The sequence below is a fragment of the Apium graveolens genome, chromosome 6, assembly GCF_009905375.1.
Source record: "Apium graveolens cultivar Ventura chromosome 6, ASM990537v1, whole genome shotgun sequence".
Classification (NCBI taxonomy): Eukaryota; Viridiplantae; Streptophyta; class Magnoliopsida; order Apiales; family Apiaceae; genus Apium; species Apium graveolens.
Genome location: NC_133652.1, coordinates 171,433,785 through 171,505,873, shown reverse-complemented (window position 1 = coordinate 171,505,873; position 72,089 = coordinate 171,433,785). Strand labels below are relative to the sequence as shown.

General features: G+C 36.9%; 2 non-coding genes across 2 annotated transcripts; one reads left to right on the top strand and one right to left on the bottom strand.

Moving 5' to 3' along the window:
• Positions 1–31,922: 31,922 nt before the first annotated feature.
• On the top strand, positions 31,923–32,029 carry LOC141669984 (small nucleolar RNA R71). Its single transcript, XR_012554237.1, has one exon. It is a non-coding gene; the product is annotated as a small nucleolar RNA R71 (small nucleolar RNA).
• Positions 32,030–46,984: 14,955 nt separating this feature from the next.
• On the bottom strand, positions 46,985–47,091 carry LOC141669651 (small nucleolar RNA R71). Its single transcript, XR_012553919.1, has one exon. It is a non-coding gene; the product is annotated as a small nucleolar RNA R71 (small nucleolar RNA).
• Positions 47,092–72,089: the final 24,998 nt, after the last annotated feature.

Genomic DNA, 72,089 nt, shown 5'->3' with positions numbered 1-72,089 from the left:
ATATTTTGCTGATTAGGCAAAGATACCAATAAGTAACCTTTTCTACTAGTAGATGGACGAATTCTCCACTAGTCATCACCCTGACCGCATTAGGACCTATGCTGGACTGCCACTCAGCCACTTACGCATTGATGGACTCCCACTGAGCCACTTACACTTTCATGGACGCCCACTGAGCCCATGTTGCTTATGCCGACTCAAATAGATGGACTTACTTCCCGAACGTTGGGCAAGTAATCAAAATATTTTCTCAAAACAACAACCTTGTTATGAATATAAAATACACCACAGAGCAGGATCCCTCGGGTTTTGAGCGAGTATTTAAATCTTCTTTAAAAGGAAGATCTTAAATATAAAAATGAGTTTTGGGATCCGCTCTAACTTTCAAAATCATTTTGAAGACTCGAAAAACATTTTTAAGAATGTTTGGAGTAATGCTGATTTAATAAAATAATTCAGTCCCGATATGTTGGAGAATATCTGAATATTATTATTTAAATAATATTCCCATAAAGGATAATCTTTATAAAAATAATTGAAGTAGAAGTTTTAAGACTCATACTTGAAATGAATAATAAATAACCAATGATATACTTATATGAAAGTACGATCTTTATTTGAATAATCAAAAATAAGTTTGATTATCGGAACATTTTTCTTTAATAAAATAAAGAATAATATTTAATAAAAGGAGCGGAGTCATAAGCCCTCGAATAAATATTCAAAATAATATTTATTAAATAAAGTAAGCGGAGTCATAAGTCCTCGAATGAATATTCAAAATAATATTCATTAAATAAAATAAAGTTATCGAATAAACCTTATTCGATTAATAGTTTTGAAAACTATATCAATATATATATATATATATATAAATATATATATATATATATTATACTCTGGAACATCGACTCCCGATTTAGAAAATGTTTACATTTGGGTCCCCTATACTAATTATGTGGCTCACAATCAACCAACCAACCCTTCCCACTTTGTCATGCTCATGTCATCTGCTTATGTCATCTTGTTACACTTGTCTTCCTCTTGTTGGTGTGATGACATCATCGTCTATTAACCTCTTTGATTAACCCCTAATTACTTGGCTAATGACCGCTGATCTGTTATACAGTTCGCTTAACTTTCATTCTCGTTTATCGTTTGAGGGATCATACCCGGGATCTTATTACTTGGGTTCCCCTAAACCTTTCTCAATATTTTATATTCCTTTTATGATCCTCTCTTATAATCCTTGAATTAAATCCTTTTAATCATGTTACCTTATACTCAATTCTTTCGGTATCTGGTGGATTTTCGGGAAAAATCAAAGTTTTCGGATTTGGATTCTGACGATCTTTACATACACTTATTTACTTTATGGAATACTAATACGATCTTAGAATTTCCATAATAGTACTCCTATATAGCGTGGTCTGATAATTTTCCTTAATCAGCATCATCAGCAAAAGTTACTATTCATCCGTGTTTCAAAAATTTCAAAAATTGGGGTTATTACACTACTTCTCCTTAGTCCCTGCAACGAATTGCAAATATGAGAACTACAGGCGGTATCTAATACCCAAGTAGAAATTTGACTTAGTGACATATTAACTTCGATCATGAACATACCTGAATCAGAAGCGGTAGTCTCACTACCCTTCTTCTTCTTCTTCAATTCTGCAAGGTAAACCTTGCAGTTCCTTTTCCAGTGCCCCACCTTGTTACAATGAAAGCAAACAACTTTGCTCTTGGGGTCTTCAGCTTTTGGTGGAACCGGCTTTTTCTCACCTACTTTCTTCTACTTGGAAGGGTTCTTCTTCCTTTTCTTAGGATTGGAACCTTCACCAATTAGAAGAACAGAACTCATCTTAGGGGGAAAATTCGATTTCGCAGTCTTCAACATGTTGTGGAGTTCAGGCAGGCTGATATCCAGCTTATTCATGTGAAAGTTCACAACAAACTGCGAGAACGAACTCGGAAGTGATTGCAAGACCAAGTCTTGGCTCAGCTCCCCATCCATGGCAAAACCAAGTTGTCCAAGACGTTCAATCAAATTGATCATCTTAAGTACATGGTCATTCACAGATGATCCCTCATATATCCTACAACCGAACAGCTCCTTCGATATCTCATATCGAGCTATCCTCCCTGCCACATCATACAACTCTTGTAGATGCATAAGGATAGTGTGAGCATCCATATGCCCATGCTGCTTCTGTAGCTCAATCTTCATGGAAGCTTGCATGATGCATTGAGCAACATTTACATCATCTATCCACTTACGATACACAACATGTTCATCATTATGTGCATCGCTAGCAGGTTCGGTAGGCTTAGGTGAGTCAATCACATATTCCAGCTTCTCAACCCTGAGAACAATTCTCAAGTTTCGAAGCCAGTCAGCAAAATTAGGACCAGTCAACTTGTGAACATCTAGTATGCTCCGGAGTGATAGTGCAGAAGACATAACGTATATAGTAAATATGTAAATGATGAACACATAACACACTTAGAAAATATTCAATTTCATTTCAAAATACTATATGAATCGGGTCTTTATTCATAAGTGGATCCCACTAGTTTATCTAATTTATACAACCCCTAAGTGAAAATTAAGCATTCATAATGCTAGTGGAAATAGGGATCCTACATTCCATTACACAACCTCGGTTGTAGCATGAAATGTCATGTGATGTTCAATAGGCAGACAACTCTTGTCAATTACATCTTATGTTATTCCCTAATAAAACTTTAGCCTCTTGAATAATTGAGTCACGGCTGTAGCACGACAAACTCAATATTCTAAGTCAAGTCTAACCCAACATTTCGTTCAATTGAATCAGTCTCCAACGGCCCACGGCTGCAGCACGCAATGACCTTTAGATTCTAATTTAATGTACATATCTTTATGTAATAGACAAGTATTTCTTATTTCGAAATCAAAGCCCTCGGCTGTAGCACGAAACGACAATGATTCAAAAATAAGAACTACTTTCTACCATGTTGGAAGGCTTTGACCGACACAAGCCCGTTGTGTCATTAGCCAATTACTACTTAATATTATTTAATTTTAGAGGGATTATATTACGTTACAATCATAATCATATTATAAAGAGATTCTTCCTTTTAAATTAAATATTTCAAATCAATAATCGATAATCAGATGATTCCCAGATCGGGGGGAGCATTGTCAAGAGGCGTCACTTAATACCCTTTCTTACAGATAGAAATCTGCTTTTGACAGAATCATCCTTTCTCTCAATATTGAAAATTCATATTTAATTACGTGTTTCATAAACACAAGAATCTCATGATTGTATTCATAATATTATTGTTAAGGAAAGAAACGATTTCTATTCTAGATTTTCTATAGCACGCCTTATATTGATTTAAGTTCACCTAAATCTATCATCACATGGTAAATATAGGCATATATCTAATATATAAAATTAAATAAACAAGTAAATGTAAAGTGCAATAAAGTAAATGTGTTTGGTTATGGCCTCATCCTATGTGATCTTTATCAAGCTCATGATAAAGATCAAGGTCAATCTAATATGGTGATGGAAATAAATACAACTACTTATTACATAAGTCTTCTTCTTTGTTTAGACTTCTTGTATGCCTCGTCTTCTTCTTTGTATCACCTTCATTGGATAGCCTTCTTGAGTCTTCAATTACATTACATAGATTGAAAGTAAAACTAATCTAATGAACTTACAAGAATAACTCGAGTTACATTCAAGATTTATGATTACAAAGATTGACGACATGGAAGTCGTATTTAAAACCAAAACCATTACACTAAGGTCGAAAGGCCATAACCATCCACTATGCTCATACAACACATAAAAGCATGTTAAAACACATAATCTGATCTTAACATATCATATTATCCATGATCTAATCATAAAAAAAATATGAAAAAATTAGAAAAATCAGAATCAAATCAGAAAAACAAGAATCACTGTTTACGGGCAGTAAACGACGTCAAACGCTCGTTTACCAATGGAATAGGATATTCGTTTGCGTAAATCGGACCCAGACCCAGATTTCAACAAATCTACAACAACTAATTCAAAATCCGTATCTAATATGATTCTCATAATTAGAACAAACATAAATCATGTATATATCACTATATATACATATTACATAATCATCTTATGATTATACAACTCATATGAATATCATATATTCAAAACCATACATATATAAGCATATTATATCAACATCAAATCATGGCGAATCACGTACATGCTCATATATCGAAAACAGTTAAACACATAAATGAATTAAAAACTTTTTGCAAGTAGCTCTCATGTCATTGAAGGGTTTTTAGCACATAAACGCAACGAAAACGTAAATTTAAATCTTAAAAAAAACCGAAACCCTCCGCAGGATCCATGTGAAAAATAATATTTAATTCGTAGTTCAGTATATTTAACTTAAGAAGCTTTACGTTAATGGAAAGATGGAGATCTTTAATAGCGATCCAAGAACGATGAACGGAAATCCCTAGCAGCTGCTCCTCAAGTGTGAAGCACTCCACCGGTATCCACCAAGAGTATAATGTGATGGAGGAGGAAGAGGTTGAGAGAATTAGTTGCGTCCCTCTTGTTCTACTTTAGAATTAGGGTTAATTATTTGGGTTGAGGCAAATAGGGTTTGTAATAGTATGTTTATAGGCAAAATTTTCAGCTAAAAATTTTCTATAAAATATTACTATTATTAACCCTTTAATTGATTATTCTTATTAACCAATTAACTAATAATTAAAACACCTTTTAATCATTAATCCCTTTTCTAAACACTTTAAAAAAATAATTCTCTCACTTGATTTAATTTCCAAAATTAAATTCTTAATTAATAATATTAAGAATTAATTAAATCTCATTTAATCAATTATTAAATATGCTAATTAATTATTTATTTCATAAATAAATAATTACCAGCCATTATTAATTAATTCCTCCACCATTAAATCATTCTCTTTTATGGTGTGACCCTGTAGGTTCAATATTAAGCCGGTAGTAGAAATAAATAATAATAAATATTTTATTATTATTTATATAAATTCTCTAATTCAATAAATATGATTAATTAATAAATTAATCATATTTATTCTACATCGTGAGGGATACTTCTCAGCATATCGCGACTATCCGGATAATACGAATTCACTGCTTAGAATACCAAGAACCTATTCAGTGAGTAGTTACCGTACAATCAATTCCTTCTACCCTGCAATGTCACGATTAAATACAAGGCATGGAACTTGTGTCATGCCTATCTTATTTAATCATTTGCTTTCTCATTCACTATGCTTAGTACTATTTAATGTAAATTAGAAACTCCTTTCTAATTTCATTCACTCAGGCCAGAGATTCCTGAACTAGCATAAGTGGATCAGCATTGAACATTCTCTTCCTTCACTGGAAGGGGTTGATCCTTTATTGATCATACACTATCTTCGTGTACAAATTTCTATACCCAGTAGAGCCCTTATAATTGTCCCTGGAGACTAAGAACTAAACCAAAGCATAATTTAGTGTACACAAGATGACTATGATGACCTCAAGTCTAAGGATACTTGTACAACTATCACTATGTGAACAACTGTTGATACGTGAGTGAACTCCATCAGTTGTTCAGCTGTGTGAGTCATGTTCAGTGAACTTATTTTAATAAGCACCTACATACTAGCTATAGTGTCACCACACAAATGTCTGTGAGAACAGACATCCTTCATAATGAAGCAAGCATAGTATGTACCGATCTTTGTGGATTACTAATTACCAGTTAGTAATCTTACGACCAGGAAATATTTAAGTTTAGATTATCATCTTTTAGGTCTCATTATTATGATCTTATCATAATCCATAAAAAGCTTTACTCTAAACTATAATATATCTTATTTAAACACTTAAATAGATAAAGCCCGCAATAAAACCAAAACAAGTCTTTTATTAATATCAATGAAATCAAAACAGATTACATAAAAGTTATTCCTAAATCATCATACATGATTGGACTTAGGACACATCTCTTTCACAGCAGTCATATCAGCAAGCTGCAAATAAACAGTTTAATCCACCTGGATTCCAGCAACCTCAGCAATTTGCTCAAAGGCAACCATATTCTCAACAAGGAGGTGATGCTCCACCTTCTAGTACTGATTTCGAGGAGTTAAAGCTGTTGTGCAAAAGTCAGGATCTTTCTATCAAGACCTTGGAAAATCAAATTGGACAAATAGCCAATACCTTGTTCAATCGTCAACCTGGCATACTTCGTAGCGATACTGAAGTGCCAGGCAGGAATGAAGCTAAAGAGCAAGTCAAAGCTGTCACCTTGAAGTTGTAGATAAAGAAGGAATGCAAAAGGACAAAGAGGGGGAGCCAAGGAAGACTACTGTTGAACACACTCTGCCTGAGGGTAATACAGGGGAGAAACAGCTCTATCCTCCACCATCTTTTCCTAAGCGATTGCAAAAACAAAAGCTGGACAAGCAATTTGGTAAGTTTCTGGAGGTGTTCAAGAAACTTCACATCAACGTACCTTTCGCTGAGGCTCTTGAGTAAATACCTAGTTATGCGAAATTCATGAAAGGTATTCTTTCGAGGAAGGTGAAACTGGATGATCTTGATACCGTTGCTCTGACGAAAGAGTGTAGTGACGTGCTGTAACAAAAGTTACCTCCAAAGCTTAAGGATCTAGGTAGCTTCACCATTCCTTGCACCATTGGCAAGTTGTCATTTGACAAGTGCATTTGCGATTTGGGATAAAGCATCAATCTGATGTCGTTATCTATCTTCAAAAAGCTGAATTTTCCTGATCCGAAGCCCACCTACATGTCTCTACAATTGGATGATCATTCGATTACATACCCACGAGGTATCGTAGAGGACGTGTGGCGCCCCCCAAACCCGGGTCAGAAGTTTGGGGTCCACACACACCTTATTTATAACCTGCTTATATCAATAATCAAGATAATAATAATATGTAGTGACCCTACTTATCAACTATCACGGATCACAGCAGGTTAAAGTATGCACACAAGCCAAACACATCTACTTATATTACATATCGTTCAAATCCAATCATTCAAACTCAAACTGAGTATTAAACATTATTACAAACCTTTAAAAACTTAATTTTATTCCAAAAGAAGCCTACTAGCTCAGCTTCCTCAACCTTAATCCCTAGCTCTCGCGCTGGGCTGGGGATCCTTGCTACCAACTGGTTCCTTTTTAACTGGAAAGAATATAAACAACATCGCACAAATGAGCTAACTAGCTCAGCAAGTCACAATGACAAAACTAAGAATAATGATCATCAAGTGAATATGGTTATGATATCAAGTGAACAATGGGTTATGATTTAGAATTGGATACTATATTTTTATTTTAAAAAAAAACAAAGTTAGGCTGCTGATCAGTCACGCACTAACCCCGAGAAAAGCACACATCATTGCTCTAACTACTGGATCCAAGGCACACATTGGCCTAACTTGACCATTATATGGTCTGACCACGAATCTGGTCCACAACTTTATTAAAACAATCCAATTCTAACATAATAACAGAATAAACAATAATAAAAAATAACCAGAATCATTAACAACAGTGAGTGTTTAACAATAAAAGGGTTTTAATCCTTGTAAGGATCAATAAGGTAAATTTCAAAGCTTGGATGCTGTGTAATGAAAGAATTGGATAACAAAGGAATCAACATTTCAGGGTTTCAAAGATTTGGTCCTTTCAAAGAATAAGATACAATGAGTTGAGTATATAAATAATTCAGTTCAGTGGTTGGGATTTTGTTTGTATGTATTTGTGGAGTAGTATCGTAGATTTGTGGTTCGTGTTTGGGTATACAATAGTCAATGGCTTAGAAAGAATAAGGTTTACGGCTCAAGAATAATAACTGGAATGATGGTTTAGGTTTCAGTGCTTCAAAGCACTTGCAATATAAACATGACTATCAAGTACTACAATATCTCGAGAAAGTTCAGAACACTTGCCTGGTATTAGCTTACTACACTGCACTCGCTTCCAATCACAATCGTCTTACTCCTCAACTACCTATTTCCCCTTCCTACGTCTTGCCTCTTCTGCTCACATATCATATGCATTTATCAATAACAAACTCATACAATTCTATTTAACACATACTTCTATCTACCCTTCGTTTCACCCAAATCTGATTAACGGATTGAAAGTTACGCAATAATCAAGTAAACACCGAATATATAGACCGATAGTCAATCCACAAGTCACGTATAACACATAATACATCACGTAATCAATGACATATCATTTATAAAGAAGTCTCGGGTCATAAATAGGCTTTCTGGTATTTAAAATAATTTTTAAAACATTTTTTGGAATTAAAACGGGTCATTGGATCAATTTTGAGTAAATAAACAGGGTTCGGTTAGCCAATTCTGGCTTCGAAACAATTTTATAATAATTATCGAGCCTTGGAAATAATTTAGAATAATATTTTAAAGCTCGAAACTAATTTTCGGAATTTTTAAATCATTTTTAAATAATTAAATCTAATTAAATAATTAATTAAAATAAATTAATAATTAATTAAATCAATTAATCAATTAATTTTTGAATTAATTGACCAATTAATCAATTAAAATTAACTGAAAATAATTAACTAATTAATTCAGATTTATTTTCGAATTAAAAAATAATTTTCGGAATTAAAATAATAATTTTTAGAATTTTCAGAAATTAAAAATGAATTTTTATAATAAAAATAAATAGGAAATATGGTTTTTAAACATTTTTAAAACAGGAATCCAATTTTCGCAAAGTCTGGAAACTTCAGGGACCTAACTTCATCATTTCCAAAAGTACAGGGGCCTTTTTGCAATTTTGCAAACTCCCACCGTCGATTCGCCGGAGTGTGGCCGGAGAACACGATTCCGGCCACCTCAGGCCAACAAAATGTCCAGAATTAATCTATAGGTTACCAGCAACTTATACATGCAATCAAAATTCAATAATCATCCCTGTCCTGGCCGGAAAATGGCCAAGAACATCGCCGGTTTCCGGCGAACATCGTAAAACTTAAAAACACAACTCCCTTCAATTCACTAATCCTCTGTTAACGAGCTATATACCAATCGATTGCAAATTTCATAAGCAACACAACCCACTATAAATCAACAGCTAATAACCCCTGAATCAAAACCCCCCAAATTTCAATTGAAAACATTCATACGGGTTATAAACCCTAATTTTGAAATTCGAAAATTAAACTCAAATTTGAACATGTTATTGAACTCCAAATCAGACGTATAATATACCAAAATCATCAGGATAACAAGCTCTACAACATGCAATCATCAAATCATACAAACAATCATCCGAACAAAAATTCATATTTTTAATCAAAATAATTCGAAATGTAATAAAAATATATAAAATTAACCTTTGATTCTGCAGTAAAACAGGTTATGGAATCTGATAGAGCTCTTCAAGACCTTCAAATCTGATACTCGAGCTTTTCCAACAAAGATCAATAACACCTTCAAAAGTTGGTTCGATTCCTGGAACAGTTTATGAATATATGATTTTTCTCTGTAAAATTATATATTTATCTGTCTGCAAATGATTTTGATACGAAATAAAATACGGTAAAAGACTATTTATATTTACGGAAGATTAGTATCCCGTTGGATCATTCCGGATATAAAACGGTACGTTTATTTGTAAAAACTGATCCAAACGGTATCGATTTTCGGGATAATTATCCAAATCAGTACAATTTGTACGGCGGTCTTGGTCTCAGTGCCTGGTTACACGTATTACGAAGTGATAATTGTGATAGTTTAATAAAAAGCTCCCGTTTATCGAAAATACAAGTTTTATTGATTTACTGAAATAAATATTGTATCGAAAATGTTGCGCCGGGACCCGCACAGGACAAACCGTACGCTGGATCGAAAATGTCGAAACATGGAAAATGCTTGGAATATTACAATCAGGTTAGGAAGGAGTTCTCGGAAGAGTTTCGGGTTCCAAAAATGTAACAACGGGTGACGTCGGTTGGTTCCTGTTTTTATAAAATAGATTTTAAATACCCGGAAAAAGATTTTATAAATTTCATATGATTCTTATAAATTCATAAATCAACATAAAGATAATTAGGAAGATATGACAATTATCTATATTTTATTTTAAACATATAAAATTAAAATACTCAATTAATATTATTTTTGAATATCCAAATACAAATAACACTTAGCAATTAATTCACAGAATAGATACTGAACACACATAATAATTATTTAATTAGCAAAAATAATTACATGATATATCCCGGATATTACAGGACGTGCTAGTAAAGGTGGACAAGCTCATCTTTCCTGTAGATTTTGCCATTCTGGATTTCGAGGAAGATAAGAGGATTCCCATAATCTTGGGAAGACCTTTCTTGGCTACAGGCCGTACCTTGATAGATGTGCAAAAAGGTGAACTCCCTATGAGGGTGCAAGATCAAGATGTGACATTCAATATTTTCAATGCGATGAAATTCCCTACGGAAGATGAGGAGTACTTCAAGGTGTATTTGGTCGATTCTGCAGTTACTTCAGAACTTGATCATGTGCTAAGGTCTGATGCCTTAGAAAAAGCCTTATTGGGGGATTTTGACAGTGAAGATGATGAAGGCAATGAGCAGTTATAATATCTGAATGCTTCTCCTTGGAAACGGAAGTTAGACATGCCATTTGAATCACTTGGTAATACTGATCTCAAGAATGCTGAGGGAAAGCTCAAACCATCTATTGAGGAAGCACCTACGTTGGAGCTTAAACCACTGCCTGAATACTTGAGGTATGCTTTTTTAGGTGATGCATCTACTTTGTCTGTTATTATTGCATCTGACCTTTCAGGTAGTGATGAGGACAAGCTCTTGAGGATTATGAGAGAATTCAATTCGGCCATTGGATGGACTATAACAGATATAAAAGGGATCAGCCCTTCGTACTGTATGTATAAAATTATGCTAGAGGAAGGTAGCAAGCCGTCTGTTGAGCAAGAGCAAAAGCTTAATCCTATCATGAAAGAAGTGGTGAAGAAAGAAATTCTAAAATGGCTGGATGCAGGAATTATATATCCTATTTCTGACAGTTCTTGGGTGAGCCCTGTGCAATGTACACCTAAGAAAAGAGGTATTACTGTGGTAGCAAATGAGAAGAACAAGCTCATCCTCACTCGAACAATCATAGGTTGGAGGGTATGTATGGACTACAGGAAGTTGAATAAAGCCACAAGGAAGGATCACTTCCCTCTTCCATTCATTGATCATATGTTTGATAGGTTGGCTGGTCATGAGTATTATTGTCTTCTTGATGGCTATTCGGGCTACAATCAGATTTGTATTGCACCAGAAGATCAAAAGAAGACTACTCTCACTTGTCCATTTGGCACGTTTGCTTTTTGCAGAGTTTCTTTTAGCTTATGTAGTGCACCTGCCACTTTTCAGAGATGCATAATGGCTATATTCTCTGATATAATTGGAAATAATGTCGAAGTGTTCATGGACGACTTCTCCGTCTTTGGACATTCGTATGATGAATGCTTGAATAATCTCCGTTTGGTGCTCAAAAGGTGTGTTGAAACCAATCTGGTGCTCAATTGGGAAAAATGTCACTTCATGGTGCAACAAGGCATCATTCTTGGGCATAAGGTCTCTAGTAAAGGTCTTGAGGTGGATAAAGCCAAGGTGGGTGTCACTGAAAATCTTCCACCACCTATTTCTGTGAAAGGAATCCGTAGCTTTCTTGGGCATGTGGGTTATTATCGGCGTTTCATCAAGGACTTCTCTAAGATATCTAAGCCGTTGTGCAACTTGCTCGAGAAAGATGTGCCTTTCAAATTTGATGATGAATGCTTGGCAGCATTCGAGACTCTCAAGAAGAGTTTAATCACCGTACCAATTATTACGGCACCTGATTGGAGAGAACCTTTCGAGATGATGTGAGATGCAAGTGATTATGCAGTGGGAGCAGTTCTTGGGCAGCGAAAGACTAATATCTTTCATGTGGTCTACTATGCTAGGAAGACGCTAAATGGAGCCCAACGGAACTACACCACTACTGAGAAGGAGCTCTTGGCTATAGTTTTTGGTTTCAAAAAATTTCGATCTTATCTACTTGGGACAAAGGTGTCAGTGTTCACTGAGCACACTGCCATCCGCTATATGGTCTCAAAGAAGGATTCGAAGCCTAGACTTATTCGCTGGGTTTTCTTACTACAGGAATTCGAGTTAGAGATCAAGGATCGAAAAGGTACTGAAAATCAAGTAGCTGACCATCTCTCTAGATTGGAGAATCCCGATTCTACTTCATATGATAAGACATTGATCAACGAATCTTTTCTGGATGAGCAGTTGTTCATAATTCAAGAGGAAGAGCCATGGTTCGCAGACATTGTGAACTATCTTGTTAGCAATATAATGCCTCCTAATATGAGTGCGGCTCAAAAGAAGAAGTTTTTGCATAAGGTGAAGTGGTACATGTGGGATGAACCATATTTGTTTAATCAAGGAGCTGACCAGATCATCAGGAGATGTATCCCATTCTGTGAGATGGAGGGGATATTATGAGATTTTCATTCCACAGTTTATGGTGGACATTATGGTGATGAAAAGACAACAGCTCGTATTCTTCAAGCAAGTTTTTTCTGGCCTACATTGTTTAAGGATGCACATCAGTTTGTTTTAAGGTGTGATCATTGCCAAAGAGTTGGGAATCTTTCCAGAAAGGATGAGATGCCTTTAAATGTGCTACTTGAAGTTGAGGTCTTCGATGTTTGGGGAACCGATTTCATGGGACCATTTATCTCGTCCTGCAATAATCAGTACATCTTGCTAGCAGTCGATTATATCTCGAAATGGGTAGAAGTCAAAGCTCTACCGACTAATGATGCAAAGGTAGTGTTGAGTTTTCTTCATAAGCAGATATTCACAAGGTTTGGAATGCCACGAGTTATCATAAGTGACGAAGGGTCGCATTTTTGCAATTGTAAGTTCACTTCTATGATGCAACGCTACAATGTGAATCATCGCATTGCTACTGCCTATCATCCACAAATAAATGGTCAAGCTGAAGTGTCTAATAGAGAGATCAAGCGCATTCTAGAGAAAGTCATTTGTCCGTCAAGGAAAGATTGGTCTTTGAAGCTCGATGAAGCTATTTGGGCTTATAAAATAGCATACAAGACTCCACTTGGGATGTCCCCATTTCAACTTGTCTATGGTAAAGGATGTCATTTACCTGCGGAGCTTGAGCATAAGGCTTATTGGGCATTGAAGAAGTTAAATCTTGATCTAGATGCAGCTGGGAAGAAGCGGATGCTTCAGTTAAATAAACTTGATGAATTTCGACTTCAAGCATATGAAAACAACAAAATGTACAAGGAAAAGGTAAAAAGGTGGCATGACAGGAAGCTATCGCCTAAGTCATTCGTGCCTGGGCAACAAGTTCTTCTATTCAACTCTAGTCTCCGACTTTTTCCTGGAAAGTTGAAATCAAGGTGGTCTGGACCATTTATTGTCAAAACTATGTATCCACATGGAGCGGTGGAGATTTTTAAGAACGATTTGGGCGAATCATTCAAAGTAAATGGCCAGAGATTGAAGCACTATTATAGGGATACGGCAAACCGTGAAGTGGTTAGTACCGTTTTATTGTCAACTTGATCGCATAACTCCACGTCAAGCTAATGACGTAAAAAAAGCGCTTCTTGGGAGGCAACCCAAGATATGAGACCATAGGACACCTTAGAATATAGTACTTTATCCAAAAACCCAAAAAATCAGAAAAAAAGTTGCAGAATTTTTTTTCCCATAAGCCTAGCATGCGCCCGCATGCTAGGAGCGCGCGATCGCGTGCCAGCAGGCGCCCGCGTGCTGGTGCCACGCGACCGCTGTGTCCCTGACTGTTGAAAAATCATATTTCAGCCTAAAAAAACAAAACAAAAAAAAATTCACAAAATATTATAACCCATTAACCCACAATTTCCCCCCATACCTTGCCACAATCCCCAGTCCTAATCAAATTCTAACCCTAAGTTTGCCCTATAAATACATAAAACCTCTCCATACACATCCCACACACTTTCACTCTACAAAATCTGTCCTACACACCAAACACAAACTCTCCAACTCTTATTCTCAGTTTTCATGGCCCCAAAGAGATCACGAACTATGAGTAGCAGCAGCACCAACCCGACTGCTACTGATTCTTCGAGGAATACTGCTGCGAGGCCCCGACTGTTGGATAGGGCTACTGAAGAAGAGTACACCAAGCTTCCGACTAAGCCTATTATAAGGGAGAGGGGGTTCTTTCCATCAGGGAGGGATGGTGAGTTGCTACCGATGATTGCTGAGAAGGGATAAATTATATTATGCGAGTCACCTGAGGCAGTTCCGATGAGTATCGCTCGCGAGTTCTATGCGAACGCCAAGGCCGACAAGAATGGATTTTCTGTTATTCGTGGGCTTACTGTTGATTATCAACCCGAGGTGATTCGCCGGGTGATTGGACAGCGACAAAGGAAACCACAAGAGGAGCATTGGAATGCAAAGGCCCCTGAGGACTTTGATTTGGACTTGATTATTGCTACTCTCTGTCATCCGGGCACAGTGTGGAAGTTCAAAAGGGGATCCAATGATTATCGTAGTTTCCCTGCTGTCGCGATGAACAGGTATGCTCGTGCTTGGAATGCATTTATATGTGCTAATATTCTTCCTTCTTTGCATGCACATGAGGTTACAGTGGAGAGGGCGAGGTTGTTATGGGAAATTCTGAATGATGAATATTATGTGGTGAGTACATCTACCAAGGGATTTTGAAGTTTTTGAGGGGGAAATCGCAATACCCTATCCCGTATGCCTCTATTGTCACGAAGCTTTACATGGCAGTTGTAGTCCAGTGGCCTTCTTATGAGTAGTTGCAGATGCCGGCCGCTCATATTGATTCATCGACTTTGAATGCGATGCAGGAGTGGACGGGTGGAGAGCCCGAGTCACATGGTTTGGGGTATCACCTTCCAGGAGGAGTTCCAGCAGCTGGTGCTACCATGGCTAGGCCTAGTCAGGCTCAGGGAGAGGCAGGCTGTTCGAGAGTTCGGGGAGGAAATGGTTCAGGATTGACTGATGTCCAGTATAGGAGGCTTTCAAGGAGGATGGATGCGATGTATGAGTCGCAAAGTCGGTTTGCGGAGGAGCTCACCCAGGCAGTTGGGACTGCATTTAGAGGCCTTGGAGCTAACATCCAGGGGCCCGTTTTTGGTGAGGATTCTGCTTATCCACCTCCTGACACTCCACCCTCTGAGGGTGATGATGATGATTCGTCTGAGTAGGTATACCTTGTGTTCCTTTCTATTATCTTCACTGGGGACAGTGAAGATTTTAAGTTTGGGGGTAGTAGTTAAGGAACATATTTGTGTGTGTATGTAGTTGCATTTTCATGTTAGTTTAGTTCATATAGTTGCATATTTTTTCCATATAGTTTTTTTAAGGATTTATAGATTTATTTATCATGTCATATAGCTCATGCATATACCATCATCCCTTTGTGTTGCTTTACCGATTAATATGTGAAATTGATGCGAGTGTAGTGATAGCGTTAAAGTGATGTTGAATCTTGTTAGGTTGATATGCATGCTAGAAACACTTGTAATTTCACTAAGCCTTAGAGTATGCTTAAGGACTAGATTGTTGTCATGGTTGATGGTTTTTGAGGTTAATTTATTGCTTATACTTAGAGTGCATGCTAGGCTCTTAATGATAAAAGACATGAAAAGATAAAAATTAGAGAAAAAAAATTAAAATTCATTGTTAGTTTTGGATAGGCGTCAAATGGCTAGTAGCCGGCTCGTATTGTATACGAGTAGTCTAGGGTTGAGCAAGATGGAGCGAAACACACTTGCTCAGGAATTGAAAAAAAAGAAAAAAAAGAAAAAAAAAGAAAAAGAAAAAAAAATATGGTTTAATGCACAATTGATCATGAGTGGGCTCTTTGGTATTCGAGTTATTAAGTTCTTAGGGGACGTTGTGCCTAGTGACCTAAGGCTTTTATAGTCTGGGATCCGCTAACCTAACGCTCGCTAAATGTGTTAGGGCAAAAACACGCGCTAATATTCATGCAAGTATACGCTTTCACAAGTAGTATAAGATATTAATCAGATTTGTTCCCACAGAGACTGGTTTAGGTTAAGTTCAATTTATGCACCTGTGCAATAATGTATGGTTATCGCTCAATGCTAAGACAAAAAACAAATTGGGTTTTGATTAAACTAAGAGATTATACTAAATAACATTAACTAAGAGAATTGAGGTTGAATTACTATATATGACAAACATGGAATTCTAACTTCATTACTACTTCATTCAATAGCCTTTTCGTTCTTAACCTTAGCATGTGATGGTGATGACACTAATCAGATAACACGAAACTGATAAACGCCAACTTTCGTTGCACGAGTACCATTCTACCAGACATCCACAAAAGAGATAGAAGCTAATCAATTATATTGAGACCCTATATATCTATAGAATTTGACAACATAACAGTTTAAGCATAAGTTATCCATAATGATTACATAGGGCAAGTAAAACGGTTACAGTTACCCACTTATCATTCATACAATACATGAACCTATGCTAGCATGGCAAGTTCTAAACCTCTATATTCACTGTCGCTTCAACATAGATTAACACACTATCTTATATATTAGCTGCGCACATAAGACGAATAAGCACAACCAATACTAGGATATCAAGCAATCACTAGACACCAAGATATCGGAACAATTTAACTATTGAAATCCATAAGTAAATCCGCTAGAATCCCATGACAACGATTAGCCCATAATTGAACTCATCGTCACCATGGGTTCCAGTGAAAGCACGGTATAAAACAAGGTCTTAATAAACTGAATATTGATTAAAGTACGAATAAACGAGATCTAGGTTCAACAAGAACGAAAATGAGCATCCAAAGTTACAACTAATTCAAAGAATCACAAGTTGAAAACAAGATCTTCTTTTTCGAAGTTGTTCTTTGTTTCTAGGTCTTCTCCTTGGTATCCCAATCTTCCCGGATGATAAAAACCCTTTTTTAAGTATATATACGCCCCTAGTGGACCTGGACCCTTAAAATCGTCAAATTCCACTCAAAAAAGGCTTTTTCAGCGAAATCAGCTCTCCTGAGCGGGCGCTCAGCTCCTAGGCGGCTGCTGAGCGGGCGCTCAGCTACTGTCTGGAAACATTTCTGATGAATCTTGTTTTGACCATAACTTGAGTTCTACTCGTCAGAATTAGGCGATTCAACTGCCCACGCGAAGCTAACGAGATTCTCTACAGCTTGACCATGGCCTTGGATTCCAATTCTGATCACTTTTTATCATATTTCCTTTAAAAGCTCTTTTCTTCATATAACTAATACCTGAAATGCAATAACACAAAAACACATCAAAATATCAACAACTTGAGTCCAAAACACCAATTTAAGCTTGTAATAAAGCTTTCCAAGTGGATATAAAATCCACTTATCACACCCCCAAACTTGAATCGATGCTTGTCCTCAAGCATAAACAGACTCAAAACTACAAAACAAACCTAATGCATGAATGCAACTACATGAATACAACTAAATGATAATGCAATCGATCCCCTCAGAATAACCATAACCAAATGAATAAGCCAATGCCTCTAAGAATGCAAAAACTTGAAACAGAGTTCGAATAAATCCCACAAACTAACTCACAAACCAGAAACGTGCGTGTGTGGATGCTTAACGGATATACTCTCGATACTAGATCAATAACCATAACTTATCTATCATCGAAACAATCAAAAGTTTATAAACAGAATAGACAATAAACGCATTATGACTAACAACGCCTCCTTTCTACTAGAGTTATACAAGGATTCACACTATTATTGAATACATAGCAAATATGCTTATTTGACCGTGCAATGAATGAGGTCCCAAAAGACTTATACAATAATACCCATGTAGCGAGCGTTAGGTTAGCGGATCCCAGACTACAAAAGCCTTAGGTCACTAGGCACAAAGTACCCTAGAACTTAATAACTCGAGTATTAAAGAGCTCACTCTTGATCAATTATGCATAAACACATACTTTTTTCCTTTTTTTTTCTTTTTTTTCTTTTGTTTTTCTTTTTTCTTCAATAATTTCTGAATGAGTGCGTTTCGCTCCATCTCATTCAACCCTAGACTACTTGTAAAAAAATGTGTCGGCTACTAGCCATTTGATGCCTAGCCTTACAACAACTAGCAATGAAATCCAAGTTTTTCTCCAGATAAAAAAAATAAGTGTTTTTACGTCATTACGAGAATATCACAAATTCTAAATATAACCAAGTGATTAAATCTCAATAACAAACAAGTATGATCATGATCTAGATCGAAAGCAACCTTATAAGACTTTTGTGAAAATATTTATTTCTGGCATGCAAATCAATTCATTAGGACTTAAACATCCCTCTATTCATCATCACCACACTGAAATCAACATCAACTTATCAAATATCATAGTTCATCTTACGGGATCATGCTAAATATGCATGCAAATGCAACTATATGAAATCACATAAAAACAAACAAATATGTCCTAAATGAATAATCATTCAAAAATATGAATGAACTACAACTAAACATTCAATATGAATCTATATGAATCTATATGGACACACACACTACTAATCCTTACATTATCACCCCCAAAATTAAAATTTTCAATGTCCTCATTGAAGGTAATAATAAGGGTTTCAGGTATACCTAGTCATCGGAAAGATCACCCTCTTCGGGTGGAGGATCAGGTTGCCAATCAACCTCGCCACTAGTGTCTCGGACAACAGTACCCAAAGCTTATTAATCAATTACCAATACTAGGATAAGACGAATAAGGACAACCAATACTAGGATATCAATCAATCACCACACACCAAGATATCAGAAAAATTTAACTATTGAAATCCATAAGTAAATCCGCTAGAATCCCATGACAACGATTAGCCCATAATTGAACTCATCGTCACCATAGGTTCCAATGAAAGCATGGTATAAAACAAGGTCTTAATAAACTGAATATTGATCAAAGTACGAATAAACGAGATCTAGGTTCAACAAGAACGAAAACGAGCATCCAAAGTTACAACTAATTCAAAGAATCACAAGTTAAAAACAAGATCTTCTTTTTCGGAGTTGTTCTGTGCTTCTAGGTCTTCTCCTTGGTATCCCAATCTTTCCGGATGATGAAAACCATTTTTTTAAGTATATATACGCCCCTAGTGGACCTCGACCCTTAAAAACGTCAAATTCCACTAAAAAGGCTTTTTCAGCGAAATCAGCGACCAGCCGCGCCCTGAGCGGCCACTCAGCTCTCCTGAGCGGGCGCTCTGCTCCTGGGCGGCTGTTGAGCGGGCGCTCAGCTACTGTCTGGAAAAATTTATGATGAATCTTGTTTTGACCATAACTCGTCAGAATTAGGCGATTCAACTGCCCACGTGAAAGTAACGAGATTCTCTACAACTTGATAATGGCCTTGGCTTCCAATTCTGATAACTTTTTATCATATTTCCTTTAAAAGCTCTTTTCTTCATATAACTAATACCTGAAATGCAATAACACAAAAGCACATCAAAATACCAACAACTTGAGTCCAAAACACCAATTTAAGCTTGTAATAAAGTGTTCCAAGTGGATATAAAATCCACTTATCACACCCCCAAACTTAAATCGATGCTTGTCATCAAGCATAAACAGACTTAAAACTACAAAACAAACCTAATGCATGAATGCAACTACGTGAATGCAACTAAATGATAATGCAATCGATCCCCTCAGAATAACCATAACAAAATGAATAAGCTAATGCCTCTAAGAATGCAAAAACTTGAAACAGAGTTCGAATAAATCCCACAAATCAACTCACAAACCAGAAACATGCGTATGTAGATGCTTAACAGATATACTTTCGATACTAGATCAATAACCATAACTTATCTATCATCGAAACAATCAAAAGTTTATAAACAGAATATACAATAAACGCATTATGACTCACAACACCTCCTTTCTACTAGAGTTATACAAGGATTCACACTATTATTGAATACATAGCAAAGATGCTTATTTGACCATGCAATGAGTGAGGTCCCAAAAGACTTATACAATAATATCCATGTAGCGAGCATTAGGTTAGCGGATCCCAGACTACAAAAGCCTTAGGTCACTAGGCACAAAGTCACCTAGAAATTAATAGCTCGAGTATTAAAGAGCTCACTCTTGATCAATTATGCATAAACACATACTTTTTTCCTTTCTTTTTTTTTTCTTTTTTTCTTTTTTTTCTTTTTTTTTCAATAATTTCTGAATGAGTGTGTTTCGCTCCATCTCATTCAATCCTAGACTACTCATAAAAATATAAGCCGGCTACTAGCCATTTGACGCCTAGCCTTACAACAAATAGCAATGAAATCCAAGTTTTTCTCCAGATAAAAAAATCAGTGTTTTTACGTCATTACGAGAATATCACAAATTCTAAATATAACCAAGTGATTAAATCTCAACAACAAACAAGTATGATCATTATCTAGATCGAAAGCAACCCTATAAGAATTTTGTGAAAATATTTGTTTCTGGCATGCAAATCAATTCATTCGGACTTAAACATCCCTCTATTCATCATCACCACACTGAAATCAACATCAACTTATCAAATATCATAGTTCATCTTAAGGGATCATGCTAAATATGCATGCAAATGCAACTATATGAAATTATATAAAAATAAACAAATATGTCCTAAATGAATAATCATGCAAAAATATGAATGAACTACAACTAAACATGCAATATGAATCTATATGAATCTATATGGACACACACACTACTAATCCTTACATTATCACCCCCAAAATTAAAATTTTCAATGTCCTTATTGAAGGTAATAATAAGGATTTCAGGCATACCTAGTCATCGGAAAGATCACCCTCTTCGGGTGGAGGATCAGGTTGCCAATCAACCTCGCCACTAGTGTCTCGGACAACAGTACCCAAAGCCTATTAATCAATCACCAATACAAGGATAAGACGAATAAGCACAACCAATACTAGGATATCAATCAATGACCACACACCAAGATATCAGAACAATTTAACTATTGAAATCCATAAGTAAATCCGCTAGAATCCCATGACAACGATTAGCCCATAATTGAACTCATCGTCACCATGGGTTCCAATGAAAGCATGGTATAAAACAAGATCTTAATAAACTGAATATTGATCAAAGTACGAATAAACGAGATCTAGGTTCAACAAGAATGAAAACGAGCATCCAAAGTTACAACTAATTCAAAGAATCACAAGTTAAAAACAAGATCTTCTTTTTCGGAGTTGTTCTGTGCTTCTAGGTCTTCTCCTTGGTATCCCAATCTTTCCGGACAATGAAAACCATTTTTTTAAGTATATATACGCCCCTAGTGGACCTCGACCCTTAAAAACGTCAAATTCCACTAGAAAAGGCCTTTTCAGCGAAATCAGCGACCAGCCGCGCCCTGAGCGGCCGCTCAGCTCTCCTAAGCGGGCGCTCAGCTCCTGGGCGGCTGCTGAGGGGCGCTCAGCTACGGTCTGGAAAAATTTATGATGAATCTTGTTTTGACCATAACTCGTCAGAATTAGGCGATTCAACTGCCCACGTGAAGGTAACGAGGTTCTCTACAACTTGACAATGGCCTTGGCTTCCAATTCTGATAACTTTTTATCATATTTCCTTTAAAAGCTCTTTTCTTCATATAACTAATACCTGAAATGCAATAACACAAAAACACATCGGAATACCAACAACTTGAGTCCAAAACACCAATTTAAGCTTGTAATAAAGCGTTCCAAGTGGATATAAAATCCACTTATCACACCCCCAAACTTAAATCGATGTTTGTCCTCATGCATAAACAGACTCAAAACTACAAAACAAACCTAATGCATGAATGCAACTACGTGAATGCAACTAAATGATAATGTAATTGATCCCCTCAGAATAACCATAACAAAATGAATAAGCCAATGCCTCTAAGAATGCAAAAACTTGAAACAGAGTTCAAATAAATCCCACAAATTAACTCACAAACCAGAAACGTGCGTGTGTAGAAGCTTAACAGATATACTCTCGATACTAGATCAATAACCATAACTTATCTATCATCGAAACAATCAAAAGTTTATAAACAGAATAGACAATAAACGCATTATGACTCACAACACCTCCTTTCTACTAGAGTTATACAAGGATTCACGCTATTATTGAATAGATAGCAAAGATGCTTATTTGACCATGCAATGAATGAGGTCCCAAAAGACTTATATAATAATACCCATGTAGCGAGCGTTAGGTTAGCAGATCCCAGACTACAAAAGCCTTAGGTCACTAGGCACAAAGCCACCTAGAAATTAATAACTCGAGTATTAAAGAGCTCACTCTTGATCAGTTATGCATAAACACATACTTTTTTCCTTTTTTTTTTCTTTTTTTTCTTTTTTTTCAATAATTTCTGAATGAGTGTGTTTCGCTCCATCTCATTCAACCCTAGACTACTCATAAAAATATGAGCCGGCTACTAGCCATTTGACGCCTAGCCTTACAACAAATAGCAATGAAATCCAAGTTTTTCTCCAGATAAAAAAAATCAGTGTTTTTACGTCATTACGAGAATATCACAAATTCTAAATATAACCAAGTGATTAAATCTCAACAACAAACAAGTATGATCATTATCTAGATCGAAAGCAACCCTATAAGACTTTTGTTAAAATATTGGTTTCTGGCATGTAAATCAATTCATTAGGACTTAAACATCCCTCTATTCGTCATCACCACACTGAAATCAACATCAACTTATCAAATATCATAGTTCATCTTAAGGGATCATGCTAAATATGCATGCAAATGCAACTATATGAAATCACATAAAAACAAACAAATATGTCCTAAATGAATAATCATGCAAAAATATGAATGAACTACAACTAAACATGCAATATGAATCTATATGAATCTATATGGACACACACACTACTAATCCTTACATTATCACCCCCAAAATTAAAATTTTCAATGTCCTCATTGAAGGTAATAATAAGGATTTCAGGCATACCTAGTCATCGGAAAGATCACCCTCTTCGGGTGGAGGATCAGGTTGCCAATCAACCTCGCCACTAGTGTCTCAGACAACAGTACCCAAAGCCTATTAATCAATCACCAATACTAGGATAAGACGAATAAGCACAACCAATACTAGGATATCAATCAATCACCACACACTAAGATATCAGAACAATTTAACTATTAAAATCCATAAGTAAATCCGCTAGAATCCCATGATAACGATTAGCCCATAATTGAACTCATCGTCACCATGGGTTCCAATGAAAGCATGGTATAAAACAAGGTCTTAATAAACTGAATATTGATCAAAGTACGAATAAACGAGATCTAGGTTCAACAAAAACGAAAACGAGCATCCAAAGTTACAACTAATTCAAAGAATCACAAGTTAAAAACAAGATCTTCTTTTTTGGAGTTGTTCTGTGCTTCTAGGTCTTCTCCTTGGTATCCCAATCTTTCCGGATGATGAAAACCATTTTTTTAAGTATATATACGCCCCTAGTCGACCTCGACCCTTAGAAACGTCAAATTCCACTAAAAAAGGCTTTTTCAGCGAAATCAGCGACCAGCCGCGCCTTGAGCGGCCGCTCAGCTCTCCTGAGCGGGTGCTCAGCTCCTCGGCGGCTGCTGAGCGGGCGCTTAGCTACTGTCTGGAAAAATTTATGATGAATCTTGTTTTGACCATAACTCGTCAGAATTAGGCGATTCAACTGCCCACGTGAAGGTAACGAGATTCTCTACAACTTGACAATGGCCTTGGCTTCCAATTCTGATAACTTTTTATCATATTTCCTTTAAAAGCTCTTTTCTTCATATAACTAATACCTGAAATGCAATAACACAAAAACACATCAAAATACAAACAACTTGAGTCCAAAACACCAATTTAAACTTGTAATAAAGTGTTCCAAGTGGATATAAAATCCACTTATCACACCCCCAAACTTGAATCGATGCTTGTCCTCAAGCATAAACAGACTCAAAACTACAAAACAAACCTAATGCATGAATACAACTACGTGAATGCAACTAAATGATAATGCAATCGATCCCCTCAGAATAACCATAACAAAATGAATAAGCCAATGCCTCTAAGAATACAAAAACTTGAAACAGAGTTCGAATAAATCCCACAAATCAACTCACAAACCAGAAACGTGCGTGTGTAGATGCTTAACAGATATACTCTCGATACTAGATCAATAACCATAACTTATCTATCATCGAAACAATCAAAAGTTTATAAACGGAATAGACAATAAACGCATTATGACTCACAACACCTCCTTTCTACTAGAGTTATACAAGGATTCACACTATTATTGAATACATAGCAAAGATGCTTATTTGACCATGCAATGAATGAGGTCCCAAAAGTCTTATACAATAATACCCATGTAGCGAGCGTTAGGTTAGCGGATCCCAGACTACAAAAGCCTTAGGTCACTAGGCACAAAGCCACCTAGAAATTAATAACTCGAGTATTAAAGAGCTCACTCTTGATCAATTATGCATAAACACATACTTTTTTCCTTTCTTCTTTTTTTCTTTTTATTTTCTTTTTTTTCAATAATTTCCGAATGAGTGTGTTTCGCTCCATCTCATTCAACCCTAGACTACTCATAAAAATATGAGTCGGCTACTAGCCATTTAACGCCTAGCCTTACAACAAATAGCAATGAAATCCAAGTTTTTCTTCAGATAAAAAAAATCAGTGTTTTTACGTCATTACGAGAATATCACAAATTCTAAATATAACCAAGTGATTAAATCTCAACAACAAACAAGTATGATCATTATCTAGATCGAAAGCAACCCTATAAGACTTTTGTGAAAATATTGGTTTTTGGCATGCAAATCAATTCATTAGGACTTAAACATCCCTCTATTCATCATCACCACACTGAAATCAACATCAACTTATCAAATATCATAGTTCATCTTAAGGGATCATGCTAAATATGCATGCAAATGCAACTATATGAAATCACATAAAAACAAACAAATATGTCCTAAATGAATAATCATGCAAAAATATGAATGAACTACAACTAAACATGCAATATGAATCTATATGAATCTATATGGACACACACACTACTAATCCTTACATTATCACCCCAAAATTAAAATTTTCAATATCCTCATTGAAGGTAATAATAAGGATTTCAGGCATACCTAGTCATCGGAAAGATCACCCTCTTCGGGTGGAGGATCAGGTTGCCAATCAACCTCGCCACTAGTGTCTCGGACAACAGTACCCAAAGCCTATTAATCAATCACCAATACTAGGATAAGACGAATAAGCACAACCAATACTAGGATATCAATCAATCACCACACACCAATATATCAGAACAATTTTACTATTGAAATCCATGAATAAATCCGCTAGAATCCCATGACAACGATTAGCCCATAATTGAACTCATCGTCACCATGGGTTCCAATGAAAGCATGGTATAAAACAAGGTCTTAATAAACTGAATATTGATCAAAGTACGAATAAACGAGATCTAGGTTCAACAAGAACGAAAACGAGCATCCAAAGTTAGAACTAATTCAAAGAATCACAAGTTAAAAACAAGATCTTCTTTTTCGGAGTTGTTCTGTGCTTCTAGGTCTTCTCCTTGGTATCCCAATCTTTCCGGATGATGAAAACCATTTTTTTAAGTATATATACGCCCCTAGTCGACCTCGACCCTTAAAAACGTCAAATTCCACTAAAAAAAGGCTTTTTCAGCGAAATCAGCGACCAGCCGCGCCTTGAGCGGCCGCTCAGCTCTCCTGAGCGGGTGCTCAGCTCCTGGGCGGCTGCTGAGCGGGCGCTCAGCTACTGTCTGGAAAAATTTATGATGAATCTTGTTTTGACCATAACTCGTCAGAATTAGGCGATTCAACTGCCCAAGTGAAGGTAACGAGATTCTCTACAACTTGACAATGGCCTTGGCTTCTAATTCTGATAACTTTTTATCATATTTCCTTTAAAAGCTCTTTTCTTCATATAACTAATACCGGAAATGCAATAACACAAAAACACATCAAAATACCAACAACTTGAGTCCAAGACACCAATTTAAACTTGTAATAAAATGTTCCAAGTGGATATAAAATCCACTTATCACACCCCTAAACTTGAATCGATGCTTGTCCTCAAGCATAAACAGACTCAAAACTACAAAACAAACCTAATGCATGAATGCAACTACGTGAATGCAACTAAATGATAATGCAATCGATCCCCTCAGAATAACCATAACAAAATGAATAAGCCAATGCCTCTAAGAATGCAAAAACTTGAAACAGAGTTCGAATAAATCCCATAAATCAACTCACAAACCAGAAACGTGCGTGTGTAGATGCTTAACAGATATACTCTCGATACTAGATCAATAACCATAACTTATCTATCATCGAAACAATCAAAAGTTTATAAACAGAATAGACAATAAACGCATTATGACTCACAACACCTCCTTTCTACTAGAGTTATACACGGATTCACACTATTATTGAATACATAGTAAAGATGCTTATTTGACCATGCAATGAATGAGGTCCCAAAAGACTTATACCATAATACCCATGTAGCGAGCGTTAGGTTAGCGGATCCCAGACTATAAAAGCCTTAGGTCACTAGGCACAAAGCCACCTAGAAATTAATAACTCGAGTATTAAAGAGCTCACTCTTGATCAATTATGCATAAACACATACTTTTTTCCTTTCTTTTTTTTTCTTTTTTTTTTCTTTTTTTTCAATAATTTCTGAATGAGTGTGTTTCGCTCCATCTCATTCAACCCTAGACTACTCATAAAAATATGAGTCGGCTACTAGCCATTTGACGCCTAGCCTTACAACAAATAGCAATGAAATCCAAGTTTTTCTCCAGATAAAAAAAATCAGTGTTTTTACATCATTACGAGAATATCACAAATTGTAAATATAACCAAGTGATTAAATCTCAACAACAAACAAGTATGATCATTATCTAGATCGAAAGCAACCCTACAAGACTTTTGTTAAAATATTGGTTTTTGGCATACAAATCAATTTATTAGGACTTAAATATCCCTCTATTCGTCATCACCACACTAAAATCAACATTAACTTATCAAATATCATAGTTCATCTTAAGGGATCATGCTAAATATTCATGCAAATACAACTATATGAAATCACATAAAAAACAAACAAATATGTCCTAAATGAATAATCATGCAAAAATATGAATGAACTACAACTAAACATGCAATATGAATCTATATGGACACACACACTACTAATCCTTACATTATCACCCCCAAAATTAAAATTTTCAATGTCCTCATTGAAGGTAATAATAAGGATTTCAGGCATACCTAGTCATCGGAAAGATCACCTCTTCGGGTGGAGGATTAGGTTGCCAATCAACCTCGCCACTAGTGTCTCGGACAACAGTACCCCAAGCCAATTAATCAATCACCAATACTAGGATAAGACGAATAAGCACAACCAATACTAGGATATCAATCAATCACCACACACCAATATATCAGAATAATTTAACTATTGAAATCCATAAGTAAATCCGCTAAAATCCCATGACAACGATTAGACCATAATTGAACTCATCGTCACCATGGGTTCCAATGAAAGCATGGTATAAAACAAGGTCTTAATAAACTGAATATTGATCAAAGTACGAATAAACGAGATCTAGGTTCAACAAGAACGAAAACGAGCATCCAAAGTTACAACTAATTCAAAGAATCACAAGTTAAAAACAAGATCTTATTTTTCGGAGTTGTTCTATGCTTCTAGTTCTTCTCCTTGGTATCCCAATCTTTTCGGATGATGAAAACCATTTTTTTAAGTATATATACGCCCCTAGTGGACCTCGACCCTTAAAAACGTCAAATTCCACTAAAAAAGGCTTTTTCAGCGAAATCAGCGACCAGCCGCGCCCTGAGCGGCCACTCAGCTCTCCTGAGCGGGCGCTCTGCTCCTGGGCGGCTGCTGAGCGGGAGCTCAGCTACTGTCTGAAAAATTTATGATGAATCTTGTTTTGACCATAACTCGTCAGAATTAGGCGATTCAACTGCCCACGTGAAGGTAACGAGATTCTCTACAACTTGACAATGGCCTTGGCTTCCAATTCTGATAACTTTTTATCATATTTCCTTTAAAAGCTCTTTTCTTCATATAACTAATACCTGAAATGCAATAACATAAAAACACATCAAAATACCAACAACTTGTCCAAAACACCAATTTAAGCTTGTAATAAAGCGTTCCAAGTGGATATAAAATCCACTTATCACACCCCCAAACTTGAATCGATGCTTGTCCTCAAGCATAAACAGACTCAAAACTACAAAACAAACCTAATGCATGAATGCAACTACGTGAATGCAACTAAATGATTATACAATCGATCCCCTGAGAATAACCATAACAAAATGAATAAGCCAATGCCTCTAAGAATGCAAAAACTTGAAACAGAGTTCGAATAAATTCTACAAATCAACTCACAAACCAGAAACGTGCATGTGTAGATGCTTAATAGATATACTCTCGATACTAGATCAATAACCATAACTTATCTATCATCGAAACAATCAAAAGTTTATAAACATAATAGACAATAAACGCATTATGACTCACAACACCTCCTTTCTACTAGAGTTATACAAGGATTCACACTATTATTGAATACATAGCAAATATGCTTATTTGACCATGCAATGAATGAGGTCCCAAAAAACTTATACAATAATACCCATGTAGCGAGCGTTAGGTTAGCGGATCCCAGACTACAAAAGCCTTAGGTCACTAGGCACAAAGCCACCTAGAAATTAATAACTCGAGTATTAAAGAGCTGACTCTTGATCAATTATGCATAAACACATACTTTTTTCCTTTCTTTTTTTTCTTTTTCTTCTTTTTTTTTCTTTTTTCTTCAATAATTTCTGAATGAGTGTGTTTCGCTCCATCTCATTCAACCCTAGACTACTCATAAAAATATGAGCCGACTACTAGCCATTTGACGCCTAGCCTTACAACAAATAGCAATGAAATCCAAGTTTTTCTCCAGATAAAAAAATCAGTATTTTTACGTCATTACGAGAATATCACAAATTCTAAATATAACCAAGTGATTAAATCTCAAAAACAAACAAGTATGATCATTATCTAGATCGAAAGCAACCCTATAAGACTTTTCTGAAAATATTTGTTTCTGGCATGCAAATCAATTCATTAGGACTTAAACATCCCTTTATTCGTCATCACCACACTGAAATCAACATCAACTTATCAAATATCATAGTTCATCTTAAGGGATCATGCTAAATATGCATGCAAATGCAACTATATGAAATCACATAAAAACAAACAAATATGTCCTAAATGAATAATCATGCAAAAATATGAATTAATTACAACTAAACATGCAATATAAATCTATATGAATCTATATGGACACACACACTACTAATCCTTACATTATCACCCCCAAACTTAAAATTTTCAAGGTCCTCATTGAAGGTAATAATAAGGATTTCAGGAATACCTAGTCATCGGAAAGATCACCCTCTTCGGGTGGAGGATCAGATTGCCAATCAACCTCGCCACTAGTGTCTCGGACAACAGTACCCAAAGCTTATATCAAATCTACAGCAAAACAATGTTGAATGTCATGCATGGCCTCCATATGCCTAATTACTCACCTGTACTGCTCATCACCAACACCAGTCCTATCAACTACCTGCTGCACATGAGAAGAACCCTCTATCCGTTCGGCTGCCCTCTACATCATGAAAGATATATCCCAACCCCTTGTGAGGGGGTGCACCTAAGAATGAATAACTCAAGTGATTTGGTAGTGGGTGAAGCTCAAGTGTGGAAACATCTTCAATAGACGGCTCGAGACGCTCTTGAGAAATTTTCAACTCTCCTAACCCAAGAGAATCGAATGGCATATCTAACTTCCTCTTCCACGGAGGTGCATTCAAAACCTGCAGTTGCTCTACTCCTCCTTCATCTTCAAAAACTGAGTCGACCCGCTCTATTTTAAAACACTATTCTTTTTCTGTAAGTAACTTTATTGCCTTGAACACATTAAAAGTGACCTTCTGATCATAAACCTTCATCGAAAGCTCTTCTTTTTGCACATCGATCATAGTTCGGCCTGTAGCCAAATATGGTCTTCCCAAGATGATGGGAATCTTCTTATCTTCCTCGAAATCAAGAATTACAAAGTCAGCAGGGAAGAAGAGTTTATCCACCTTGACCAAGACATCCTCCGCTATACCTCGTGGATAAGCGATGGAACGGTCAGCTAGTTGCAATGACATGTATGTTGGTTTCGGATCAGGCAGACCAAGCTTCTTGAAGATAGATAAGGGTATCAGATTGATGCTAGCTCCTAAATCACATAAACACTTGTCGAACGACAAGTTTCCGATAGTGCAAAGAATAGTGAAGCTTCCAGGATCTTTAAGCTTTAGAGGCAACTTCTGTTGTAGTACAGCACTGCACTCCTCCGTTTGAGCAACGGTCTCTAAGTCATCGAGCTTCACTTTCCGAGAGAGAATACCTTTCATAAACCTCACATAGCTAGGCATATGTTCAAGAGCTTCAGTGAAAGGTATGTTGATATGAAGTTTCTCGAACACCTCCAAAAACTTCTCAAACTGCTTATCCAACTTTTTCTTCTGTAGCCTCTTAGGAAAATGAGGTGGAGAATAGATCTGTTTCTCCCCTGTATTACCCTCAGGAGGAGTGTGTTCCACACTAGTCTTCCTTGGTTCCACCTCTACTTCCTTCTGCACATCTTCTTCAGCCGAAACTTCAGATTCTGGAACTGGAGACTTTTCAGGCTCTTCGTCTTGCTGAATTTGGGGGCTTGCAACCTTTCCAGACCTTAAGGTAATGACGTTCACCTATTCTTCAACTTCCCTCTTGCCTGGATTGGCTTCTGTATTACTAGGAAGCATTCCTGGTGGCCGATTCAATAAGGCATTAGCAATTTGTCCTATTTGGTTCTCCAGAGTCTTGATAGAAATAGCCTGGCTTTGGCATATAAGAGCCTGGTTTTTGCACATAAGCCTCAACTCCTCCAATTCAGATTTTTCATTCGAAGATAGACCTGCATCATGATTTTGTTGTTGAATTTGGAGTTGTTGTATTGGTGCAAATTGTTGCCGAAAACCAGGAGGGTTGAATTGTTTTGCTCCAAACTGCTAAAATGGTTGTTGCATCATATTCTGATTGTTGCTCCAGCTGAAGTTAGGATGATTCCAGTTGTCAGGATGATAAGTGTCTGGAACTGGTTGCTGCGATCTCTGAAAGTTGCTCACAAACTGAGCTGAGTCAACAGATATAGCACATTGCTCCATCACATGCGGACCTACACATAGCTCACAAACACTAATTATCTGCTTAACACCATAGTTAGCCAGAGAATCGATCTTCATAGACAACGCCCTTAGTTGAGCAGTGATAACTGTAGCTGTATCCACTTCAAGAACTCCTGCTACCTTGGCCTGTGGACATCTCTGGGTTGGATACTGATATTCAGTAGCAGCCATCAGTTCAATTAGATTATAAGCTTCCTCATAGCTCTTTGCCCATAATACTCCACCTGCTGCTGCATCGAGTATGGGTCTGGACTGTGCTACCAACCCATTGTAAAAACAATTGATGATCATCCAATCAGGCATTCCATGATGAGGACACTTCCTAAGCATCTCCTTGTAGCGCTCCCAAGCTTCATATAAAGATTCTCCTGATTGCTGCGTAAATTGAGTAAGAGCATTCCTGATTGCAGCTGTCTTTGTCATAGGGAAGAATTTAGTAAGAAACTTCTGAAAGATCTTCCCAAGTAGTAATCGAACCAGCTGGTAGAGAGTGTAACCAGCTCTTAGTCTTATCCCTCAAAGATAATGGGAATAGTCTCAGCTTCACAGCATCTTCAGAAACACCGCTGAACCTGAAGGTGTCACGGATCTCTATGAAATCCCTAATGTGTGTATTGGGATCTTCCGTTGGAACTGGACTGAAGTCTGTACCCATTGAATTATGCCAGGCTTGATCTCAAAGGTATTAGCTGTGATAGCTGGCCGGACAATGCTAGATTGAATGTCATTGATCTTGGGTTGAGAAAAATCCATCAAGGCTCTCGTTCATGCTGCTGCATCTCCCATTGTAATGAGTACCCGAAACACAAATAAATAAACTGTAAAAGTAAAAGAATCTGAGTCAGTGAACTTTAACGACCACTGATGATAAGCACATAAACTAAAAATTAACACCGAGTCCCCGGCAGCAGCGCCGAAAACTTGTTAGAGCGAAAACACGCGCTAATATTTACGCAAGTATACGCATTCACAAGTAGTATAAGATATAAATTAGATCCGTTCCCACAGAGACTGGTTTAGGTTAAGTTCAATTTATGCACCTATGCAACAATGTATGGTTATCGCTCAATGCTAAGACAAATAACAAATTGGGTTTTGATTAAACCAAGAGATTATACTAAATAACATTAACTAAGATAATTGAGGTTGAATTACTATATATGACAAACATGGGATTCTAACTTCATTACTACTTCATTCAATAGCCTTTTCATTCTTAACCTTAGCATGTGATGGTGATGACACTAATCAGATAACACGAAACTGATAAACGCCAACTTTCGTTGCACGAGTACCATTCTACCTGACATCCACAAAAGAAATAGAAGCTGAATAGGCACCAATTATATTCAGACCCTATATGTTTATAGAATTTGACAACATAACGGTTTAAACATAAGTTATCCATAATGATTACATAGGGCAAGTAAAATGGTTAGAGTTACCCACTAATCATGCATACAATACATGAACCTATGCTAGCATGGCAAGTTCTAAACCTCTATATTCACTATCGCTTCAATAGAGATTAACACGCTATCTTATATGTTAACTACGCACATAAGACGAATAAGCACAACCAATACTAAGATATCAATCAATAACCACACACCAAGATATCAGAACAATTTAACTATTGAAATCCATAAGTAAATCCGCTAGAATCCCATGACAACGATTAGCCCATAATTGAACTCATCGTCACCATGGGTTCCAATGAAAGCATGGTATAAAACAAGGTCTTAATAAACTGAATATTGATCAAAGTATGAATAAACGAGATCTAGGTTTAACAAGAACGAAAACGAGCATCCAAAGTTACAACTAATTCAAAGAATCACAAGTTGAAAACAAGATCTTCTTTTTTGGAGTTGTTATGTGCTTCTAGGTCTTCTCCTTGGTATCCCAATCTTCCCGGATGATGAAAACCTTTTTTTTAAGTATATATACGCCCATAGTGGACCTCGACCCTTAAAATCGTCAAATTCCACTCAAAAAAGGCTTTTTCAGCGAAATCAGCGACCAGCCGCGCCCTGAGCGGCCGCTCAGCTCTCCTGAGCGGGCGCTCAGCTCCTGGGCGGCTGCTGAGCGGGCGCTCAGCTAGTGTCTGGTAAAATTTCTGATGAATCTTGTTTTGACCATAACTTGAGTTCTACTCGTCAGAATTAGGCGATTCAACTGCCCACGTGAAGCTAACGAGATTCTCTACAACTTAACAATGGCCTTGGCTTCCAATTCTGATCACTTTTTATCATATTTCCTTTAAAACTCTTTTCTTTATATAACTAATACCTGAAATGCAATAATATAAAAACACATCAAAATACCAACAACTTGAGTCCAAAATACCAATTTAAGCTTGTAATAAAGTGTTCCAAGTGGATATAAAATCCACTTATCGAAATGGATACCATTGCATAAGTCTTTTGTGGACCTCACTCATGGCACGATCAAATAAACATTTGTTTTATGTGTTGAATAAAAGCATGATTCCGTAATAAACTCCAATAATCTTGAAGTGTTATAAGTCATTTTGTGTCTAGAATATATTCTTCGTATAAGCTTGTGATTGCCTTGTGGATAATTAAGTTATGGTGATTGATCTAGTTTCGAAGAATATCTGTTAAGCATTTGCACACACCACGTTTCTATTTGTATGTTAGCTTGCGTGATTTGATTGATCTTTAGTCGCCTAATTGCATTTGTTGATATGTCATGTGTTGGATGGTTTAGTCATCACGAGGGGATAGCTGCATTCATTTAAGTTGCATTCATGCATGTTTTATTCTAAGTTGAAGTCTGTGATACTTGAGGATAAGCATCGATTCAAGTTTGGGGTGTGATAAGTGGCATTTTATACCACTTAGAGCATCTCATAACGGCTTGAATTGGTGTATTGAACTCAAGTATTTTGTGTATTTGACGCATTTTCTAGTGATTTTGCATTTCAGGGTATAACTTGCTTAGATAGGTGGTTTTCATCAAATAAAGCTTAAGGAAGTGCTCGAAATCAGTCTAGGGGTGATGAGCGAAGAAATCAGCAAAAACAGGAGTAAAATAAAGTATTTTCCATAAGGGTAGCACGCGACCGCGTGCAACAGCAAGCGGCCGCATGGAGGCAGCAGACGGCCGTGTGCGTGCAGAATTTCAGAATCTGGATTTTATTAATTGAAGTATGATTGGGCTTATGTTGGCACTGGTTCTCTTGGGCTATTATATAAACCTTATGGGAAGATGTTTTCTTCATCAAGAGCAAGGGCAAGAAGATTGAGAAGAACGTTTTAGTACGCAACAACGAAGAAGAGAAAGTATACGTTTATGTTGTGATTCTTTTAATTCGTTATAAAAATGGATGATAGTTTTCTTTATGCTTTGAACCTTAATACTCTTTTGACGTACTTCATTATTTATTAAGTATTTTTCATCTTTATATCATTTTGTTATTATCATGATTTCATATGAACCCATGGTGACGATGAGTTCTATTATGGGCTAATCGTGATCATGGGATCCTAGCAGATTTACTATAGAATTATTTAGTTAATTGTTTAGTACCTTGGTATATGGTGATTGTATGATATCTAGTATAGGTTGTGCTTATTCGTCTTATATGCGTCGCGAACATGTAAGATAGCCTGTTAATCTCTTGTTAACCGACAGTGAATCTTAAAATTTAGAACTTGCCATGCTAGCATAGGTTCATGTATTGTATGCATGATTAGTGGGTAGCTCTAACCATTTTACTTGCCCTGTGTAATCAACATGAATAACTTGCGCTTAAATCATTATGTTGTCAAATTCTATAGACATATAGGGTCTCAACATAATTTATGCCTATTCAACTTCTATCTTAATTGTGGATGCTTGGTAGAATGATATTCGTATAATGAAAGTTGGCATTTTTCAGTTTCGTGTTCGATTAATATCATCACCATTACAGGCTAAATTTAATAACAATAACTATTGAATGAAGTAGTAATGAAGTTAGGATTTCATGTTTGTTTAATATTGTTAATTCAAGTGTTTAATTCTCGTAGTAATTATTAGTTAACCAACCTTAATTGTTATTGTCTTGGCATTGAAGAATAATCATACATTGGTGAGTAAGTGTTAATTAAATATAATTAATCAGAGTCTCTGTGGGAACGAACTAGAAATCATTCTATATTACTTGTGAACGCGTATACTTGTGTGAATTTTTTAGTGCATGCTTTGTGCCTAACACAGGTGGAACTTGCATAAAAGACTTTCTCATCTTAATTCAACAACATCAATGAACTTGTGAAGAAAAATCTTGTAAGAGGATTTCCCAATATAGTGTTTACTCCTGATGGCTTATGTGACTCATGCCAGAAAGCCATATTAAGGAAATCAGCTTTCAAGAGTAAGACTGAATCATCAATTCTTGAACCATATCACTTACTTTATATTGATCTTTTTGGTCCAATAAATGTGATGTCTATTGCGAAGAAGATTTATGCACTTGTGATTGTTGATGAACACACAAGATACAAATGAGTGTATTTTCTGCACACGAAGGATGAGACTCTATCCATTCTTATTAATCATGTAAGGGACCTGGAAAAGGGATCAGCATATAAAGTAAAGATCATTAGAAGTGACAATGGAACTGTATTCAAGAACAATACTCTGGAAGAATTCTGCAAGTACAAGTGGATCAAACAGGAATTTTTTGCCCCTGGAACTCCACAGCACAATGGAGTTGTTGAAAGAAAGAACTAAACTCTTATAGAAACTTCAAGGATCATGCTTGAGGAAGAAACATTGCCAACCTATTTCTGGGTTGAGGCTGTGTTAACTACATACTTCACACAAAATGCAACATTGATAAACAAGCATGGAAAAACACCATTTGAGATGGTGAAGGGAAAGAAACCAAACCTGAATTACTTTCATATTTTTGGCTGCAAGTACTTTATTCTCAAAACTAATCCTGAACAGCTTACAAAATTCGATCTAAAAGCTGATGAAGGCATTTTTGTAAGATATCCACTATCTACAAAAGCTTTTAGAGTTTACAATTTGAGAACAAGAGTAGTCATGGAATCGATTCATGTATCTTTTGATGACAAGAAGATTACAGGTCTAGAAGATGTAGATGATCATGAAGAATTGAGATTTAAAAATGAAGTACTATATGCTGAATTTAAATATGATGATCTGACAAGCTCTGATACTGGAAATCTTAATATCACCTTAAACTCTGATGAGCCACATGTCAGTGGCAATACTAAAAATACTAAAGCACATGATGAGGGGGAGCAACATGATTAACATCAAGAGTTAAGTTCAAGTGGTTTAAATCAAGAACCATTAGTAGATACTCCATCAGACTCTGATTCCTAAAATACTGATGAAGCAAATATGGATAATAATAGAAGCACTAATTCAGGGGGAGTTTTAGGAAATAATGATGGTACACACCAAAGTGAGACTAGAGACTTCATGGATCAAGGGGATGCTCTACTTCAAGGAGTCAAATTCCTTCTGCAAAAAAATGGACTAAGTCATACACACCTGACTAAATCACTGAAAATCCCATTGGTGGTGTCAAGACCAGAAAAGCCACTCAAAATGATTATCTTTACAATTCTTTTCTATCTCATACTGAACCTAAGAAAGTGGAAGAATCTCTTCAAGATGCTGATTAAATTACACCAATATAAGAGAATCTTAATAAATTTGAAAGGAACAAAGTCTGGATATTGGTACCAAGACCAAAAAATAGATCAGTAGTTAGTACAAAGTATATATTCAGAAACAAGACTAACAACGATGGCATCAATACAAGGAATAAAGCAAGGCTGGTTACAAAGGTTTGTTCACAACAAGAAGGCATTGATTATGATGAGACTTTTTCTACACTTGCAAGACTTGAGGTAATCAAAATTCTTCTAGCCTATGATGCTCACATGAAGTTCAAGGTTTTCCAAATGGATGTGAAAAGTATATTTCGAAATGGTAAACTTGATGAGGAAGTTAATGTTGAACATCCTTCGGGGTTTATTGATCCAAAATATCCAAACCATGTCTACAAGTTGGATAAAGCACTCTATGGACTAAAACAAGCTACAAGAGCCTGGTAAGAAACACTTTCTCAATTCTTATTGGAATGTGGTTTCAAAAGATATACAATTGATAAAACTCTATTTTATAAGTGCCGTGATAAGGACTTGTTGTTAGTTCAGATATATGTTGATGATATCATTTTTGGATCTACTAATGATAAACTCTGTGAGAGGTTTGCAAGCTAATGAAGTCTAGATATAAAATGAGCATGATGGGAGAGTTAAGTTATTTTCTGGGTTTACAAGTCAAGAAGACTGAAGAAGGGATCCATATCAATCAAGCAAAGTATACCGGGAATTTACTTAAAAGATTTGGGATGCAAGATAGTTCAACTGCAAAAATTCCCATTGCCACTGCAACCAAGTTAGATTTAAATACTGGTTCATCAGTAGATATAACTAACTACAGAGGTATGATTGGCTCACTCATATATTTGACTGCTAGTAGACCTGATATCATATATTCTACCTGTTTTTGTGCAAGATTCCAAGCTGATCCAAGGGAACCGCATCTGTTAGCTATGAAAAGAATTTTTAAATATCTCAAAGGCACCATGGATCTTAAATTGTGGTATTCTAGAGATTCAGATTTTAAGCTAATTGGATATTTATATGCTGATTTTGCAAGATGAAAAATAGACAGAAAAATCACTTCAGGAAGCTGCCAATTTCTTGATGATATATTGGTTTATTGGTTTATCAAAAAACAAAAGTTAATTTCCATTTTAACTGCAGAAGCTGAGTATATTGCTGCAGAAAGCTATTGTGCTCAAATTCTTTGGATGAAGAATCAGTTTCTGGATTATGGGTTAGAATATTCTAAAATTCCTATATATTATGATAATCAAAGTACTATTGTAATGACAGGAAATATAGTACAACAGTTTATGACAAAACACATCAGCATAAATACCATTTTATAAGGGAACATGTAATGGAATGTACAGTGGAATTGCACTTTATACCTACAGATCAACAATTAACAGATATCTTCATCAAGCCACTTTGTGAAGTCAGATTTAAAAGATTGGTGAATGAATTGGGAATGATCTCAGGACAGTTCTCAAATATTGATGAATAAGTTGTGTTTAGTAACAGGAAAATAAGTTTAGATAAAGTCCCAAAGATGTAAACTGTAGTTTCTTGTAAAAATAATTATGATAGACAACGCTATAAGGATCATTTAGGAGCTTGAATCGCTTGATTCCGATTTACGGATCAAAAGTTATGGCCGTTTTACTAAAAGTCATTTACGCGACAAAAACTGCTACGAGTTACGAACTTTGAAAATATAAAGGATTGACTTAAGAATGTTCATAAATCATGAAAATTTTACAGAGAGTAGTATTTTGAGTTTCCTAACTACCATAAAAATTTCAAGTGAAAATAATGATTTCAATTTTATAAAAATATCGGAGCCGAGACCGCGCGATTAGAAATCGTAGAATCCATAAGCGGAGCCGACGACGAAAATGAAAATGGAATTAAGATACTTTGAAAAAGGAAGCGACCATAATGTGAATAAGGAATTAAAGAAATAATAAGGGTATGTTAGATATATTTGATAATGTCATGGCTAATATGATTTATGTTTAGTTTTCAGATCTTACTGAAACAGGATAAATCAGTACTTACTGAAAGTCAGGACTTAAGGATATCAATACTTATATTATCAGGAGATAATGATCAGAAGATGGATATCAGAACTTAAGTGCTGAAGGACATTCAGATAAGGACAGTAGCTGATTAAAGGAAAGAAGATTGAGATAAACATAAGAAGAGATATGCATAAAGAAGGAGTTCTATGAAGAATAGAATACTTGGAAGAAAAGATATTTGATTGATATATTTTAGGAAGCAGAATTATATTCCATATCAATTAGCGATTATCTTTTAACTGTGTAGTATATAAATACAGACATAGGATTTACACTATAAGTGTTATCATATTCGAGAAGATTATTCATTGTAACCCTAGCAGCTCTCGTGATAATTATTCATCACTGAGAGGTAACAGTTCCATACTGTAACAGAGTTTATTGTTTCAATAAAGTTTGTTTTCTGTTACTTGAGATATTAAAGTTCGATTTGATTGTACTTTACACTGTATTCACCCCCTCTACAGTGTGTGTGACCTAACAAGTGGTATCAGAGCCGATCTGTTAACGCACATACAGTTTAAGATCCAAACACAATCATGTCTGACACAGAAACTCCAACTAAGGCTACCAAAACTGAAGAACCACCAAAGACACAAATTCAAAGTCGGTATGAGACCATCAGAGTTCCCATACTGAGACCATCTGAATATCCCATATGGAAGGTGAGGATGACCATATTCCTGGAAGCAACAGATCCAGAATATCTTGATAGAATCAAGGAAGGGCCTCACAAACCAACCAAGCTCGCTGTTGCAGTTGCAGGTGAAGCAGCAAAGACCGTACCAAAGGAGAAGAGTGATTATACTGCTGAAGATATCGCATCAATTGCTAAGGATGCTAAGGTACGACACTTACTGCATAGTGCCATTGATAATGTAATGTCAAACAGGGTAATTAACTGCAAGACTGCTAAGGAGATATGGGATGCTCTGGAAACAAGGTGTCAGGGAACTGATACAATTAAGAAGAACATGAAGACAATACTCACTCAAGAGTATGAACACTTTGACTCAAAGACTAATGAGTCATTGACTGATTTATATGATAGATTTGTTAAACTCTTGAATAATTTGTCATTGGTTGATAAGGAGTATGATCTTGAAGATTCAAACCTTAAATTCCTGTTAGCTCTTCCTAATGCTGGGATTTGAAGGCAACAACAATAAGAGACAACTACAATCTTGATGAAACAATTCTTGATGAAATTTATGGAATGCTCAAGACTCATGAACTTGAGATGGAACAAAGAAGCAAGAGGAAAGGAGGAAAGTCAAGGACAGTTGCTCTTAAGGCTGAAGAAGAATCCCCCAAGGCAGCTACCTCAAGGAAAGACAAGGGTAACGCTCTTTTCATAAAGTCTGATACTGAGTCATCAAGTTCTGAAAGTGATGATGACTCAGATTCTGAAAGCTTGCCTGAGACTGATGCTGATGAGGAGATGATGAAGATGTGTGCTCTTATGGTGAAAGGGATCACAAAGATTGCATACAGGAAGTTCAGGAAGGGAAAGAAGTTTTCCAGGAAAGGCACAAGTTCTGATAAGAAGAATTTCAGAAGATCTGAGGGCAGAGGAGGAAAGTTTGATAGAGGAGATTATACCAATGTCAAATGCTATAACTGTGGTGAGAAAGGCCACATATCTCCTGATTGCAAGAAAGTTAAGGGTGACAAAGGCAAGGCTCTTGTCACAAAGAAGAAAAGCTGGACAGACACCTCATACTCTGAAAGTGAGGAGAACTATGCTTTGATGGCAAATGCTGATAAAGAAAGTGCTGAGAGCAGTTCTAAAGCTGCTGAAACAAAGGGCAACAGGAAAAATATTCTAGTTCTGGACAGTGGATATTCAGGACATATGACTGGTAATAAGGCCCTGCTATCAGAATTTGTGGAGAAAGTTGGCCCAAGTGTTTTTTATGGAGATGGAAATATTGGAAAAACATTGGGATACGGCAATATCAATCTTGGGAATGTCATCATTAAAGAAGTAGCTCTGGTCTCAGGACTTAAACACAATCTGCTGAGTATAAGTCAAATCTGTGACAGAGGTTATCATGTTGATTTCTTTGAAGAACACTGTGAAGTTGTGAGTAAATCTAAAGGCAAAGTTGTTCTGAAAGGATACAGGCGTGGTAACATTTATGAAGCTAAGCTTTCAACAAGTACTGATGGTTCTGCAATCTGTCTGATGAGTAGAGCATCAATTGAAGAAAGCTAGAATTGGCACAAGAAACTCTCTCATTTAAATTTCAACAATATAAATGAGTTGGTCAAGAAAGATCTTGTGAGAGGACTGCCAAAGTCAGTATTTGCTCCTAATGGCCTTTTGTGATTCTTGTCAGAAGGCCAAACAAAGAAAATCTGTATTTAAGAGCAAGACTGAATCATCAATTCTTGAGCCTTATCATCTTCTACATGTTGATCTATTTGGTCCAGTGAATGTCATGTCTATTGTAAAGAAGAAATATGCGTTAGTCATAGTGGATGAGTTCACCAGATATACATGGGTGTATTTCTTGCACACAAAAAGTGAAACTGCATCTATCTTGATTGATCATATCAAACATCTGGATAAATTGGTCAAAGATTCTGTGAAAACCATAAGGAGTGATAATGGCACTGAGTTCAAGAATTTGATAATGGAAGAGTTCTGCAAAAACCATGGAATTAAACAAGAATTTTCTGCTCCTGGAACTCCACAGCAAAATGGAGTTGTTGAAAGGAAGAATAGAACTCTCATTGAAGCTGCACGCACAATGCTTGAAGAAGCAAAGCTTCCAACCTATTTCTGAGCTGAAGCTGTGTAGACTGCTTGTTTTACTCAAAATGCAACACTCATTAACAAGCAAGGAAAGACACCATATGAGATGGTGAAGAAAAAGAAGCCAAATCTGAAGTATTTTCATGTATTTGGATGCAAGTGTTTTGTTCTCAAGACTCATCCTGAACAGCTATCCAAATTTGATCTAAAAGCTGATGAAGGAATCTTTGTTGGATATCCACTTTCCACAAAAGCCTTCAGAGTCTATAATCTGAGAACAAGAGTGGTCATGGAATCTATCAATGTCTCCTTTGATGACAAGAAGATTACTGGACTTGAAGATTTTATTGATCATGATCAGCTGAGATTTGAAAATGAAGACTCAAATTCTGATACTGAAAATCCTGACAATCTAAGTCCTGATAATGCCAACTCTGATGGATTAAACTCTGATGTTATTAAAACTATGGTGACTACGTCAAAGGAAGATGCACCTATGCAGGGGGAGCATACTCAAGATCTTACCACATCTCAAGAAGCATCAGAACATACATCTGGCTCTTCAAGTTCTGATTCGTCAAGTTCTGATAAGCCAAGTTCTGATAGTTCTGAAAATCTAAATTTTGAAGAATCCAACTCAGAGAGCATAGTTTCAGGGGGAGCATCAGAAAATGAAGTTGAAGACAACATGGATAATGGGGGAGCATCCAGTTCTAGAGAAAACCTTCCATCTGCAAGAAAGTGGACTAAATCACATACACCTGATTTGATAATTAGAAATCCTGATGCAGGTGTCAGAACTAGAACAGGTACTTCAAAAGAATGTCTTTACAATTCTTTTCTCTCTCAGACTGAGCCAACGAAAGTGGAAGAAGCTCTTCAAGATGCTGATTGGGTGCAAGCAATGCAGGTTGAGTTAAATGAATTTGAAAGAAACAAAGTCTGGACCCTAGTGCCAAGACCAAAGAATAGATCTGTTATTGGTACAAAGTGGGTATTCAGAAACAAAACTGACAGTGATGGCATAATTACAAGGAATAAGGCAAGGCTGGTTGCAAAAGGATATTCTCAACAGGAGGGAATTAATTAATGATGAAACATTTGCACCAGTTGCTAGGTTAGAAGCCATAAGGATATTTTTGGCTTATGCTGCTCACAAAAAGTTTACTGTCTTTCAAATGGATGTGAAAAGTGCTTTTCTCAATGGAGAATTGGAGGAGGAAGTATATGTTGAACAACCTCCAGGCTTTGTAGATTCCAAACATCCAGATTATGTCTACAGGCTTGATAAAGCACTTTATGGACTTAAGCAAGCTCCTAGAGCATGGTATGAGACTTTAGCTCAGTTTCTTCTAGAAAGTGGATTTAATAGAGGAACTATAGACAAAACACTGTTCTACCTCAACCATGGAAAGGACTTACTTCTGGTCCAGATTTATGTTGATGATATCATTTTTGGGTCTACAAATGACAGACTTTGCAAGAAGTTTGCCAAACTGATGCAGTCAAGGTATCAGATGAGTATGATGGGGGAACTTAGCTATTTTCTGGGCCTTCAAGTCAAGCAGAATGAAGAAGGCACTTTTATTTTTCAAACTAAGTACACCAGAAACTTGTTGAAGAAATTTGGAATGCAAGATTGTTCAAGTGCATCCACTCCCATGGCCACTGCAACAAAACTGGATAAGGATACTGGTAAATCAGTAGATATTACTGATTACAGAGGTATGATTGGCTCTCTACTCTATCTAACTGCTAGTAGACCTGATATCATGTATGTTATCTGTCTTTGTGCAAGATTTCAAGCAGATCCAAGAGAACCTCATTTAACAGATGTGAAAAGAATTTTCAAGTATCTTAAGGGAACAACTGATCTGGGATTGTGGTATCCCAGAGAATCCGATTTTAAACTAATAGGTTACTCAGATTCAGATTTTGCAGGTTGCAAAATTGACAGGAAAAGCACAAGTGGAAGCTGCCAATTTTTTGGAGGCAGATTGGTTTCTTGGTTTAGCAAGAAACAAAAGTCAATTTCCACATCAACTGCAGAAGCAGAATATATTGCTGCAGGAAGCTGTTGTGCACAGATTCTTTGGATGAAGAATCGGTTACTGGATTATGGGTTAACATATTTCAAAATCCCTATTTACTGTGATAATCAAAGTGCTATTGCTATGACAGGTAATCCAGTTCAACACTCTATGACAAAGCACATCAGCATCAGGTACCACTTCATCAGGGAACATGTGGATGAAGGTACAGTGGAATTGCACTTTGTTCTAACAGATCAACAACTTGCAGATATCTTCACAAAACCATTGTGTGAAGCTACTTTTACAAGATTGGTAAATGAACTTGGAATGGTTTCAGGTTCTTTCTCTAAATCTGCTTAGTTTTGTTCTGATGCATCAGACTTTATGATCAGTATTTACAGAATTTAATCTCTTTGTGTATTCTGTGCTTAATTGAAATATGTGTATAAGTACTGACTATTGTCTGATATATGTTTTTAAACTCTGATAGTGATATGTCTGTTTAGGTAACTATTCAATCCTATGAGGATAACTGTGCTAGATGCTGACCTAGTAGTCTTCAATAAATAAGGGATCCCATGTAAGAAGTAATTATTTCTGTGGAAATCTATTGACACAAGCAAATTCTGATAATTGAGCTTAGTTGAGTTTATTTTGTCTATCTTATTACTAATCACAAACTAGAATATTGCTTCTTGATAAGTGGCATTTTATACCACTTAGAACGTCTTAAAATGGCTTAAATTGGTGTCTTGAAATCAAGTATTTTGTGTATTTGATGCGTTTTTCTAGTGTTTATGCATTTCAGGGTATTAGTTGCATTTCGGAGGAGGAATCATCAAGAATAAGCCTTGGCATGTGTTCACCATGGCGAGAGGAAAAGAACGGGCAGATTACGGCGAAGAAACGGAGCAAACCTGGATTTTTTCCAGTAGGGTCCTGCGCGCCCGCGCAGCAATGCTGAGCGGCCGCGCAGCAGCCTTGCGCGCCCGCGCAGAAATGCTGAGCGGCCGCACAGGGTCGGGGAAAAAGCTGAATTATTTTAGACTTCTACTTCTGTTTGGCTTCCAACTTCTATGTAATCTGAGTTTTATGGGACTATTATATAAGTAGATTTGAGACGTTTTCATAGAGAATATGAAGGAGATTATGTTTTAGATTGTGTTTTGCGCAAGAAGCGAAGGAGATAAGGAAGAAGACCGATTTAGCACACTGCAGCGAAGAGGAAGCATATATTCTTATGATTCTTGTTTCGTTGTAACGTTGGATGCTAGTTTTCTTGCTTTGACTTATTTACTCTTGTGACGTACTCTGTTTTAATATAATTAGTTTAGTTATTATTTTCTTGTGTTGTTTATCATAATTTCATATGAACCCATGATGGCGATAAGTTCTATTATGGGCTAATCATGATCATGGGGTTGCAACGGATTTATTATGAAATTCTTTAGTTAATTGTTTAATACTTTAGTGTGTGATGATTGCATGATATCTAGTATTGGTTGTGCATATTCGTCTTATGTGCGTCGCGAACATATAAGATAGGGTGTTAATCTCTTGTGAAGCGACGATGGATCTTGAGATTTAGAACTTGCCATGCTAGCATAGGTTCATGTACGTTGTGCATGATTAGTGGGTAACTCTAACAGTTTTATTTGCCTTATGTAATCAAAAGGGATAACTTGTGCTTAAATCATTGTGTTGTCAATTTCTGTAGACATATAGGAACTAAACATGATTGATGACTATTCAACTTCTATCTTAATTGTGGATGCTTGGTAGAATGGTATTAGTACAATGAAAGTTGGCTTTTATCAGTTTCGTGTTATTCGATTAATGTCATCACTGTCACATGCTAAAGGTAATAACAATGGCTATAGAAGGAATTAATAATGAAGTTCTGATCTCATGAGTGTTTTATTATTGATAAATTGAAGTGTTAGTTAAGTGGTTAATTAAGTAGTTAATTATAATTAATATTTAATCAACAATTTTAAGTGTTATCTTAACATTGAGAAGTAATCATACATTGGTGAGTGAGTTTAATTAGACAATAACTTAGTCTGAGTCTCTGAGGGAACGAACTAGAAAGTATTCTATATTACTTGCGAACGCGTATACTTGCGTGAATATTAGTGCATGTTTTCGCCCTAACAAGTTTTTGGCGCCGCTGCCGGGGACTCGGCGTATTTGTTTAGTTTATGTACTTATCATCATTGGTCATTAGGACTCAGTGATTTGGACGTAGTAGTTAATTACTCTTTTCGGTTGTGTTTCAGGTACTTTAGCAAGCGTTTATGCAAACTCGTTCTCGTGCTTGCAAGAGGACCTTAGATACAGCTGAGGAGAAAGACGAAGTTCTTGATACTCCGGAGAAGTTAGATTTTGAGGATTCGGATTCAGGAACTGAGCAGAAAGAACCAGTAAACATGGGAAATCGTATTGTTCTAGCTGATCCAGCTCTTATGGATTTTTCTCGGCCTAAAATTGATGATATTCAGTCAAGCATCCTTCATCCGGCTATTCAAGCTAACACCTTTGAAATCAAGTCGGGCACTATTCAGATGGTGCAGAATTCTGTTTCTTTTGGAGGAGCGGCAACTGAAGACCCCAACATGCACATAAGGAATTTTGTCGAGATCTGCAGCACTTTTAAGTATAATGGCGTGACTGATGAGGCTATCAAGTTGAGGCTTTTCCCATTCTCACTGAGGGATAAGGCTAAAGACTGGTTACATTCTGAACCAGCTGGGTCCATCACTACGTGGCAAGATCTTGCGCAAAAGTTTCTGGTGAAGTTTTATCCAATGGCAAAGACTGCTGCTATGAGGAGTGCTCTTACTCAGTTTGCGCAGCAACCTACAGAATCTATGTGCGAGGCTTAGGAACGCTACAAGGAAATGTTGAGAAAATGTCCACATCATGGAATGCCGGATTGGATGGTAATCACTGGTTTTTATAATGGTTTGGGGGCCCAATCTCGGCCCATGCTCGATGCAGCAGCTGGAGGCGCCTTATGGGCTAAAAGCTATACTGAGGCGTATAATCTTATCGAGACGATGGCTGTAAATGAGCATCAAAACCCAACTCAGAGGATGACGTCAGGCAAGGTAGCAGGTATTCTGGAAGTTGATGCAGCCACCGCTATTGCAGCCCAGCTCCAAGCGCTATCAATGAAGGTTGATTCTTTGGCTATGTATGGAGTTAATCAAATAGCTATGGTTTGTGAGCTTTGTGCAGGTTCTCATGCTACGGATCAGTGTTCTCTTGTCAACAAATCTGTTCAGTATGTGAATAATTATCAGCGACAACAGCAGCCTGTGCCAGCGACCTATCATCCTAACAACAGAAATCATCCAAATTTCAGCTGGGAGAATAATCAGAATGCTATTCAGCCAACATATCAGCAAGGAGTAAGTAAACAGTTTAGCCCACCTGGATTCCAGCAACCACAGCAGTATGCTACAAGGCAATCATATCCTCAACAGGGAAGTGCAGCTGCACCTACTAGTGCTGATTTTGAGGATCTTAAGCTGTTGTGCAAGAGTCAGGCGGTTTCTATTAAGACCTTGGAAAATCAAATCGGTCAATTAGCCAATGCAGTGCTCAATCGTCAACCTGGCACTCTTCCCAGTGACACGGAAGTACCAGGCAGGAAGGAAGCTAAAGAGCAAGTCAAGGCTATTACCTTAAGGTCTGGAAAAGTAGCTGATGCTGAAAAGGCAAAAGAAGTTGAAGCTGAAGTTAGAGATGAAGAATCTAAGCAAAAGGAGAAAGTGGCGGAACCAAAGAAGACTACTGTTGAACACACTCTGCCTGAGGCTAATACAGGGGAGAAACAGCTCTATCCTCCACCACCTTTTCCTAAGAGATTGCAGCAACAAAAGCTGGATAGACAGTTCAGGAAGTTTCTGGAGATGTTCAAGAAACTTCACATCAATATACCTTTCACTGAGGCGCTGGAACAAATGCCTAGTTATGCGAAGTTTATGAAGACTATTCTTTCAAGGAAGGTGAAACTGGATGACCTTGAAACCGTTGCTCTCACGGAAGAATGCAGCGCTGTTCTGCAGCAAAAGTTACCACCAAAACTGAAAGATCCAGGAAGCTTCACCATTCCTTGCACCATTGGCAATATAACTTTTGACAAGTGCCTTTGTGATTTGGGAGCAAGCATTAATCTGATGCCCTTGTCGATATTTAAAAAGCTGGATCTGCCTGATCCAAAACCCACATACATGTCGCTATAATTGGCGGACCGTTCCATTACTTACCCAAGGGGCATAGTTGAGGATGTGCTCGTCAAGGTGGATAAGCTCTTCTTTCCTGCAGATTTTGTTATTCTGGATTTTGAGGAAGATAAGAAGATTCCCATAATCTTGGGGAGGCCTTTCTTGGCTACTGGCCGTACCTTGATAGATGTGCAAAAAGGGGAACTTACTATGCATGTCCAAGATCAGGATGTGACCTTCAACGTATTCAAGGCAATGAAATTCCCTACAGAAGATGAGGAGTGCTTAAAAGTGGATGTGATTGATTCTGCGGTTACTTCGGAACTCGATCACATGCTAATGTCTGATGCATTGGAAAAGGCCTTAGTGGGGGAATTTGACAGTGATGATGAAGATAGCAACGAGCAATTACAATATCTGAACGCTTCTCCATGGAAGCGAAAGCTCGACATACCATTTGAATCTCTTGGTACTTCTGACCTTAAGAATGCTGAAGGGAAGCTCAAACCATCAATAGAGGAAGCACCTACCTTGGAGCTCAAACCATTACCTGAACACTTGAGGTATGCTTTTTTAGGTGATTCATCTACGTTACCTGTTATTATTTCAGCTGACCTTTCAGGTAGTGAGGAAGACAAGCTCTTAAGGATTTTGAGAGAATTCAAATCGGCTATAGGATGGACCATAGCAGACATCAAGGGGATAAGTCCTTCATATTGTATGCATAAAATTCTGTTAGAGGAAGGTAGTAAGCCAACTGTGGAACAGCAGCGAAGACTGAACCCGATCATGAAGGAGGTGGTGAAGAAAGAAATTCTGAAATGGCTAGATGCAGGCATCATTTATCCTATTTCTGACAGCTCGTGGGTGAGCCCCGTGCAATGTGTACCTAAGAAAGGAGGTATCACTGTGGTCGCAAATGAAAAGAATGAGCTCATCCCTACTCGAACAGTTACAGGATGGAGAGTATGCATGGATTATAGAAAATTGAACAAAGCCACAAGGAAGGATCACTTCCCTCTCCCATTCATTGATCAAATGCTTGACAGATTGGCGGGACATGAGTATTTTTGTCTTCTGGATGGTTATTCCGGGTATAATCAGATTTGTATTGCACCAGAGGATCAGGAAAAGACTACCTTCACTTGTCCATTTGGCACATTTGCTTTTCGTAGAGTTTCGTTTGGGTTATGTGGCGCCCCGGCCACCTTTCAGAGATGTATGATGGCTATATTCTCTGACATGATTGGAAATGATGTCGAAGTGTTCATGGATGACTTCTCCGTCTTTGGACACTCATATGATGAATGTTTGAATAATTTGCGCGCCGTACTCAAAAGATGCGTGGAAACTAATTTGGTGCTTAATTGGGAGAAATGTCATTTTATGGTGCGTGAAGGCATTATCCTTGGGCATAAGGTCTCTAGCAAAGGTCTGGAGGTGGACAAGGCCAAGGTGGGAGTCATTGAAAATCTTCCACCACCCAATTCTGTGAAAGGAATTCGTAGTTTTCTCGGTCATGCGGGTTTTTATCGGCAATTCATCAAGGACTTTTCAAAGATATCTAAGCCATTGTGCAATTTGCTTGAGAAAGATGTGCCTTTCAAATTTGATGATGAATATTTGGCAGCATTCGAGACTCTCAAGAAGAGTTTGATCACGGCACCAGTTATTACAGCACCACATTGGACAGAACCGTTTGAGATGATGTGTGATGCGAGTGACTATGCGGTAGGTGCAGTTCTGGGACAGCGCAAGAAAAATCTCTTCCATGTGGTCTACTATGCGAGTAAGACTTTAAATGGGGCCCAATTGAACTACACCACTACTGAGAAGGAGCTTTTGGCTATAGTCTTTGGCTTTGAGAAATTTCGATCTTATCTGCTTAGTACGAAAGTAATAGTATTCACTGATCATGCAGCTATTCGCTATCTGGTTTCTAAGAAGGATTCGAAGCCGAGACTCATTCGTTGGGTGCTTTTACTTCAAGAATTTAAGTTAGAGATCAAAGATAGAAAAGGTACTGAGAATCAAGTAGCTGACCATCTCTCTAGGTTGGAGAATCCCGATTCTACTTCACAAGATAGGATGTTAATCAATGAATCTTTTCCGGATGAGCAGTTGTTTGCAATTCAGGAGGAAGAACCATGGTTCGCAGATATTGTAAACTATCTTGTCAGCAATATAATGCCGCTTAATTTGACATCCGCTCAAAAGAAGAAGTTTCTGCATGAGGTGAAGTGGTATATGTGGGATGAACCATATTTGTTCAGACAGGGAGCTGATCAGATCATCAGGAGATGTATCCCGTTCTGTGAGACGGAGGGGATATTACGAGACTGCCATTCCACGGTTTATGGTGGACACTATGGAGGTGAGAAGACGGCAGCTCGTATTCTGCAAGCAGGTTTTTTCTGGCCTACTTTGTTCAAGGATGCTCATCAGTTTGTTTTAAGGTGTGATCGTTGCCAAAGAGTGGGAAATTTGTCAAGGAAGGATGAGATGCCATTAAATGTGATGCTTGAAGTCGAGGTCTTTGATGTATGGGGAATCGATTTCATGGGGCCTTTTATCTCATCTTGCAATAATCAGTACATCTTGCTGGCAGTCGATTATGTCTCAAAATGGGTCGAAGTTAAAGCTTTACCGACAAATGATGCAAAGGTAGTACTAAATTTTCTTCATAAGCAAATTTTCACAAGGTTTGGAACGCCTCGGGTAATCATAAGTGATGAAGGATCACATTTTTGCAACCGTAAGTTCACTTCTATGATGCAGCGTTATAATGTGAATCATCGAGTAGCTACTGCCTATCATCCGCAAACAAATGGTCAAGCAGAAGTGTCTAACAGAGAGATAAAGCGCATTCTAGAGAAGGTCGTTTGTCCGTCAAGGAAGGATTGGTCTTTAAAGCTCGATGAAGCTGTTTGGGCTTACAGAACAGCATACAAAACTCCACTTGGGATGTCACCATTTCAGTTGGTGTACGGTAAGGGATGTCATCTATCGGCGGAGCTTGAGCATAAGGCCTACTGGGCGTTGAAGAAATTGAACCTGGATTTAGATGCAGCTGGTAAGAAAAGAATGCTTCAGCTTAATGAACTTGATGAATTTCGACTGCAAGCGTACGAGAATAACAAAATGTATAAGGAAAAGGTGAAGAGGTGGCACGATAGGAAGCTACATCCTAAGTTATTTGTGCCAGGGCAACAAGTTCTGTTATTCAACTCCCGGCTCCGACTTTTTCCTGGGAAGTTGAAATCAAGGTGGTCTGGACCTTTTATTGTCAAAACTGTGTTTCCACATGGAGCGGTGGAAATTTTTGAGAATGATTCGGACCAAGCATTCAAGGTTAACGGTCAGCGGTTGAAGCACTACTATGGGGACATGGCAAACCGAGAGGTGGTTAGTGCCATTTTGTTGACTACTTGAGAAAGGTACGGAACGTCAAGCTAATGACGAAAAAGAAGCGCTGCGTGGGAGGCAACCCATGAATTGTTGTTACAGGAACCCTTAGAAGTTACTAACCTATCCAAAAACACAAAAAAATCAGAAAACAGGGCTGAAATTTTTTTTTTCCAGAGACCCTCTGCGCGCCCGCGCAGCTATGCTGAGCGGCCGCGCAACTTGCTGCGCGCCCGCGCAGAAATGCTGAGCGGCCGCGCAGGGGTCGAGTTCCAGAAAATTTTTTACAGTTCAAGAAAAAAAAAAAAAAACAAAAAACACAAAAACCCATCTCAGCCCATAAACCCATGAACTCTTTTCCCATTACCCCATGATTTTATCCCTCAACCCCACTCCTAATCTAATTTAACCTACTCCACACCCTATATATACATACACTTATCCCACATATCTCCCACAAACTTCCTACACTTAAACCCTCTCATAAATATCAAAAATCAGTTCTTACACACTCTTATTCACAAATCAATGGCACCCAAGAGAGCACGCACTATTGACAGCAGCAGCACAGTTCCTACTGCTGATTCATCAAGGGGTACTGCTGCAAGGCCTCGGTTAACTGACAGAGCTGCGGAGGAGGAGAACTGGAATAAAAAGACTGCTGAGGATTTTGACTTGGATTTGATTTGTGCGACTCTCTGTCGACCGGGCACAGTTTGGAACCGCAGTCCAGCCAATAATGAGTATCGTCACTTTCCGGCGATCGCCATGAACAGGTATGCCCGTGCATGGAATGCATTTATATGTGCTAATATTTTGCCTTCTTCACATGCACACGAGATCACAGTTGAGAGAGCACAGTTGTTGTGGGGAATTCTGAATGAGGAATACTATGTGGACCTTGGTGAGTTTATCTACCAAGGAATTCTGAAGTTTTTGAGGGGAGCAAAGCATATGAACATCCCTTATGCATCCACGGTTACGAAGCTATATCGAGCAGTAGGAGTGAACTGGCCGGCTCATGAGCAGTTGCAGTTGCCAGCAGCTCCGATAGATTCTGGCACTCTGAATGGGATGCAGGAGTGGACCGGTGGTGAGCCTGAGGAGCATGGGCTGGGTTATCGTCTTCCAGGAGGACGTCCAGCACGAGGTGCTACTATGGCTAGGCCAAGGCGTGGTGAGGCTGGTCCTTCGAGAGCTCAGGAGGGTGCTGGGATGGGTGATGCCCAGTATAGGAGGCTTTCACGGCGGATGGATGCTATGTATGAGACGCAGAGCAGGTTTGCTCAGGAGCTCACTCTTGCGTTAGGGACTGCTTTTCGAGGCCTTGGAGCTGATATCTAGTGGCCAGTTTTTGGTGAGGACTCTGCATACCCGCCGCCTGATACTCCACCCACTGAGGGTGATGATGATGATGACTCCGAGTAGGTATACCCTGTGTTCCTTTCTACTACCTTCACTGGGGACAGTGAAGATTTTAAGTTTGGGGGTGGTAGTTAAGGAATATTTTATGAGTGTCATATAGCTGCATATTAATGATATTAGTTCATATAGTTGCATAATTTTTGCCATATAGTTTTTTTTATATAGCTTTATTTGTTTGTCATATCATATAGCTCATGCATATACCATGATCCCTTTTGCAATGATTTATCGACTGAATTGTGATATTGATGCGAGTGTAGTGATAGCATTAAAGTGATATTAAGTTGTGTAGGTTGATATGCATGCTAGAAGCACTTGTATTTTCACTAAGTCTTAGAGAATGCTTAAGGGCTAGATTGTTGTTATGATCTGATTATTTTCGAGGATAATCTATTTATTATGCTTAGAATTTGATAATAGATTCTTAGTGGTAAAGGCATGAAAAAGAAAAAAAAATGGAGTAAAAATGGAATTTGTTGATAGTTGTGGCTAGGCGTCAAATGGCTAGTAGCCGGCTCGCATGTTATGCGAGTAGTCTAGGGTTGAGCAAGATGGAGCGAAACACACTTGCTCAGAAAAAAAAAAAAAATTGCATAATTGATCAAGAGTGGGCTCTTTGGTATTCGAGTTATTAAGTTCTTAGGGGACTTTGTGCCTAGTGACCTAAGGCTTTTAGAGTCTGGGATCCGCTAACCTAACGCTCGTTACATGGATACCATTGTATAAGTCTTTTGTGGACCTCACTCATTGCACGGTCAAATAAGCATTTGAGTTGTAAATAAAAAGCACGATTCCGTAGTAAGCTCCAGAGTTCTTGTAGTGTTGTATATCACTTTGTGCCTAGAATTTTTATTCTTTGTATAATCGTAGGATTCCCTTGAGGATAGTCTAGTCATAGTAATTGGTCTAGTTCCGAAGCATATCTGTTAAGCATTTGCACACACCACGTTTCTGGCTGTATGTCCGTTTGCATGAGTTTATTGATCTTTAGTGTCTAACTGCATTCGTTGAGACGTGACAATTTGGTTGGTTAATTGTAGTAAGGGGGATCGTTGCATTTTCATATAGATTGCATTCATGCATATTTTTATTTGTTTTGAGTCTGTGACGCTTGAGGACAAGCATCGATTTAAGTTTGGGGTGTGATAAGTGGCATTTTATACCACTTAGAACGTCTTAAAATGGCTTAAATTGGTGTCTTGAAATCAAGTATTTTGTGTATTTGATGCGTTTTTCTAGTGTTTATGCATTTCAGGGTATTAGTTGCATTTCAGAGGAGGAATCATCACGAATAAGCCTTGGCATGTGTTCACCATGGCGAGAGGAAAAGAACGGGCAGATTACGGCGAAGAAACGGAGCAAACCTAGATTTTTTCCAGTAGGGTCCTGCGCGCCCGCGCAGCAATGCTGAGCGGCCGCGCAGCAGCCTTGCGCGCCCGCGCAGAAATGCTGAGCGGCCGCGCAGGGTCGGGGAAAAAGCTGAATTATTTTAGACTTCTACTTCTGTTTGGCTTCCAACTTCTATGTAATCTGAGTTTTATGGGACTATTATATAAGTAGATTTGAGACGTTTTCATAGAGAATATGAAGGAGATTATGTTTTAGATTGTGTTTTGCGCAAGAAGCGAAGGAGATAAGGAAGAAGACCGATTTAGCACACTGCAGCGAAGAGGAAGCATATATTCTTGTGATTCTTGTTTCGTTGTAACGTTGGATGCTAGTTTTCTTGCTTTGACTTATTTACTCTTGTGACGTACTCTGTTTTAATATAATTAGTTTAGTTATTATTTTCTTGTGTTGTTTATCATGATTTCATATGAACCCATGATGGCGATAAGTTCTATTATGGGCTAATCGTGATCATGGGGTTGCAACGGATTTATTATGAAATTCTTTAATTAATTGTTTAATACTTTAGTGTGTGATGATTGCATGATATCTAGTATTGGTTGTGCGTATTCGTCTTATGTGCGTCGCGAACATATAAGATAGGGTGTTAATCTCTTGTGAAGCGACGGTGGATCTTGAGATTTAGAACTTGCCATGCTAGCATAGGTTCATGTACGTTGTGCATGATTAGTGGGTAACTCTAACAGTTTTATTTGCCTTATGTAATCAAAAGGGATAACTTGTGCTTAAATCGTTATGTTGTCAATTTCTGTAGACATATAGGAACTCAACATGATTGATGACTATTCAACTTCTATCTTAATTGTGGATGCTTGGTAGAATGGTATTAGTACAATGAAAGTTGGCTTTTATCAGTTTCGTATTATTCGATTAATGTCATCACTGTCACATGCTAAAGGTAATAACAATGGCTATAGAAGGAATTAATAATGAAGTTGTGATCTCATGAGTGTTTTATTATTGATAAATTGAAGTGTTAGTTAAGTGGTTAATTAAGTAGTTAATTATAATTAATATTTAATCTACAATTTTAAGTGTTATCTTAACATTGAGAAGTAATCATACATTGGTGAGTGAGTTTAATTAGACAATAACTTAGTCTGAGTCTCTGAGGGAACGAACTAGAAAGTATTTTATATTACTTGCGAACGCGTATACTTGCGTGAATATTAATGCATGTTTTCGCCCTAACACTTCTCATCTGTTAAGTTCTGATGCTAGTAAATCTGTTGAATGTACTAAGTGCTGATAAACCTCACTTATCAAAAGAAAAAGCAAAAGAATCAAGGATTAAAATTCAGGTACTCCTTTGAGATCTAGAGTAAAAAATGTGGAAGGGACGGCCCAAGTTCATGGCTGGTATTAAGTAAATATGTATTAGAAAAGCAAAATATTTTCTTGGTGACTTTTCATACTCTATGATTACTGGAGAAATACTCTGATAATAACATAAATTCTGATAAGCAGTTGTGACTCACTTACACTGAGAAGCCACTGTAAAATGGAATTTAAAAAGATGCACAAAATTAGCACAAAATAGTTGAGGTGGACTCAAGCATGAACTCATTCAACAGTAGGTTTCAGAATAATGACAGCTCTTTAGCAAAGTTTTAGTTATGCCTTATTTCTAAGATGTACTGAAGTGAATCAGACTTTACTCCTTGTCTGATATTTAGCTTAATGCACACACTAAACACTCCATATGAATGATGAAAATCACTGTGGTGATCTGTGTTGTTTTAGATGAACAGTCATTGTGTCACATTGCACAAATTCTGAGGACAAGTTCTGATTGCATGATCTGATGATTAAGTTCTGAAGAATATAAATCAGAATTTGTGTGATGACTTACTAAGATAGGCATTCATTTTTCGAGTTAAGAAATTATGTTCTGATGACTGTTAAGTTCTGATATAAGTCTAAGTTCTGATATTAAAGTCTGATTCTTTACTTGACTTATTTGTGGATAAAATTTGGAAACAGTCTCAGTTTAAACCAGAATATGTTGAAGTGGAAGATGAAGAGTCACTATATTTAGGGATAGTGGTACTCGTACATGAACAATCAACTTTTACTTGTTTCTTATGTGCATTAAACCATGTTTTCCCTTTCCAATGAATGTTTTTCTTTTTCCAAGTCTGGGGAGACGAGGTAGAATTTAATTCTACCTGTCAGCATTAAATTTCTTTGCGTCTCCTGGCATTCTCTTGCCTATATAAGCAACCACTTCACATCAGCCTTCCCATCAAATCTTTTATCACAAACTCACCTTCATAATCTTTATATCAAAAACACCATGGTCAATTACAATATGTTTTTGAACTACGAAACATTCAACATGGACTTGCGCTGTGCCGATTGGCAGCAGGAATGGCACGTTACTGCCATTCCTGATGAGATATGGGACTCCGTTCCCCAGGAGGTATTCACCCACCTCCTGTTCTTCTACATGGACTACCATCGCCATCTAGAGCGATTGGAAGAGGAAAGGCGAGAAGCTCTCCGCCAGCAAGAGCGAATCATACGACTCGCTATTTTGTTTGTCGAGAGTAGGAAGAAGAAATGATTTATTTTCTTCTTCCTGTTTTTCTTCATCATCAGCCTTGCCCTGCTTCTTGAGCTAGGACAAAGGCTGTTGACGTTAGGTTTAGCAGCTTAGGGCAATCTTGTAAAAAGTTCTGATGTAATTTAAATTTCATGAATGTATTCTCTTGATATATTAATGAAATTTGCTTTTGTTTCAAGATCTTGTCATTGAGATATTTTGTAATGCATTGATAAATCCTGAGATATATTCATAGTCTGATGACCATATAAATTCTGTTTTAACTTAAGTTCTGATTTTATTTTACCAGTACTTGCTCATCTGATTTATTATGGTCATTGTCACTCGAATTTTTTTTCCAGAATATTGATGTTGTAGTGAAAAATAATTAAATAAGTGGAAACAGTTTCAATTTTGAATTAAAACTGTTTCACCTTGATTAATGGAGTAACTGGGTAAGTGGAACGGTTTCTCCTTAAAAAACTGCAAGTGGGTAAGTAATGATTACTGTTTTCTCATGCCCATTAACTATTCGTTTTTACTGCATATCTGACAGGTGTCCAACGGTTACATTTTTTTCAAAAGTATAAGTAAGACAGAGAGAGGATTTTTTAATCTTTTATTTCCTTTCATACTTTTTCTCTCTATTTGCTTTTACTCTCTTTCTTCTTCTAATGTTGATTTTTCATATAGACATTCTATCAAACACCTAACAGGCACTTATACATCTCGATTAATTTCATGACACCTAAGGATTTAATCATTGATGGAGCTAAATTTGTTCCAAACAACTATGCTGCAATTCTTGATAATGCTGAAGCTCCGTCTGAATTGCATTTTGTGCAAGATCTTCTTGCACACAGTGAAATCGGGTATGCATTGACCCAACCTTCAGTATTCTCAAGCCAACAAGTTCTGACACTTTGGAGGACTGGAAACTTTGATAATGGTGGTCAAAATGGTACTCCTAGTAATGTTTTCGAAGTGGGTGATTCTCCATATGCAGTCACTCCTGGTACAATATGCAAGGCTCTACATCTCCCAGAAGGATGAACTTTTTCAATTCTAGAGGAATCAGCTCTTCAGGAGTTAATGGCCAGTTTGGGGTATGAACAGAGTTTGGCAAAGCTTGGGCAGTTGAAACGGGCTCATATCAGAAGGGAATGGAGCTTCTTCTTCGACTGCATCACTAAAGCTTTTGGGAACAATTGTTCGAATTTTGATGCCATTCCCATAATGAGTCAGCACATCGGGTATGCCATTATAAACCAAACTCATTTTGATTTTGCAACGGCTATAATAGGTTTTATTGGGGATAGGATGACAGAGGATAGGAATGTTGTCTACTTTGCTAGATTCTGTCAACTTATATATACTTTTTGTACTGATGAACCTCGACTAACCAGTACCTTAACTCCACCTTTCAAAGTTGCAAAATGTTACTTTAATGACCTGGTAAATGCTGACACTAAGAAACAAGTGATTAGACATTTACAGATTCCTCAATCTGTAAAACAGATCTTAGTAAATGCTGATCCTGATTCCTATGGATCTGTTTATCCTGATGTTCAACCAACCACCATCTCCCAAACATCACAACAACCATCAGAACATACCACTCATACTACTCAACCAACCCTCAGGCAATATATCAAATCCTATCTCTCCACTTCACAGACAGTTCAACCCTCATCCTCAGCACCTACTGTGAAGCCTTCATCTTCCAAGCCTAAGAGGATAAAGACTGTTCCTCAAACACCTCAAAAGAGAAGGAGGATTGCTTTGAGAGATGAGTCAGACAGTGAGGAACATGTTTCTATATCAGAACCTGTTGTCAAAGAAGCTGAGAAAGTGACTTCTCAGAAGGATTCTGGAATTGGGGGATCTAGGCTTCACAAGAGGCTTAGAAGAATGACTGTTCCTGAAACTCCCAAGGACTCCATATGTACAAAGAGATACAAGAAACAAAGGGAAAAAAAGCCAGTTTCAGATGATGAAGAAGCAGCAGCTAAGGAAGGAGATTAGAAATCTCTGATCTCACAAGAAAAGGAATCTGCTAAAGTCACTACTTCTCAATCAACTCCATCTCAGGAAGCTGTTCCTGAAAAGGACAACACACCATCTGTGTCTCCTGTTCGAAAGTCTGTATCTCCTCTTAATACAGGCACAAGTGCTGATATTAATATCCAGACCTTGGTTGTGCCTGAAGTAATTCTCTTAGAAGCTCCAACAGCAACTAATCCATCGACAACACTTGTTACTGATGCTGCTCAAACTCCAGAATTATCTACTACACCTTCTCTGCATCTAGATGCTGATGATCAGAATATAGGTGAGCATCAGGATATGGCTGTTGATCAGAACTTAGAACTAGATCAGCAATTAGAGGATGTTGAAGCCTCCATTGCTACTCACACTGTTGTTTTATCAGAAGCTACTGATTCTGTAAGTTCTGATGCTGCAAATGCTGGAGATACTGGTGATGCTGCTCCAAATGTAGATGCTGATGAAGCAGGTCCTTCAGGACATGTTCCTCAACAAACTATTCTTAAATCTGAACTTGTTAAGAAGCTTGTTACCAGAGAAGCACCAGTGCCTTGGAGTGAAACTCCTGAAGGACATGAGTGGACTAAGGAATGGAACTCAGTTTCCTGTGTTCCAACTGCAAAGCATCTTGTTGAGCATTTGACTAAAGCTGATGAGATGTTAATTACTGATGATTTCAAAACACAGCTTAGAGTCACTGCATTGAGTACTAAACATCTACAAGGTCTCCATTCAACTACTCATGCAGAGCTACACAAGATTCAGGAAGAATTCATCAAATAGGAACAAATTCAGACAATTGACAAGAAAAAGTTCTTCCAACCTACCTTTGACAGGATTGCTTATATTGAGAAGACTCAAGAGAAACAACAAGCTCAGATTGATGATATTCTAAAAAATCAAGCTTCTCAGTAATCTCAACTTACTGAAATCCAAGCCTCAGTGGAATTGCTTGTCTCTCTTCTATTACCTGCTGATGCCAAAAAGGGGGAGAAAGTAATTAAGTCCAAATGCAAGACTAACAAGACACTGAAAGGGAAGGATGATGAGAAGGATGATCAAGGAAATTCAGGAATAGGTAGAGGTCATAGTCAAGGTAGAGGTTTCTCATCAAGAAAAGCTGAAATCACAAGTCACAGGACAAGTTCTGATACTGGGAAAAGAATTAGTTCTGCTACTGATAAAAGGATAAGTTCTGATGAACTTTTAGATCTTGATGAAGAAATGTCAAGACAGTTATTTCTTCAGGAAAATCCAGGAATGGACTTAGAAAGTTTAATGGAAGAAGAAGCCAGACTTAAATCAGAGAAAGTCACATCTAAATCTGAAGCTTCTGGTAAAAAGATACTTCCAAAACTCAAAGGCATTGTGATAAAAGAAAGGACAAATACTGAAGCAACATTGGCTAAATCACAACCGCAGATAGATCCAAGATCCAAGGGTAAAGAAAAGGTAGGTGAACCTATTAAGGTTTATGTGCCTCCTGAGAATGAATAAATCACTGATGAAAAGGATGATCTTGCTCTGACTACAAGAAAAGTGTTTAAGACAACCTCTGACATGGCTCAAGTTGTTCAGAGTCAAGAGACAATAAGTTCTGATATTTCGAAGAAGCAAGTAAACTCTGACACAGCTTAAGTTAACTTGATATCAGAAGATAGATCAAAGACACTCCTACCTGGATTCACTAAAGCAAAACAGACTCAACCTTTGAAGACTGCTGCAAGTGGTTTTGAAGCAAGAGTAGTTACTGGAAAGGAAACAAGAGATAAAACTGGATTGGGAAGTGCTGATGAAAGAAGAATACAGAACACTACCAATGATCCAACTTCCTTGATTGAACCAGGTATTGGAGCAACTCCTGAGAGATTGAATCAACTGGAATCTGTACAAATGGTTTACCATACCTACTTGAAAGAACACATCTTTGTGTACTTCATGACAGATGGTAGGGTTTATCATATAAGGCAAAATGCCATTCCATTGAAGTATTTTGAAGAATTGGAGCATGTACTATTCTTACTTCAAGTGGATGACAGATTGACAGGAAGTGCTGCAAACTATTTGAAGGATTAGATTCAGAGACAGAAAAGGCTTTATTCTATTAAGTCTGACAGCATATATGTTCCAAAGTACAGAGATCACAAGGGTGATATAGTTGAAATGAAGCCCAACACTGCTAAAATTATAACTACCTTTCTGGGTTACAGGGCTGTGGAATTCAATCTTGGGTCTGATAAAGCTTATTTGATCAGACTGGATCAGGATATAAGAAAAGCAAAGATTAATGATCTCAGGGCTGCAATCTTTCAAATTGGTGAAGATAATGCAGAGCATAAAGATGCTAAAAGGAGGATGATTGATGAACTTAGATATGCTGAGAGATGTTTGTTGAAGAACTATCTCAGAACAACTCCTGACATCAGAGAGATCAGAAGATGAAGCCAAGTCAAGATCTACAACTGCTTAAATTCTGATATTTGTACAGACTGAAGCTGTTATCAGAAGTTAAATATTGGTAAAGCTTTAAGGACTATAAGTTGTAGTTATCTAGTCTAATTCTCATGTATTTGTACTTAATGTTTTTGACATCATCAAATATCTATTAAACTTGTATATTATGCTAATTTACAAGTTGGGGGAGATTGTTAGATATATTTGATAATGTCATGGCTAATATGATTTATGTTTAGTTTTCAGATCTTACTTAAACAAGATAAATCAGTACTTACTGGAAGTCAAGACTTAAGGATATCAGTACTTATATTATCAGGAGATAATCATCAGAAGATGGATATCAGAACTTAAGTGCTGAAGGACGTTCAGATAAGGACAGTAGCTGATTAAAGGAAAGAAGATTGAGATAAACATAAGAAGAGATATACATGAAGAAGGAGTTATATGAAGAATAGAATACTTGGAAGAAAAGATATCTGATTGATATATTTTAGGAAACAGAATTATATTCCATATCAATTAGCGATTATCTTGTAACTGTGTAGTATATAAACACAGACATAGGGTTTACACTATAAGTGTTATCATATTCGAGAAGATTATTCATTGTAACCCTTGCAGCTCTCGTGATAATTATTCATCATTGAGAGGTAACAGTTCCATACTGTAACAGAGTTTATTGTTTCAATAAAGTTTGTTTTCTGTTACTTGAGATATTAAAGTTCGATTTGATTGTACTTTACACTGTATTCACCCCCTCTACAGTGTGTGTGACCTAACAGGGTAATATAAGTTGAGAGGGTGCATAATGATTAGCGCATGAGTGCAGGTAGCCGTAAATTAGAACAAGAACTAACGAAACGAATTGTGTTTATGGTTATAGATTTCCCAGCAGAACCTAGAGCATCCTCCACCTCAAGATACCCAGGCAAGTTTTCAAACCCTACCTTTTAAGAACTGTTGTGTTGTGAATATTTTACAAAACTGTGATATATGAATGAGATTGCTTTAAACTGTTTTACGAAGTTTGAGATGTATTACATTACTCAATTATTAATAATTTCTAGTATATGTTCATACTGAGTTCAAAATGTTATATTTAGACCAAGAGTCAGTCGGTGTAAACTTATAAAAACCGGGAAGTATCCCGGAGGAGTTTATAATTGAGAACGTTAACGCTAGTGAGTAGTGTGGCGTGTATATATTTTAGACCGAGGATCGGTCAGTAAAAATTGATGAAAACCCGGAAGTATTCCGGAGGTGCTTTATTTAATAATATTAGCGCTATAGCAGAGCGTGATGTATAAGTTGTAAGAACGAGAGTCGGTCAGTTTTGTTTTTATAAAATAAAAACCCGGGAATCATTCCGGTGATATTTATAGGACGATTAAAGTCCATAATAGTTACGTTTCAAGGGACTCAACGTCCATTTACGAAATACTAAACACCTCGAACTTTTATTAAAACGATTTCCAAAGATCGTATTCCCTCAACTATACTTTATCATTCGAATAATAAATATCTATTTACTATTCATTTATTATGGGAGAAGTATTCTCCAATGAATATTTATTTCAGACTCGATTAAATATTAAAGATTATTATAATACTTAAACATAAATTAGTTGAGGAATATTATTTCAAATATTCTTTTAGAAAAGTATAATTATTCGAGGTTTAATTATTCAACAATTAATATTTGATTACTAAGCATTAATTATTTAATGATTTAATTATGATTTAAAAATCATAAAACCTGATTTAAATACTTTCTAATTTCCGGAAAATCATTCGAACAATTTCGAATCGTCGAAAAATATCATCTCGACTTATTTTTTAGAATATTTTGAATATAGTTTCAAGGAGAAACCCCCCCTTATTTAATTATCTGTTGACAACGGTCAACTCACATCCTTAGTACTTTCTCCGAAAATTTCGGAAGTATATATATATATATACCCTAGTAAGATAAGCTGTTTCTATCAACAAGCAAAACGTTTGGGGAACTTCGATGTGGTTCGAGTTCTCGATATATGATAGAATTCTTTTAAAGGACAAGGGAGGGGCAGACTATGTGTGCTAGATGGACTACCAAAATGGGACACATAGCCCGAATGCGGCCAGGGTGATAACCGGGATACGAAGGTGTCGTCCTTCTACTAGTAGAAAAAGGTTACTATTATCGTATTACGACTGATCATCGTATGCGGTGACTCCAACGAGTGTCCTATTATTCCAATTGAAATTTGTGATGCAATACCGTAATCCAAGCCCATGTGCTCGGTTTACTATTAAGGTATTCGTAGGATAATAAAATCCACTAAAGGATTGTTTTCATAAGAAGGTGTGTATCATCAAGGAAAACTATTTTCGAATAAAATGTAATTATCATATATGATGTTTTACGTGAGTTTATCATATAGTCATTTTAATACTGTACATTATTATGCTGGGCATTATAGCTCACTTTTGCTTTCTTTTAAATAACACAACACAACAGATAACCAGTATGCCGGTGTGGGACTTAGTCGCTTGCAGTCATGGGGAGAATCCCTGGAAGCTTTATCTCAGGTGTGCCAGAGTATCAGATAGGTATAAGATATCAGTCGTAATTATTGTAACTTCATGTAGAGGTTAAGAATAATTGTTTGAGATCCTGTAAAGTACATTTGAGTTTTAATAACAGATGATACTTGTTGTACGTCATTTCTAAGGCAATGACTTTGACTTGTGAGTGCGTGAGATTGGGGGTCTATGATATGGAATTATTGGATTATTGAGTTAATGCAGGTTACACATCTCTGCCCTATAAATACCTAGACATCTCGACATAACCCCTCTTTACGCTTTCGAGATCTCAATTGACCTAAACACTGTAATTTTTCACAATTATCAACTTTCCGATTTTTATTTCTCTAAAAAACACTTACCCACTAAAACCCAATCTCTCAGATGGGTGCAAACAACAAAAGAGATTTTATCCCCAATGATGGAACAAACTACCTCGCCTTTGTTGACCCAACTCAGGCACCAGAAAACTTTAAGTGTTGTTTGAAGTTCATTGCTGATTCAAATCTATCAGGAGCTCTAACCGCCATACTGATGCTTTACATGGATGTTCTCAATGATTTCTGGAATACTGTAGTCATTAATACCAACATCCATGACAATCAAACAGTTTTCATGGTGGTTAACTACACAATAAAGGGTGTGGCTATTGAGTTCAATGCAAATGACATCAACAAAGCTTTGGGCATCTCTACTGACAATATGGTTGAATCTTCTACAACTCAAGAATTGGCTGAATTCATGGACTTCATCAATTACAGTGAGAAGATAGACCTGGCCAGGCTCAACAAGAAGAACCTGATAATTAGTGGTCTTTTGTTTTTGACTGCATTGCAGGGCATTCACATGCAGGAAGACTGGTTATGACAACATCTCCAGTGTGGTTCAAAAGTTGGTGTATTCCATGGCCTACAATAAACATCTGGATGTTGGCAGCCTGATTCTATAGGAGCTAAGCACTAGGCTCAACATGCCCTTGGTAAGTAGAGGTAAGGAACTTTTCTTCCCAAGGTTTATTATGTCTGCTTTAAATCATAAAGTAAATGACATATATTTGTTAGAAAGTATAGATAGTAGTCCAATAGGCATTTGTAAACAAGTGTCCAAAATTCTATTTGACTCACTCAATATAAAGAATCAGGTAAAGGTAAGTCTAAATATCATTGACTTCATGTTAGAGAAATTTAGAAGTTACCCTTACTGAATTACTGGCATGAGAAGCAGTGTAATAGCTAGTACAACTATATCATCTGGTCTTGTAGAAGAACCTAAACACGACAACCAATAGGGGTCTACCATAGCTGAAAACCCTTCTTCAAAACCTCTAGAGGCTAGGAAACCAACTGCTTCATCCTCTAAAAAAGATGGAGTTAGTAAAGAGAAGAGGAAGCAAACTATCCTAGTGGTAGTTACTGAAACTGGTGAGGAACCAAGTGAGATAGTGTCACCCTTGGTCAAAAAGCCAAAGAAGTAAAAGAAAAAATAGTTGGCCACTCATATGACCACCTTTGCATCTTCTCAAAAAGATTTAGTTGTAAAATGGGGAGTAAACAGACTCAAAAACCATCCCAAGTGCAATTTGTAAATAGCCTACACTCCCTCTTGAGCACTCTCAAGAGGGTCAAGGAAGTAATTTGGATTGCACACACTTGAGTGAGAGCACATCATTTGAAACTTCCTCTTCTACTCAAGGGGATTCCAACACTCAACACTAATCTAAAAATTATTATTTCTCAAATTTCTTCTTCTTACAATGAATAGCTTGAATCCACTTCTCAAGCTATACCAAAATCAATTGACACAGTTCTTGAAACTATAATCACCATTCAAAATCAACATTTAGATGGTGAGAGGCTACATGCTGAGGTAGACCTTAATGACACCATCACAAACACAGGGGTTTTATGAGTTTTCACTAAAGACCCTGTGATTCGAGTTTCCAATGCACCTTCCTGTGCACCACGGTCTTCATAGACTACAAGGTTTGAGGGTAGTACTTTTGAGAGGGAGCTACTCAAGTCCTCTCCAATTCAATTGTAGGTTTCTCATGAAGAAACAACTCCCCTCAAAACCCTAATTGAAATTTCCTTGACAATTAAAGCTAGGAGTCTAATTGCCAATGATCCAGCTATTGGCGAGGCAAGAACAACAACACATTTAAGTGCCAGTTCTTTGCAATAAGAACAAGGGTTTGAGGCCATGGTACATGACACTATCCTGGTCAAATCCCCTTCAATTCCAATGGATGTTCACTTACCAAGTGAACAACACACTGTCACAACCACATATTTAACTGTGAGTTCAACTGTGACTCCTGTCACACGTACCATGCTCCAAACCATCTTATCCACCACAACCTCCACTTAACTAAACATAAGCCTACGCTCCACATCTGCACAACCCCCTCACCTCATCTCACAGTGGTTGCAGGATGCTCAAGCTTAACCTATCACCATGAATGACCTTCTTGTAGATCAACTTGCAGGCCTTGCCACCATCACTCAACAACTACTTACCTGTGATATGTCTAAACAAGACTATCAAGAAATTCTTCTGTTTTACAAAGAAAGTGTTGAAGATCAACAGAAAAAGATTGTTGATGAAGCTAAATAGGATGGTAATGAAAAGAGAATTATGGTGAATATAAATGACTCTGGTGTTGATAGGTGCATGCAGGTCTCTCTCTCATTTCTACAATCAAGAAGAGCCTCAAAACTGGACTTCTTCATCAACCAAGTAAGAGTGATGAGTCTAGAGGACACTCTTTTGCTACATGAACAAAAATAAGGTCATATAGGAGCTTTCCTTGAAGCCTATCCACAACCTAGAAAAGGAGTGGCATACATATGCCCCAACACCAGGAGATGCAAAGACTTCTAATTACCAAAGCATTGTGTCATGGGTAATAAGAAGTTAATGATAACTATTGAGACAGAGCTGAAGACAAAGAAGAACAAGAATTATGAAGATATTGAGATGATCAAGAATTTTGCCAAGTACTTGAAGAATGCAAACACCATTCTACCAAAAACTCAAATAAATGAAAAATGTGATGCTCCCAAATCCGGGGTCAGGGATTTAGGAGGCCACACCGTCTTGAATCCTATTTAAACACTTATCTTGAAAAATAATATAAATACTCACATATCTATGACCCCACACTTATAATTACACAAACAGGTTATTGTCTTGAAAATAAAACAAACACATTATTAAAGTTATTAAATCCACAGGGTGATAGTTATTACAAACCAAAATTATTTAAGTCTTGCCACGGATGCAACTTTTACTTATGTGACACCCCCAAACCCACCCTTTCATGGATTCAGGTCGCCAAGATATCAAGTTTCGCGCACCTGTATTATTACAAACCATAACCAAATGCATCATTCACTGTGGACGCCACTCCACAGATCTCAGGACCGAGTCTCTGGAAACAAACCTGTTTATCACATATATAATAGATAATCTACCACAAGTCTGGATTAGGTTAGAAATAGTAGAATTATTTTATTACAAATCATGATAATATTCGGCTAAACGACTAAAGGCTGTCATCGGGAACGTGTTCTTTTCCTTTCCTCTGCCTTGCTGGATCATATGGGTCGTCAGCCTCATTTTTTACTATTTTGGAGAACATAAGAATAGCAAGGGTGAGAAACCAAGTGCTCAACAAGTATACATGACTATCAATTATTAAATAATGGTAATGGATGACAAGAGCAACAAAATTTAAACTCAATAAAGAATAATCAACAATACTTCGCAATTTTAACGAAGCTCTTATTTGGTACAAAGCCATTTGATTCAAGATTAACTGGTCGTTTTCCATCCCCGGTACATAATTGATGTGATCAACTACCACAGCGTATCGTCCTCCTGCGAATCTTACACTCACCCGATCATGGCTCATCGTAAGAACACCTAGCACACACTTGATAGCATAGAAGAAAGGGTTAACGTCTTAACCCTCGGCTGCATTCGAGCCGAATAACATGTCCACATATCGGACTGTCACTATAAATATCGTAGGTCAAACCCTACATTGACCAGTACAGATGAAAACATCCCGATTCAATCCCCACTTCACATCACATCACACGAAATTCAAAGTAATATCATATATTCTGGATCGAACAATAAACCAGTCTCGATTTAATAAGGATATTACTTCAACGTCGATATGAACAATATATCGATAATCTTCAAGCACGGGGATCATCTCAAACAATGAGAATAATCATGTCAAACGAACATCTTGAACAAATCCGGAATATAAATAGATTCGATAGTGTTTCTGCAAGAATAGAAAGAAAGAAAAAATAATTGATTTATCATCCATGAATTCTGTAAGGGTTCAATGAATTGATAAAAGATTAATTCAGATGTGATAGGAATCGAATAATCAATACAAAAGATGAATCGATGTAAGTCCTTGAAATCATTTAGACAAACATAAAAATTTATATTTGACTGATGGAAAGTAAAGTAATTGTCTTGAAGGATAGTATCAGTAAAGAATCTATCAAGGGGTCATCTATTGAGAACTTGATCGAAGAAAAATAATCACGAGCGAGGCTCAAATATTCATCATCAACATAAAAAATATAAATATATCTGTCACAAATAGGAAAGGGAGCAGAGAAACTTGCCTTGTCTCCGTTATTTAGTGAACTAGTAGCGAAAATTCACCTTTTCAGGTTAAACAATTCCACTTCGGGTATTTCTAAAATAATAAATCACATCAAAATATTTTAGTATAAGTATTTCAAAATACAACCTCTTATAACCCTTAAATTATATTATATTTTTATTTTAATTAGCATACAATTCAGAAAAATAATCACCTTCCCAACATAAGTATCATTCCACGTCGATAAATTTCTAAGAATAAAATAATCATTCACCCAACTATTTTAGTAATACTAGAAAATAATTATCATTATTAAATTCATACTATTCTGAATTATGCTTTTCTCGTCTGCTAGGATTCAAAAAATGTGCATAAAGAAATGACAAAATTTTATTCTATTTTTAATCCCTCGTCTTTTTACTCACACCCTCATTTTATTTAATTCCAAAAGTTATTTAAATAAAATTCACCTAGTGTTTTTATTTATTTTAAACATATACCCTTTTTAGATTTATTCCAAAATTTACTAATAATACTACACATATCCACCCTTTCACTTTATTATTATTATTATTATTATTATTATTATTATTATTATTATTATTATTATTATTATTATTATTATTTATCTTTCTTAAATTTTATATTTCAAAGAAACATTTATTAGGAAAAGACCATTTTACCCTTCCTTCATCATCTTCCTCCTTCATCCACAACCATTAATTCCGGCGAGCCACCGGCCGGATTTCGTCACTGGTGACCACCCCGAGCACTACCCTCCTTCTTCTCTCTTTTTCCTCTCTTCTTTCTCGATCTCCGCCTCACACTCTCTCTCTCTCTCCCGTGACTCTCTCTCTCACCATCTCACTCATTTCTCCACCATTTGCTTCGATTTTACCACGAAAATGATCTACTCCTCGAGCCTAATTGATCCCCCTTTTCCCCTTCATTCCATCGCGTTTTCCCTCCTCCCGACCTCCACGTCGCTGACCGAAAGTAGGCATCGCTGACCGAAAATGATCTGTTCCAGTGGTTCTCTTTAACAACCCAACTAATTAAGGTTTCTCAAGATAATACTTATTTAAATCCAAACTCCATTAAAATCCGATAAAACTTTACAACTTCTCAAAAATACAATAAAGTTACAATTCTTGAATTAAAATATAACTAAATTACAACCATGCCAACAAACTCTCAGAGAAATCTAAGAAAGGCCAAACTACTCAAAGTTCCATAACTCGCACCCTTCCCATAAGTATCCCACCTAAGTAAGAATACCCGTCGGAGGAATACAAAGAGAGCAAAGGACCGGCAATGAGCGAAAGGCTCATATACGGATATAAAATAAAGCATAACTGAACAAAGATTAAAAGATGATGAGGCTAAGAACACAACTGAATATCTGAATGAAGCACAATAATAATAGTGAATGAGACAATATAAAAAAATGAATAATCAACTCACAAAACAAAACTAAATGCTTACCGCCCAAAACTTATCATACTCTTACACATATCCTTATCAATTTTACATAATAATCACAAATAATATAATCGAAAGAATAATGATAAAATAAAATCATACCCTTACACATACTCTTACACATATTCTCACACTTACAAAATAATACACAAAATAGCTTACATACGAACATGGGAGATAATCTTACACTTACAGGATGCCCTACATTTTCGGTAATCCAGAAATATTTAGTCATCAAAACTTACAGGGGCTTGCACAACACAAAGCAAATGCTACCCAATATCTTACAGGGGCTTTCACGACAATAAGCACGTGCTACCTAAAAGGCCAAATCATACACATACTAGCCATGGCTATACGTGTCCCATAACTTCGGTGACACGCTCATACAATATAATTACACCGTATAGGAGGTGTCAAGCACGAGATTATCCACTCACGACGGATGTCTTACAACCTCTCAAGTCATACAAATAACATAAATAACTCAAAATAAATACTCAAAGATCACACACTCAAATATCTTACATCTCCAAAATCATATATAAATTTATCAAATCACCTCAAATAAACTATAACCCAACATCACGAAACAAAATAACATAACAAACCACTAATTATTGATAAGCTCAAATCTGATCAGTTTCAAAGAATGTCAAATTACTGCATAAAGATGAAGTCAACTGAAAAAGTACGAAACACGAAAGTCGTAGGAAATTCCAAGACCTTTCCAGAATGGTAAGGCTCATCAAAAACGAATAAGTAACGAATTCAGAAAACAAATAAATACGGACTGTAGAATAGAATGAGCCACTGATTACAATTGTATTTTGATGTTTAAGACATCAAAATTACAGAATTTAGCAGTAGAATGTAAACGCAAATTTTAGATATTGAAAAGAGCTTTCAGGATGGTATTGCTCATAATATTTGAACAAATATTCAATTTATAATGAATTTATGAAGTTAGGCCAAACAAACAGAAATTTCAGGAATAGATTACACAAACAACAGATTTTGACATATTTACATGCGAATTTCAGAAAATACAAAGAATGGAAAATGAAGATAATCAAATTAGCTTTCCAACGAGAATAAAATCACCATCATACGATGAACAACGAATCGGATGTGAATTTAACAAGATTCAGAATATGCAATATACAAACACGAATTCGAATACGAAAAGAAAGAATACAAGAAAGATATCCGTACCTCGAGATCTTAGTAACGGAGAATGCTAATAACGATTTCAGAACCACAAATTACATGAAACCCAATTCCACAAACGCCAAATTCAAAACCCTCCAAAAAGTTCTTGATGTTCATCTCTATCTCCATCTATTTTTTCTTTCTCTTTCTCTCTCCCTCTCTCCTCTCTTCTCCGATCAAAGTAACGCAAACCCTTATTTTTTTTAGCAAACCCTAACTCTTCCTTCTTTCTCTCTTTTTTTATTAAAACCCTCACTCTTTTTTAATAAAGCCTTACTATTTTTTTAAAACTAATACTCTTAAAACAATATTCTGATTATAAATATAAAAATAAACTTACACAAACTAATTTAATTACAACACATTGACATTAATAAATAATTAAATCAAATAATCCAACTAAAAATAATTATAAAATATCGGGATGTTACATTCTTCCCTCCTTACAAAAATTTCGTCCTCGAAATTTAACTAACACATCTTTTTTTTTAAAAACGGATATAGATAGACAA